The sequence below is a fragment of the Centruroides sculpturatus genome, unplaced genomic scaffold (assembly GCF_000671375.1).
Source record: "Centruroides sculpturatus isolate CEXI.00-Female unplaced genomic scaffold, Cexi_2.0 scaffold401, whole genome shotgun sequence".
NCBI classification, from domain to species: Eukaryota; Metazoa; Arthropoda; class Arachnida; order Scorpiones; family Buthidae; genus Centruroides; species Centruroides sculpturatus.
Genome location: NW_019384560.1, coordinates 555,261 through 627,349, shown reverse-complemented (window position 1 = coordinate 627,349; position 72,089 = coordinate 555,261). Strand labels below are relative to the sequence as shown.

Below are 72,089 nucleotides of genomic sequence, written 5' to 3'. Positions count from 1 at the left end.
AAAAGCTTATCTAGAAAATAGTCACGAGTAGTCTAGTGGAGATGCAGTCTACTGTCAGCACCTTGCTATATTGTTTTGAATTCATGGTTCCTCCCAAAGAATAGATATATTCAATTATGTTGCTAGCGAAACAATTTTAATTTGTCAAATAATTACAAACTTTTTCCAAGGTAACTTTTCCAAAAAAAAAAAACAAATCCAGTTACGCTCACTTGCAAATTTAAAAAAACAAATTATTTTTTTAATGCAATCAAGACTTTCTTCATGACTAATCTGGAATTTTTATGGATTTATTCCTATTTTAATTTATCATCTTAATTTTTGACAACAGACGTTTTATTTTACTTCCATTAAGAATACTTCTGTTAATTAATAGACTATACATAAGTTAGATATTTTTGTCAAGAACTTAATATTTTTTTCACACTTTAGATTGCATATTTCACTAGACAATTCTATATACTTTTATTTTTGCTTTTAATATAAACTTTAAAAAATTTAAACGAAGAATGAGGAACTCACAATACGTTAGTTCCTATAAAATAGCAATTATATAAAGTAATTATAAGATGATTTATTTCTTTAAAAGGCTATAATATTCAAATTCTCTATTAAATTATAATTTAATTATAAATTATGTTAATCGGGTGTTTTCCTGTACCAATAAAACTGTTCGAATAATTATTAATAAACGATAAAAATGATTTTAAGCATAAAAATTTATATATAAATACAAAAAGTTTATATAAGCCTATTAGAAAGGGGTTTATTATTGGATTAAAATTTGCATAAAGTTTTATATTTTATCTTATCAAATTATTGATAGATTAACATTTCTTAAATCACTTTATAACAAAAATATGTATTAAAGCAAACAAAAATTAATTTAAATACTGTAATGAATCCAGACCATTTAAGGATATATATTATATTACATTACATTACTATAGGTCTTATGTTTTCTTGCATGCCAAAAAAATGTCTAGTAATTGTATACAGTCATCAGGACGAATTCGAATTTTTGAAAGATAGGTGTTATTTATAGGATTACACACCAAAAATCAAAAGATCCGTGTTTGATAATATCTAAGCCAGAACTAAGGGCTTCTAGCCAAGTAATCCTACCAAAATAGTTCAAAAATACTTTGTTAGCAAAAAATTCGGTAAATGTGGAATGGAGAAGTGTAAACTGCTTACAAAAGTATCAAATGATCTTTTATAAGAAAAAAAAAACTGTTTAAAACTTATTTTTCATTTACTGTCAAACCCTCAACTGAATGAATTTTATGCACTATTACAAATTATAAAACCATTAATACGCATTATACAAGCTCTGTTTTAATTGAGTAGCTTACTCTATATTGGAAATGATTATTTAAACCAATCAATTATTCCATTAATTATCTAAAAAGTGCATAAAAATTATTGTAAAATGTTAATTTTATTTAAATTATATTTATTTTAATATATTTTTTCATCATTTATGCAATTATATGCGTTTTAAAAAGCACCTAAATCGTGTATTGAGATGACTTTTTAAAATTAGATAACAATAAATTTATCGAATAGAATGTATAATAAATTCCAATTTGAATTTAAAACTCCTATTTTAAGCTTCAATCCTTTTAATAATAAGTTTGTTTATGTATAATTTGAAAGAAATACTGACAGAAACAGGACGTGAAACGATGCAGAACTCTTAGTTCCTTCACCTTTTAATTTAAATTTTTTAGAACAAAAGAAATCATTATAATAGAATATAATTTATAAGAAGGAAGACAGATATTTTAATAGACATATCATTAGAATATTTATCATTAAAACAGACCAATGAAAGTAAAGTTATATTTTTTAAAAATTATCGAAGAAATAATGTTAATCGAAAAAAAAAATGTAATTAGGTGTTTTAGATATAAGTTAATTTAAACGAATATCAAGATTATTTAAAGGAAACTTAAGTTAATCTTTCTAAATGTTTTCCAAACTATATATACATATAAATCATACCTATCGAATTATATTTGCTTTACAGATTTATAGTTAATGTAGCATGATCCTATATAAATCTTTGCAAGATCAGTTAACGCATTGATCACAATGTTCACTTTCAATCAGTTGGACAAGTAGCTATTTTCCCATTGTCCTGTTTGCTGTATACAATACGACATAGCAAGAGAAAATCGCTTTATCACTTACTGGTCAGGTCTTATACTTCTATATCCGGAAGCCTGCTGCCCACCAGATAACAAGAGACTGTTGGGGCCGTCCTTGTAAGCTAGCAAGCGACCTGGGTCATTCGTCATGTCCATGTCGTCGATGGCTCAACGTCCATAGCTAGCTGCCATTTGACTTCGACAAACAGAATCATGGTTACAGCAAGAGAGCTTTTGAATTGTCAGTAAAAGAGTCTAGTGTAACATATCGGGTTTTCTACTTCTTTTTTTAATCTCGAAACTTCCTACCATTTCGTATATCGTACTGTTTGCTGAGAAAACGTAGTAAACGATTTAAAGCCGGACCTTCACATAACACATATAGGTTATAGGCTATATGAGATACTCTAGTCATCCAAAGAAGGAAATATCGATGATATAGTTTTTTTGCTTAAAGCAATAATAGAAAACGAGAAAAACTTAGAAAAACTTTCATTTAACTTACTTTCGAACTAAAATAGGCAATTTAAGTTGCAAAAGTTTTGCTGTCAACTATTGTATCCCACTTATCTTTTAAGTTACAAATATCTTAATTCTGTTTATCAGATGAACAAGAGCAGGATGTAGCTTATATTCTGTTTTCAATTATCGGCCTAACTATTTTACATTTTTCTATTTAATACAAAAATTGGAATGTGACGTTCGTTTTTACGAGCTTTAGAGCTTTTATATCGTTTCTGAATTCTCAATAAACTAAGAATAAACGAAGAAAGTCTGTAGTTAAATCTTTTAAATTATGAAATTCGAATTTTTAAAATCACTAGATCAACAGGTAAAGTCGATCTTAAAAGTTTGATCGCAGTAGTTGCATGTCTCTTTTTGAAAAACTTCATAACAAAAATATCTCATTTCTAAATATAGCTAAAACTTAAGAAAAATGGACTGTATACTATAATTGTCATAAGCTTAATTTTAGGTCATAAATCTTAAACTTACCTGTGATAAATTTGCAATGAGCAGAACCAATCTAAAACGAACAGAGACGATAAATCTTAACCTTTTTTGCAGCTGAATCTTTGCCATAATCTTTTCAAATTAGTTTATTTCTTTTTTTTTCTTCTTCTTTTCCTCTTTCTGGTCGGGATAGATTCGGAAGAAAAGTCGGCAAAAAAGGAAAAGTTCAAAAAGTAACCTATCGATGGAGTAAAAAAAAATGAGGCGGATAAAGTGAGTTGTTATAATTTCACTCGTTTCCGATTTCGTATTCTCTTTCCATGCCGACTTTCTTTCCCTCACCCCCTTTCACCGACATACCCAGATGTTTGTAATTACTTCAGTCTTGCCAGAGCCAAAAACTTCGTCTTTTTAGCTTTCTGTCTTTTTTTATTTTTTATTTTTTTTTTTTATAAGTTCTGATTTCTCGTGCTAATGCTTTCCCCCTTTTCCAAAAGGGGATACCCTTTCCCCAAGTCTCCGGCGTTTTGCTAATGATGGAAGCTATTTCCCCTTCGTTCTCTCCCCTTTCCACTAACGTTTCGAAATTCATTTATTGCCCCACTTCTGTTTCTAAACCAAAGATATACAAAATTAAGATGAAGAGAGAAAATTTTCACACTTTCTTTTTTTCATTTCTTGAAAAAGAAGCTACAATTATCGATTCTTGGAATTAAAATATAAATCAGAAGTCCTAACTCAAACAAATTAACAAGAGTAAACGTGTATAATGTTGTCAGCAGCAAGTCTTTAAGTATTCTATATAAATGCTCTCTACGTTGCTAAGATTATTAAAATTAAAAGAAAAATAATCGAACCAACTTAATAAATACATATCAAAACTTTTGCTGGTGAATGAAACAAAATATTATTAAAATAACTTTGATAAAATTAAGAATCTGAATAAAAAATTAAATTAAACAGTTTATAGTAAAAATAAGAAAATAAGTTATAAAAAAATAATCTATTTTAAGAATTTTATTTATATATTAATTAAGTTCTATAATAGATTTTATGTTGTAACCCTGTAGGATCTTTAGTTTTTACATAATTAAATAAATAAAATTAATTGATAAAATAAATTAAACTGCTACATTATAAAAACTTAATCTTGTTAAAAATATGAATCCATATTTAAATAAACGTCTTTAGAATGATAAATTTTATCTGAAAGATTCTAAAATATCTCAATTTAGAAACTCATAAACGTTTTCTAAAAATAACTAGAAAGTAAATAGAGTTATTTGTTCTACAACTCTAGAATTTATATAAAAAAATATTTCACTTAAATTATAATTTATCACATTTTCAAACTAATTTAGAATTATACAAAAGATAAATTTCTAGTCGATAAAGATTAGAAAATTTGACGACATAAAACTTCATTTAAATTCTAATTTTATGGTTGATTGATAATATTAGGTTACATTATTTTTAATCAATCAAAAAATATATAAATTTTCAATATTCAGACTTATAGTTTATAATTTATCAATATATTAAATTATGTTCTACATGATAATTAATTATATGCCTTGTGTAGTAGATAAGCTATTAATCTATTTTAAAGTATGATTAAAATAAGTTTATTAAATTGATGGACCTATCATTGTTATTTAATTAAAAATTTAAATAAAATTTTGAAGTAATTTATATCCTTATAGGTATATTTTATAATTACATCATTCATATAAAACAAACCCAAAAATAATGTAACAATAAGCTTACTGTATGCATACTACTCATTCTGGATGTGGATAATTTTAATGTTTAATATAAATTAAGATATAAATAATTTCATATTAATATATTATTTTATGTATATTTTAAAGTTTCATTCTTTAAATGCATTAACATCAATATCAATTTTAATCTAATTAACTTATTTTCTCTTGTGTTTTAGATCATTTAAATAAATATGTAATAAGTCAAAGGATAGGTGAGAATGATTATAAATTATTTCACTATAGTTTAAAAAATTATAAATAATATTTGATATAATCACGACAGAATCGTGTCAAAAAGATTTAAGACACTATAAATTATCTCTCTCAAAGATTTAAACAATGCAGTATCAGTTAAAATCAGATGCTTGTTGGTCTATTCATTCTAACTATGTGAAAGTTTTCTTTTACAAAACATCTGTATTATTCCTATTCCTACTGCAAGGAAACAATGCATCGCAGTGTGTAATTTAAGTTTAGATCTAGGCAATACACAAATATTTAACATAGTTCTGATTAACAGATCCTATTTTTCTTGCCAATGATTAAGTTCTTGAAACTTTATTTATGCAGTTTATTATTTAGAAATTTATAAATTATATATTACAGTTAATCTGAATGAAACTGTTTTGTTAATAAAATATCCACCGGCAAATCATGACCCATAAATTAAACCTCCTAAATGTAAAATATGGAGAGAAACCGAACGAATTTATCATATTGACCTTAAGGCTCAAAAGTAATGATAAATAATTCCTTAAGCGATTTTATATCTGCTCAAATTATATTATAAATGCTATAATATTATGAATATGACTAATTTTGTATAAAACTAATAGGTATTTTCTTTTGTACTTTTTTAATTTAAATTCTTTGAATAAATTTTATATAAAATTTCCAAAAAATTACGCATTATTGAATTTATAAATTATAAATAAAATGTAAATATTTCGCAAATAAATATACATATATATAATATATATAGACCACTATTAATTTCATATAATAGTAGAGCTATAGCTAGACTTGTGTCTCTAAGATATAACATATGACAGACCCTTCCTCTCTACCAAATAATGATACATGTAAAAATATGAGGCCTTAAGCTATTGTCTCATAACGTGAGGCCCTAAGTTGAATTTATTTTCCTTATGTGCAAATCTGGTCGTGTACAGAGCCTAGTTTTTATGCTATATTTTAAAAATTCTCATAATTAACATAGCCTATATTTCACGATATATATTTCAACAAAAATTAAAAAAAGAAATTCTTTTATAAAAAACTTATTTAAGAAGTAAAGAGAATCAGCGCATTATTTCTCTAGACAAAAGATCAAAATCAATCTTAAAATATAATTAACTTTTTCATATTTTAAAACACGAAAAAGTTAATAAAACGGAGAGAAAGATAAAATAAAAGAAGAAAAATATAAAATTAAACGCGTGTATTAATTTTAAAGAAGGATGACAATTTTAAAACATTTCCTTCCTTATGTTTGATTTATTTTTTAAGAAAAAAAATACTTTACAATTGTTCATAATTTACTTAGATATAGATACAAAATATTATCGATCATAAATCAGTTGATGATATTGTTAGAAAAAGTGAAATCGAGGCCATTTACTAAAGGGGCGGTAATACTGGAAACTGGAGGTGGGTCCTAAGCAAGAAAATTTTGCATAGGCCGTACCGCCTCCTAGCAGGGAAACCTTTAATTAGTGTCCTTCTACCGGGTAACTCAGCCCCCGACAACGAAATGATGGATCACTACCGCAGGCGTGGACTGGTCGTCGGGTCTTTCTCCCTTCATATTGTCGGCTATGTCGTCCAGTTATCGGAAAAACAGCATTAGACATGTAGTGCTTGTGACCCACTGGAGACAAAAAGAAAAAAAAAAAGTATTACCCCGCTGTTTATCAGTTCCTTGTTGTTGCTGCCCTTCTTTTTTAGTTGCATCGTACTAGGAACAAGAATATGGAGGTTGCTCTTTGGCAAATAAACAAGATAACTGTTCTCCTATTTATATTAGATAAGTTTAAACAGTTTATATATATATATAAAACATTTCCTGCTTTAAAAAAAGAAATGTTTCGAACTTAAAAATAATCTTTATTTTTATTGATTTTTAAGTATAAAAAGTTCTGAGTGCAGTTCGGAGTTTGATAGAGGGTTGAGAACGTCGAATAGTTTCTGTAACTATCGCCAGATGGCAGAAGGTCGAACAGCATGAAAGATGCGCTAATTATCAGTAATTAGCCTTGAGAAATAGCTGCGGAAACAATAATGACTTCCGGTAAAATGAATAATTTCTGGATTATTAGTTGATTCGAGATTAGAAGCGTTTGGGTATATTAATATATAAGCCAATAACTTAACGACGTGCTTAAAATTGGCTAAAAATTATAATTAACTTAATTTTAATTACATTTTACAAGAAAATCAGCTTATTATTATTGACTTTCGAGGCCATTAAGATGCACCATTTATAATAAAATAAATGCGGTTTTGAAACCATCCCTAGTTAAAAATACGAATTAATTGAATCACAAATTGTATAAAGCACGATTACAAAATCACTTAAATTAATAGAGTGTACGGGTGTATAAATTTATCGGGAGTATAACTTCAAAAGGCAAAATTACGAATGTAGCTAATTTGTTGGGATATAAATGGGTATTTTTATGATGTATTATGTCGTTTCAAAGGATATTTGTGAAAAAATAGTCTCTGGTGCAATGTGACTTGAAATGGAATTCAAAGATTGTTCGGATTCGCTTGAATTATGTAATTATTCGGAAATTCTTCGTAAAAGAAGGTAGTGTATAATTTTGGAAACGTTAATAATGCCCCGCGGTAAGAAATGTTTTGAGCAGAAGTAAAAACCTCCTCATTTAGAATTCCTCCATTAGATTCAACACGCTGGGAGCTGAGTCAGCACGAAACCGAAGCAGAACGAAAGAAACACGTGTGTCTTCTACATTCTAATCAGTGATTGGTTGAATTGTCAACCTATCAGATAAATACGCGCGTCACTCGTTAAAAGACCATCTGCCGCCAGCTGAAGAGTTTCCCCAGAGCTCGACCACGATCCACTGTAAATAATTAATGATACTTCAGCCAGAGGTGGATATGTTGTAGAGTGGTTTGAATCTAAATGATGATTAAGGTGGTCGTTGAATTTGACAAATGGTGGTCCATTTGACCCCCTCCTTTCCGAAACTGCTACGGCGATGATCGAAACACTGTTAGTGGCTTTTAAATGTGGCGATATTAGCGGTTACGTAGTGCAAGCTATAATAACTGATAATGGCGGTAGTAGATTCTTCACATTAACGGATATCTAATTGTCTTATTAAACGCTGTCAGCTTCATTTATTAACTGCAAAATAAAGTTAGTAAAGCTTGAATAAAATAGAGAAGATTGACGATGTTTTATCTTCGGGGGTTATAGTCTCGGAATGGACGATAAAGGATAGCGGCGTTAGTGTTAGAGTATAGAAACAAAAGTATGGGTACAATCCTGGTTATGTGGTTGATCTATCATCGTCACGAAGGTTCCAGTACCGCGTGATAGCTACCATCGTCACGGGACAAGAGTGACGGATGAATGGTCACCAAAGACTTGTCTAGATGGGACGTCCATGAATTTTGCATAGAGCATTCCGTAAGCGTGCGTTTTTCTGAACGAATGATGGTCCTACGTCCTGCTGGTCGGTGATGTATGGTGGTGTTTCTGTTGTTAGTTTGACAGTTTTTGCTAGTAAGGGACACTTCCCAGGCCTACTTCGATATGCTGATCCAGTCTTACCTATGACATTTTCGCCGATTAACATTTACATTGTGTGGCGTGCATAAATCGCTAGACATAAATAGATGAATCGGAAGATTGAAACGGTTATCTTATTGGTAACAGCTGTCTTTACATACACGATGAATCTTCTTTTTATATAGTCTCATCTTAACTTTTTATATTGTCTGTTACTTTCGCCTATTAATAGCCACGTACTAATTCAAAAATTATTCTTTCAAAACTGACTGAAATTATGGGTCTTACATCTTTTTGACTTGATATTTTTCTTTCTTGAAAACTTTCTCTCGATCATTATAATACATCTGCTTCATTATAAATGCTTGATATTATCGAGACTTAATAGCTACAGATTATCATAAATAGGCCAAGGTTTTATAATCCCAAATCACAATCAAACTAATTTATACAGTTTTCAATGAAACTTATCTCAAATTAGCGTTTGATTAGATCTACTGTATTATCTTTCGAATAATTATCTTTATATCTAAGACAATTTCGAATTATCTACTACTATAAAAATGATAAAACGACATTGATTAGATGTGGATCTATAAAATATTTATGATCATAAAATTATGAAAATTATCAAAATGAAACTTATCGCATCTAATACAACGTTTAATCTTATATTCTTTGTCATATAAAGAATATATTTAGAAAATCCAATTAAGAATAAACTTTCAGTCTTATATTTCACAGAATTTCTTAAGAATAATAACTAAAACTTAATTGCTTTTTGGCTTAAATCAATAAAAATATTCCCTCTTAGAACAGATTAGATCTAATGAGCTACAAACTTCCACACAAAATCTTTTTATAAAATAAAAAATATTTATTGACTGATAAATAAATGAGCTTTTTTATGAGCTTGGAAACAAGCTAATAGGCCTAATAGATTTAAATTAGATATTTTTTCCCCTTCAGTTCATGTAAATTAGTACAGGTTTATAATCATTCATATAATTGTATGTCTGTTTATGTAACTGCAGGCCTACTGTTTATTCAATAGTAGACGATGCTGCAATGTTCGCTCATTTTTTAAAATGACTTTCCGACTAAAAATAAGAAAAACTTAATTATTTTTTTCTAGTTTTACCATCCATCTGGAGATACTTGTATGTGTTTAGTTGATTGATAGTTTCGGTAACGACATTCTTTCCGCGCTTCTTGTGGAATAGGGTAAGTTATATTAATATTTGCAGAATATTTTTAGAATAATTCCAACCTAATGCAAGTTATGCTTTCTTACTATGTGAATAAATCTGAATTATATAACAATATAAATTAGAATAAGACATATCTCTCGTCGTAAGAATCGGCAATCACCAAATACAATTTCGTTTGGTTTCAATAAATATTTCTCATCAATGACGTTTTGTTCAATTTGAATTTCAGAAATATATAAGCCTAAATAAATGTAAAAGTTTTCTCTACAAGCATAGATTCTTAATGCAAACTATGCTCGCCAATGGTCTATGTATAATTCAGAGACATTGGTTGGTCCTACAGCTATCAGTCATCCGTGTAGCCACCTTCAACGACGTAAATTATGTTTGCATCTCCCATCGTTCTTACTATTTGCCTCCCATAAATAATGGACTTCCTTCCCGTTTGCTTCGTGCATTGGAGCCTATGAATTCCAGATAAGCTCAGGGAACTCTTCCTTATTGTTCTTGTAGTGGATAACGTCATCCAGAATTCTTATGTTATGAAATTTGAAGATTCGAAATTTGTGACTGTAGAAAAATTTCAAATTTTATTTCTTATAAACAGTAAAAAATAACGAAATAAACTTATATATTATTGTTGTCCACCACTGCAGATTAATGTTATATGAGTCTAGTTTCTTGATGTATATATAGGCTACATGAGAATATTAGCCTTTAAATTTTAAATAATACTTTTTATGATAAAAAAAATTTATAAATTGATAATGTTTNTATAATATAATTAATAGTCGAATAAATGCAAAAATTTTCAAAAGAGAAATGAAAAATAATGTCATTTAATCACTGTTAGTATTCTGAAATACATGAATTATACGAGGCATTGCTTCAACAGGATTGCAACAAAAGTAAATAAAACTTGTGGTGCCAAATCCACATTAAAGTTTGCATTGACTCCGCATTTGTTTAAGAGTATATTTCCTTAATATTTTTTCTGCCTGTTTCGTTTCAGATATTTTCAATCGGGTCTGGTGAATTTCCAGGTCATAATAATACTGATACGCTGTGTGCACTACGCATAGTTTGGATCTGTAACAGAAAAGAAAAAAAATTAGGATAATGGATAAAAAATGAGTATAGAAAATAAAATTCCTACTTACCATTTTTGATGTGTGGCACAATGCCAGATCATGTCGAAAAAATTCAAAAGCTTATCTAGAAAATAGTCACGAGTAGTCTAGTGGAGATGCAGTCTACTGTCAGCACCTTGCTATATTGTTTTGAATTCATGGTTCCTCCCAAAGAATAGATATATTCAATTATGTTGCTAGCGAAACAATTTTAATTTGTCAAATAATTACAAACTTTTTCCAAGGTAACTTTTCCAAAAAAAAAAAACAAATCCAGTTACGCTCACTTGCAAATTTAAAAAAACAAATTATTTTTTTAATGCAATCAAGACTTTCTTCATGACTAATCTGGAATTTTTATGGATTTATTCCTATTTTAATTTATCATCTTAATTTTTGACAACAGACGTTTTATTTTACTTCCATTAAGAATACTTCTGTTAATTAATAGACTATACATAAGTTAGATATTTTTGTCAAGAACTTAATATTTTTTTCACACTTTAGATTGCATATTTCACTAGACAATTCTATATACTTTTATTTTTGCTTTTAATATAAACTTTAAAAAATTTAAACGAAGAATGAGGAACTCACAATACGTTAGTTCCTATAAAATAGCAATTATATAAAGTAATTATAAGATGATTTATTTCTTTAAAAGGCTATAATATTCAAATTCTCTATTAAATTATAATTTAATTATAAATTATGTTAATCGGGTGTTTTCCTGTACCAATAAAACTGTTCGAATAATTATTAATAAACGATAAAAATGATTTTAAGCATAAAAATTTATATATAAATACAAAAAGTTTATATAAGCCTATTAGAAAGGGGTTTATTATTGGATTAAAATTTGCATAAAGTTTTATATTTTATCTTATCAAATTATTGATAGATTAACATTTCTTAAATCACTTTATAACAAAAATATGTATTAAAGCAAACAAAAATTAATTTAAATACTGTAATGAATCCAGACCATTTAAGGATATATATTATATTACATTACATTACTATAGGTCTTATGTTTTCTTGCATGCCAAAAAAATGTCTAGTAATTGTATACAGTCATCAGGACGAATTCGAATTTTTGAAAGATAGGTGTTATTTATAGGATTACACACCAAAAATCAAAAGATCCGTGTTTGATAATATCTAAGCCAGAACTAAGGGCTTCTAGCCAAGTAATCCTACCAAAATAGTTCAAAAATACTTTGTTAGCAAAAAATTCGGTAAATGTGGAATGGAGAAGTGTAAACTGCTTACAAAAGTATCAAATGATCTTTTATAAGAAAAAAAAAACTGTTTAAAACTTATTTTTCATTTACTGTCAAACCCTCAACTGAATGAATTTTATGCACTATTACAAATTATAAAACCATTAATACGCATTATACAAGCTCTGTTTTAATTGAGTAGCTTACTCTATATTGGAAATGATTATTTAAACCAATCAATTATTCCATTAATTATCTAAAAAGTGCATAAAAATTATTGTAAAATGTTAATTTTATTTAAATTATATTTATTTTAATATATTTTTTCATCATTTATGCAATTATATGCGTTTTAAAAAGCACCTAAATCGTGTATTGAGATGACTTTTTAAAATTAGATAACAATAAATTTATCGAATAGAATGTATAATAAATTCCAATTTGAATTTAAAACTCCTATTTTAAGCTTCAATCCTTTTAATAATAAGTTTGTTTATGTATAATTTGAAAGAAATACTGACAGAAACAGGACGTGAAACGATGCAGAACTCTTAGTTCCTTCACCTTTTAATTTAAATTTTTTAGAACAAAAGAAATCATTATAATAGAATATAATTTATAAGAAGGAAGACAGATATTTTAATAGACATATCATTAGAATATTTATCATTAAAACAGACCAATGAAAGTAAAGTTATATTTTTTAAAAATTATCGAAGAAATAATGTTAATCGAAAAAAAAAATGTAATTAGGTGTTTTAGATATAAGTTAATTTAAACGAATATCAAGATTATTTAAAGGAAACTTAAGTTAATCTTTCTAAATGTTTTCCAAACTATATATACATATAAATCATACCTATCGAATTATATTTGCTTTACAGATTTATAGTTAATGTAGCATGATCCTATATAAATCTTTGCAAGATCAGTTAACGCATTGATCACAATGTTCACTTTCAATCAGTTGGACAAGTAGCTATTTTCCCATTGTCCTGTTTGCTGTATACAATACGACATAGCAAGAGAAAATCGCTTTATCACTTACTGGTCAGGTCTTATACTTCTATATCCGGAAGCCTGCTGCCCACCAGATAACAAGAGACTGTTGGGGCCGTCCTTGTAAGCTAGCAAGCGACCTGGGTCATTCGTCATGTCCATGTCGTCGATGGCTCAACGTCCATAGCTAGCTGCCATTTGACTTCGACAAACAGAATCATGGTTACAGCAAGAGAGCTTTTGAATTGTCAGTAAAAGAGTCTAGTGTAACATATCGGGTTTTCTACTTCTTTTTTTAATCTCGAAACTTCCTACCATTTCGTATATCGTACTGTTTGCTGAGAAAACGTAGTAAACGATTTAAAGCCGGACCTTCACATAACACATATAGGTTATAGGCTATATGAGATACTCTAGTCATCCAAAGAAGGAAATATCGATGATATAGTTTTTTTGCTTAAAGCAATAATAGAAAACGAGAAAAACTTAGAAAAACTTTCATTTAACTTACTTTCGAACTAAAATAGGCAATTTAAGTTGCAAAAGTTTTGCTGTCAACTATTGTATCCCACTTATCTTTTAAGTTACAAATATCTTAATTCTGTTTATCAGATGAACAAGAGCAGGATGTAGCTTATATTCTGTTTTCAATTATCGGCCTAACTATTTTACATTTTTCTATTTAATACAAAAATTGGAATGTGACGTTCGTTTTTACGAGCTTTAGAGCTTTTATATCGTTTCTGAATTCTCAATAAACTAAGAATAAACGAAGAAAGTCTGTAGTTAAATCTTTTAAATTATGAAATTCGAATTTTTAAAATCACTAGATCAACAGGTAAAGTCGATCTTAAAAGTTTGATCGCAGTAGTTGCATGTCTCTTTTTGAAAAACTTCATAACAAAAATATCTCATTTCTAAATATAGCTAAAACTTAAGAAAAATGGACTGTATACTATAATTGTCATAAGCTTAATTTTAGGTCATAAATCTTAAACTTACCTGTGATAAATTTGCAATGAGCAGAACCAATCTAAAACGAACAGAGACGATAAATCTTAACCTTTTTTGCAGCTGAATCTTTGCCATAATCTTTTCAAATTAGTTTATTTCTTTTTTTTTCTTCTTCTTTTCCTCTTTCTGGTCGGGATAGATTCGGAAGAAAAGTCGGCAAAAAAGGAAAAGTTCAAAAAGTAACCTATCGATGGAGTAAAAAAAAATGAGGCGGATAAAGTGAGTTGTTATAATTTCACTCGTTTCCGATTTCGTATTCTCTTTCCATGCCGACTTTCTTTCCCTCACCCCCTTTCACCGACATACCCAGATGTTTGTAATTACTTCAGTCTTGCCAGAGCCAAAAACTTCGTCTTTTTAGCTTTCTGTCTTTTTTTATTTTTTATTTTTTTTTTTTATAAGTTCTGATTTCTCGTGCTAATGCTTTCCCCCTTTTCCAAAAGGGGATACCCTTTCCCCAAGTCTCCGGCGTTTTGCTAATGATGGAAGCTATTTCCCCTTCGTTCTCTCCCCTTTCCACTAACGTTTCGAAATTCATTTATTGCCCCACTTCTGTTTCTAAACCAAAGATATACAAAATTAAGATGAAGAGAGAAAATTTTCACACTTTCTTTTTTTCATTTCTTGAAAAAGAAGCTACAATTATCGATTCTTGGAATTAAAATATAAATCAGAAGTCCTAACTCAAACAAATTAACAAGAGTAAACGTGTATAATGTTGTCAGCAGCAAGTCTTTAAGTATTCTATATAAATGCTCTCTACGTTGCTAAGATTATTAAAATTAAAAGAAAAATAATCGAACCAACTTAATAAATACATATCAAAACTTTTGCTGGTGAATGAAACAAAATATTATTAAAATAACTTTGATAAAATTAAGAATCTGAATAAAAAATTAAATTAAACAGTTTATAGTAAAAATAAGAAAATAAGTTATAAAAAAATAATCTATTTTAAGAATTTTATTTATATATTAATTAAGTTCTATAATAGATTTTATGTTGTAACCCTGTAGGATCTTTAGTTTTTACATAATTAAATAAATAAAATTAATTGATAAAATAAATTAAACTGCTACATTATAAAAACTTAATCTTGTTAAAAATATGAATCCATATTTAAATAAACGTCTTTAGAATGATAAATTTTATCTGAAAGATTCTAAAATATCTCAATTTAGAAACTCATAAACGTTTTCTAAAAATAACTAGAAAGTAAATAGAGTTATTTGTTCTACAACTCTAGAATTTATATAAAAAAATATTTCACTTAAATTATAATTTATCACATTTTCAAACTAATTTAGAATTATACAAAAGATAAATTTCTAGTCGATAAAGATTAGAAAATTTGACGACATAAAACTTCATTTAAATTCTAATTTTATGGTTGATTGATAATATTAGGTTACATTATTTTTAATCAATCAAAAAATATATAAATTTTCAATATTCAGACTTATAGTTTATAATTTATCAATATATTAAATTATGTTCTACATGATAATTAATTATATGCCTTGTGTAGTAGATAAGCTATTAATCTATTTTAAAGTATGATTAAAATAAGTTTATTAAATTGATGGACCTATCATTGTTATTTAATTAAAAATTTAAATAAAATTTTGAAGTAATTTATATCCTTATAGGTATATTTTATAATTACATCATTCATATAAAACAAACCCAAAAATAATGTAACAATAAGCTTACTGTATGCATACTACTCATTCTGGATGTGGATAATTTTAATGTTTAATATAAATTAAGATATAAATAATTTCATATTAATATATTATTTTATGTATATTTTAAAGTTTCATTCTTTAAATGCATTAACATCAATATCAATTTTAATCTAATTAACTTATTTTCTCTTGTGTTTTAGATCATTTAAATAAATATGTAATAAGTCAAAGGATAGGTGAGAATGATTATAAATTATTTCACTATAGTTTAAAAAATTATAAATAATATTTGATATAATCACGACAGAATCGTGTCAAAAAGATTTAAGACACTATAAATTATCTCTCTCAAAGATTTAAACAATGCAGTATCAGTTAAAATCAGATGCTTGTTGGTCTATTCATTCTAACTATGTGAAAGTTTTCTTTTACAAAACATCTGTATTATTCCTATTCCTACTGCAAGGAAACAATGCATCGCAGTGTGTAATTTAAGTTTAGATCTAGGCAATACACAAATATTTAACATAGTTCTGATTAACAGATCCTATTTTTCTTGCCAATGATTAAGTTCTTGAAACTTTATTTATGCAGTTTATTATTTAGAAATTTATAAATTATATATTACAGTTAATCTGAATGAAACTGTTTTGTTAATAAAATATCCACCGGCAAATCATGACCCATAAATTAAACCTCCTAAATGTAAAATATGGAGAGAAACCGAACGAATTTATCATATTGACCTTAAGGCTCAAAAGTAATGATAAATAATTCCTTAAGCGATTTTATATCTGCTCAAATTATATTATAAATGCTATAATATTATGAATATGACTAATTTTGTATAAAACTAATAGGTATTTTCTTTTGTACTTTTTTAATTTAAATTCTTTGAATAAATTTTATATAAAATTTCCAAAAAATTACGCATTATTGAATTTATAAATTATAAATAAAATGTAAATATTTCGCAAATAAATATACATATATATAATATATATAGACCACTATTAATTTCATATAATAGTAGAGCTATAGCTAGACTTGTGTCTCTAAGATATAACATATGACAGACCCTTCCTCTCTACCAAATAATGATACATGTAAAAATATGAGGCCTTAAGCTATTGTCTCATAACGTGAGGCCCTAAGTTGAATTTATTTTCCTTATGTGCAAATCTGGTCGTGTACAGAGCCTAGTTTTTATGCTATATTTTAAAAATTCTCATAATTAACATAGCCTATATTTCACGATATATATTTCAACAAAAATTAAAAAAAGAAATTCTTTTATAAAAAACTTATTTAAGAAGTAAAGAGAATCAGCGCATTATTTCTCTAGACAAAAGATCAAAATCAATCTTAAAATATAATTAACTTTTTCATATTTTAAAACACGAAAAAGTTAATAAAACGGAGAGAAAGATAAAATAAAAGAAGAAAAATATAAAATTAAACGCGTGTATTAATTTTAAAGAAGGATGACAATTTTAAAACATTTCCTTCCTTATGTTTGATTTATTTTTTAAGAAAAAAAATACTTTACAATTGTTCATAATTTACTTAGATATAGATACAAAATATTATCGATCATAAATCAGTTGATGATATTGTTAGAAAAAGTGAAATCGAGGCCATTTACTAAAGGGGCGGTAATACTGGAAACTGGAGGTGGGTCCTAAGCAAGAAAATTTTGCATAGGCCGTACCGCCTCCTAGCAGGGAAACCTTTAATTAGTGTCCTTCTACCGGGTAACTCAGCCCCCGACAACGAAATGATGGATCACTACCGCAGGCGTGGACTGGTCGTCGGGTCTTTCTCCCTTCATATTGTCGGCTATGTCGTCCAGTTATCGGAAAAACAGCATTAGACATGTAGTGCTTGTGACCCACTGGAGACAAAAAGAAAAAAAAAAGTATTACCCCGCTGTTTATCAGTTCCTTGTTGTTGCTGCCCTTCTTTTTTAGTTGCATCGTACTAGGAACAAGAATATGGAGGTTGCTCTTTGGCAAATAAACAAGATAACTGTTCTCCTATTTATATTAGATAAGTTTAAACAGTTTATATATATATATAAAACATTTCCTGCTTTAAAAAAAGAAATGTTTCGAACTTAAAAATAATCTTTATTTTTATTGATTTTTAAGTATAAAAAGTTCTGAGTGCAGTTCGGAGTTTGATAGAGGGTTGAAAACGTCGAATAGTTTCTGTAACTATCGCCAGATGGCAGAAGGTCGAACAGCATGAAAGATGCGCTAATTATCAGTAATTAGCCTTGAGAAATAGCTGCGGAAACAATAATGACTTCCGGTAAAATGAATAATTTCTGGATTATTAGTTGATTCGAGATTAGAAGCGTTTGGGTATATTAATATATAAGCCAATAACTTAACGACGTGCTTAAAATTGGCTAAAAATTATAATTAACTTAATTTTAATTACATTTTACAAGAAAATCAGCTTATTATTATTGACTTTCGAGGCCATTAAGATGCACCATTTATAATAAAATAAATGCGGTTTTGAAACCATCCCTAGTTAAAAATACGAATTAATTGAATCACAAATTGTATAAAGCACGATTACAAAATCACTTAAATTAATAGAGTGTACGGGTGTATAAATTTATCGGGAGTATAACTTCAAAAGGCAAAATTACGAATGTAGCTAATTTGTTGGGATATAAATGGGTATTTTTATGATGTATTATGTCGTTTCAAAGGATATTTGTGAAAAAATAGTCTCTGGTGCAATGTGACTTGAAATGGAATTCAAAGATTGTTCGGATTCGCTTGAATTATGTAATTATTCGGAAATTCTTCGTAAAAGAAGGTAGTGTATAATTTTGGAAACGTTAATAATGCCCCGCGGTAAGAAATGTTTTGAGCAGAAGTAAAAACCTCCTCATTTAGAATTCCTCCATTAGATTCAACACGCTGGGAGCTGAGTCAGCACGAAACCGAAGCAGAACGAAAGAAACACGTGTGTCTTCTACATTCTAATCAGTGATTGGTTGAATTGTCAACCTATCAGATAAATACGCGCGTCACTCGTTAAAAGACCATCTGCCGCCAGCTGAAGAGTTTCCCCAGAGCTCGACCACGATCCACTGTAAATAATTAATGATACTTCAGCCAGAGGTGGATATGTTGTAGAGTGGTTTGAATCTAAATGATGATTAAGGTGGTCGTTGAATTTGACAAATGGTGGTCCATTTGACCCCCTCCTTTCCGAAACTGCTACGGCGATGATCGAAACACTGTTAGTGGCTTTTAAATGTGGCGATATTAGCGGTTACGTAGTGCAAGCTATAATAACTGATAATGGCGGTAGTAGATTCTTCACATTAACGGATATCTAATTGTCTTATTAAACGCTGTCAGCTTCATTTATTAACTGCAAAATAAAGTTAGTAAAGCTTGAATAAAATAGAGAAGATTGACGATGTTTTATCTTCGGGGGTTATAGTCTCGGAATGGACGATAAAGGATAGCGGCGTTAGTGTTAGAGTATAGAAACAAAAGTATGGGTACAATCCTGGTTATGTGGTTGATCTATCATCGTCACGAAGGTTCCAGTACCGCGTGATAGCTACCATCGTCACGGGACAAGAGTGACGGATGAATGGTCACCAAAGACTTGTCTAGATGGGACGTCCATGAATTTTGCATAGAGCATTCCGTAAGCGTGCGTTTTTCTGAACGAATGATGGTCCTACGTCCTGCTGGTCGGTGATGTATGGTGGTGTTTCTGTTGTTAGTTTGACAGTTTTTGCTAGTAAGGGACACTTCCCAGGCCTACTTCGATATGCTGATCCAGTCTTACCTATGACATTTTCGCCGATTAACATTTACATTGTGTGGCGTGCATAAATCGCTAGACATAAATAGATGAATCGGAAGATTGAAACGGTTATCTTATTGGTAACAGCTGTCTTTACATACACGATGAATCTTCTTTTTATATAGTCTCATCTTAACTTTTTATATTGTCTGTTACTTTCGCCTATTAATAGCCACGTACTAATTCAAAAATTATTCTTTCAAAACTGACTGAAATTATGGGTCTTACATCTTTTTGACTTGATATTTTTCTTTCTTGAAAACTTTCTCTCGATCATTATAATACATCTGCTTCATTATAAATGCTTGATATTATCGAGACTTAATAGCTACAGATTATCATAAATAGGCCAAGGTTTTATAATCCCAAATCACAATCAAACTAATTTATACAGTTTTCAATGAAACTTATCTCAAATTAGCGTTTGATTAGATCTACTGTATTATCTTTCGAATAATTATCTTTATATCTAAGACAATTTCGAATTATCTACTACTATAAAAATGATAAAACGACATTGATTAGATGTGGATCTATAAAATATTTATGATCATAAAATTATGAAAATTATCAAAATGAAACTTATCGCATCTAATACAACGTTTAATCTTATATTCTTTGTCATATAAAGAATATATTTAGAAAATCCAATTAAGAATAAACTTTCAGTCTTATATTTCACAGAATTTCTTAAGAATAATAACTAAAACTTAATTGCTTTTTGGCTTAAATCAATAAAAATATTCCCTCTTAGAACAGATTAGATCTAATGAGCTACAAACTTCCACACAAAATCTTTTTATAAAATAAAAAATATTTATTGACTGATAAATAAATGAGCTTTTTTATGAGCTTGGAAACAAGCTAATAGGCCTAATAGATTTAAATTAGATATTTTTTCCCCTTCAGTTCATGTAAATTAGTACAGGTTTATAATCATTCATATAATTGTATGTCTGTTTATGTAACTGCAGGCCTACTGTTTATTCAATAGTAGACGATGCTGCAATGTTCGCTCATTTTTTAAAATGACTTTCCGACTAAAAATAAGAAAAACTTAATTATTTTTTTCTAGTTTTACCATCCATCTGGAGATACTTGTATGTGTTTAGTTGATTGATAGTTTCGGTAACGACATTCTTTCCGCGCTTCTTGTGGAATAGGGTAAGTTATATTAATATTTGCAGAATATTTTTAGAATAATTCCAACCTAATGCAAGTTATGCTTTCTTACTATGTGAATAAATCTGAATTATATAACAATATAAATTAGAATAAGACATATCTCTCGTCGTAAGAATCGGCAATCACCAAATACAATTTCGTTTGGTTTCAATAAATATTTCTCATCAATGACGTTTTGTTCAATTTGAATTTCAGAAATATATAAGCCTAAATAAATGTAAAAGTTTTCTCTACAAGCATAGATTCTTAATGCAAACTATGCTCGCCAATGGTCTATGTATAATTCAGAGACATTGGTTGGTCCTACAGCTATCAGTCATCCGTGTAGCCACCTTCAACGACGTAAATTATGTTTGCATCTCCCATCGTTCTTACTATTTGCCTCCCATAAATAATGGACTTCCTTCCCGTTTGCTTCGTGCATTGGAGCCTATGAATTCCAGATAAGCTCAGGGAACTCTTCCTTATTGTTCTTGTAGTGGATAACGTCATCCAGAATTCTTATGTTATGAAATTTGAAGATTCGAAATTTGTGACTGTAGAAAAATTTCAAATTTTATTTCTTATAAACAGTAAAAAATAACGAAATAAACTTATATATTATTGTTGTCCACCACTGCAGATTAATGTTATATGAGTCTAGTTTCTTGATGTATATATAGGCTACATGAGAATATTAGCCTTTAAATTTTAAATAATACTTTTTATGATAAAAAAAATTTATAAATTGATAATGTTTAAAGCATTATTTTATATTTTGTAACATATTTTTTTTTTGTATACAAATTGTTTAAGTACGGTACATTACGTTTAATTTTATAAATTCAAATCTAATTAATATTTTTTAAGGCATATTAAAAAAAAATTTAGTTTATGCATACAAAAAGCTTTGTTTTAATTGAAAATCATATCAAACTTTGAAAAATAAAAGTAAATAAACTGGATATTTCAAACACGCAGGCCAATTAATAGCAACAATATAATAATTTAGAGACTACAATACACAATACAATTATCTATATTGTATTATGTTTATCATACGATTATGCGATAAACATAATATAATTTAGCCAATTTATTATATGATATATTAATCGTTTCAAATTATAAACTTATTATATTATAAGAGTAATCTAAGTGTAGAAATAAATACAAAAATTGGCAATGATTCTAATTGAACTCAAAAATAATGACATTAATCATGCTGAAGAAATTAGTAATTTATTGTAAAAATTTAAAATTAAAGCTTTAAAAATTGCAAAATTGAAAATTATTATACCATTTTTTGTGTTGTTTAGTGTTATTTAGTCTAAAAACTTTAAGCAAATAAGCTAAACACGAAGTCATAAATTACTTCACTGAATAGAAGAAAAAGGGATTTTTCTTAAAATACGTAGGCCTATATAAAACGTTTGTTTATGATTTCATTTCTTAAAAAATTAAATTTATTTTTATTAGCCTATACAAATTAACTTTATTCAAAATTAGTATCATAATCTTTTGATTTAATTAAAATATAGAAAAATGTATGTTGTATTATTTCATTATGTTTGCGCTTCCCTGTATCAATTAATATAGTAAGAAAAAGAATTTTTTTTTGTTATATCTTTTTATAAAAATTTAAAATCTCAGCAAAATGTTTAACAAATTAAATTGGGATCACGCAAAAAAATAGTGCTACAGTTTTTCTTTAGATTAAATTTTGAACAATAAAAAAATTTCTGTTACAAGGAAACGAAACGAAATAAAATGAAAGAATTTTCACAAGAACAACACTTAGATTACATAAAAAAATCCCAATTTTAGGTGTTTGTGTGTAAAACTATAGTGTGCCCGGAAGCTAAGCCAAACTCACACCACAAGATAATAACAACTATCGGAAGGCATCTATATTGCCTATTGGCATCCGATACGTTGGAGCGATCCATCAGTGTCGGAGTCTACACGAGACATGCCGCTTCTCTCACGACCACCCTCTGGTACTAGCTAATAACCTCGGGCATAACGACGCTTAGCAAGTTGCCTTTCACGCTTCGAAATGGTTTAAGTAACACCTCTGCATCTTGCAATACATAAATGTTCGACCAATTGACTTGAATGTGCAAAAGCAGCTCATGCATTCGATTATTGCTTATTTGTCCGTTCAATTAGTTGACTGAATAAATCAACCTTTCTCTTCTGCTTTAACAAATATGACATATAATTTATATAATAAAAAACTATTCTTATTAATATACAATTTTTAACAATATTTTAATATAAAATCGATGAATAAGTGCAAACGGGGGATAAACTTATCTGTAAAAACACACATAGAAGTAGCGTAGAGTTCATTTATAAAATATGAACTTTTAAACATTGTATTTTTTATAAATAAAATTCTGTAAATAAGTTAACATTTAGATATATATTTACTTTAGAATTATGAAAATATTTACAGAACTTAATTGAAACAAATTTAAATTGTCATTCAACAAAATTAATAAATATATGTTAAGATAAATCACATTGTCTAACAAGTGCATGCCATTTGAAGAATGATTAATTGAGTGTAAATAACCATTAATTTTGTTGTAATCTATAAGCTTTATTGTAAAGAAGCTAATTTATTATTTTCCATATGTAAATAGTTTATATTTATGAATATTTATCAAAATATAACTCATATAACATTAGTAGTAGGCTATCAAAGTTTATTCGCAGTAAAGTAAACTCATCTTATGTAAATTCAGATGAGTTTACTTAGCTAAATATTTTGACTCAAATTTAATAAATTTATTAAGAAAATTTAAAAATCTAAAGTTAAAAACTCTACACAATAAAAATATCAGCTTATACATTGAGTTACATGCACTTGTTCCTATAATTCAAGTACAAAAACATGCAATTTATAGAAAAATAAAAAAAAGTTCTCGAAGAGCTTATCTTAAGGCTATTAGTATTAATTTTCTGAATGATTATAATCTGTTAGAAAAGAATGAATTTTTGTCTACTTTTCTTTATTGATTAAGTTCTAAGCTGCATTGAACTAAGTCGTATTAACCTTTCCGAGAAGTTGAACCAATATAGATCTATTGTCACATGTCACATTGTTGGCAATTTAATTCAAAACTAATTGTAATCAAAGTAACTTTACTTAGATCTATCATTCTCTAGTTCTATTCTTAAATTTCAAATTGTCTACTACCTGATTAGGCATTATAAAATAATTCCGTTTCATTTACATTCTATGAACTCATTTAAATATTGTTAAAGGTTTTTAATTTCATAAATAATACAAATTGTTTAAGTACGGTACATTACGTTTAATTTTATAAATTCAAATCTAATTAATATTTTTTAAGGCATATTAAAAAAAAATTTAGTTTATGCATACAAAAAGCTTTGTTTTAATTGAAAATCATATCAAACTTTGAAAAATAAAAGTAAATAAACTGGATATTTCAAACACGCAGGCCAATTAATAGCAACAATATAATAATTTAGAGACTACAATACACAATACAATTATCTATATTGTATTATGTTTATCATACGATTATGCGATAAACATAATATAATTTAGCCAATTTATTATATGATATATTAATCGTTTCAAATTATAAACTTATTATATTATAAGAGTAATCTAAGTGTAGAAATAAATACAAAAATTGGCAATGATTCTAATTGAACTCAAAAATAATGACATTAATCATGCTGAAGAAATTAGTAATTTATTGTAAAAATTTAAAATTAAAGCTTTAAAAATTGCAAAATTGAAAATTATTATACCATTTTTTGTGTTGTTTAGTGTTATTTAGTCTAAAAACTTTAAGCAAATAAGCTAAACACGAAGTCATAAATTACTTCACTGAATAGAAGAAAAAGGGATTTTTCTTAAAATACGTAGGCCTATATAAAACGTTTGTTTATGATTTCATTTCTTAAAAAATTAAATTTATTTTTATTAGCCTATACAAATTAACTTTATTCAAAATTAGTATCATAATCTTTTGATTTAATTAAAATATAGAAAAATGTATGTTGTATTATTTCATTATGTTTGCGCTTCCCTGTATCAATTAATATAGTAAGAAAAAGAATTTTTTTTTGTTATATCTTTTTATAAAAATTTAAAATCTCAGCAAAATGTTTAACAAATTAAATTGGGATCACGCAAAAAAATAGTGCTACAGTTTTTCTTTAGATTAAATTTTGAACAATAAAAAAATTTCTGTTACAAGGAAACGAAACGAAATAAAATGAAAGAATTTTCACAAGAACAACACTTAGATTACATAAAAAAATCCCAATTTTAGGTGTTTGTGTGTAAAACTATAGTGTGCCCGGAAGCTAAGCCAAACTCACACCACAAGATAATAACAACTATCGGAAGGCATCTATATTGCCTATTGGCATCCGATACGTTGGAGCGATCCATCAGTGTCGGAGTCTACACGAGACATGCCGCTTCTCTCACGACCACCCTCTGGTACTAGCTAATAACCTCGGGCATAACGACGCTTAGCAAGTTGCCTTTCACGCTTCGAAATGGTTTAAGTAACACCTCTGCATCTTGCAATACATAAATGTTCGACCAATTGACTTGAATGTGCAAAAGCAGCTCATGCATTCGATTATTGCTTATTTGTCCGTTCAATTAGTTGACTGAATAAATCAACCTTTCTCTTCTGCTTTAACAAATATGACATATAATTTATATAATAAAAAACTATTCTTATTAATATACAATTTTTAACAATATTTTAATATAAAATCGATGAATAAGTGCAAACGGGGGATAAACTTATCTGTAAAAACACACATAGAAGTAGCGTAGAGTTCATTTATAAAATATGAACTTTTAAACATTGTATTTTTTATAAATAAAATTCTGTAAATAAGTTAACATTTAGATATATATTTACTTTAGAATTATGAAAATATTTACAGAACTTAATTGAAACAAATTTAAATTGTCATTCAACAAAATTAATAAATATATGTTAAGATAAATCACATTGTCTAACAAGTGCATGCCATTTGAAGAATGATTAATTGAGTGTAAATAACCATTAATTTTGTTGTAATCTATAAGCTTTATTGTAAAGAAGCTAATTTATTATTTTCCATATGTAAATAGTTTATATTTATGAATATTTATCAAAATATAACTCATATAACATTAGTAGTAGGCTATCAAAGTTTATTCGCAGTAAAGTAAACTCATCTTATGTAAATTCAGATGAGTTTACTTAGCTAAATATTTTGACTCAAATTTAATAAATTTATTAAGAAAATTTAAAAATCTAAAGTTAAAAACTCTACACAATAAAAATATCAGCTTATACATTGAGTTACATGCACTTGTTCCTATAATTCAAGTACAAAAACATGCAATTTATAGAAAAATAAAAAAAAGTTCTCGAAGAGCTTATCTTAAGGCTATTAGTATTAATTTTCTGAATGATTATAATCTGTTAGAAAAGAATGAATTTTTGTCTACTTTTCTTTATTGATTAAGTTCTAAGCTGCATTGAACTAAGTCGTATTAACCTTTCCGAGAAGTTGAACCAATATAGATCTATTGTCACATGTCACATTGTTGGCAATTTAATTCAAAACTAATTGTAATCAAAGTAACTTTACTTAGATCTATCATTCTCTAGTTCTATTCTTAAATTTCAAATTGTCTACTACCTGATTAGGCATTATAAAATAATTCCGTTTCATTTACATTCTATGAACTCATTTAAATATTGTTAAAGGTTTTTAATTTCATAAATATATATATATATATATATATANATATATCTACGCATTTTTTTTAAATTTTAAACTTTAATTTGATGACAATTAAAATTTATTTGTTAAAAACAGTTTAGTGATTTAAAAAATGCCTAAATTGGTCAGAAATTTCGATAATTTTTTCTTACGTTCAGAAGTAATCATTTCTTAAATTCAAAACACTCTGCAAACAGATTTCTTTTTTCATATATTCAAAAACAATTACTTCAAATTACATTAATATATTAACAGATGCATTATAGCCACATAAATTCTTTTATATTTATCCAATTTTATATCTTTATTCTTTACTCACAAAGAAATTTTCTACGATCGAAAGAAACCTTCTTGATAAAAAAAAAGGAAAATAAATATCAAAAATACAGAAAGTAATTCATAAAAAATTGAACATGGTAGTAGTTTAAAAGCATTTTGAAGAATTTCGTAGATATAAACTACAAGCAGTAAGCTTTACCAGGATTATATATTGTTTTTAAGTTAGAAGAACATTCGTTTTAGTATTTACGTTTTCTTAAAAAAACAAAAAAAAAACGTTTGTTTCAAAACAAACTACTAAATTAATTATTATAAATATAAATCTATTCCCTAAATTTTGAAGAGATTTAAATTACGTATAAACCTTTTTTTCTTTAAGATTTTGTATTCCTTTCTCTCAACGAACTTTAACTTTAGATGAAAACTAATATTTTAAAAAAATGATTTATAGGCCTATATATTATTAATATTCAATCTATGGGTCGTTAATCCGTTTTTCTTGAATCAGATGAGTCAATCAATTTTTTAAGTCATCTATAAACTTACATTTTTACAAACGTTACTTGGAATCTATCTTAACTCGAGTTCATTAATCGACGAACTTATAGTGATTTTCTTAGATCAATTTTCGAATTTAGATAAAAATAATTTTATGATTTAAAAAATTCTTATTAAAAAGCATAATTTCAAGCGCTTCTTAAGCTAAAATTTATTATCTTTTTCTAGTTATTGTCAATCTAGATTATTATTATTATTTTTTTTTTATTGGTAGAAAGAGTGATTAAAATAAATCGTTCAAATTAATATTGAGTGTCAATCAATTAAGTTAATCTATTATAAATCTGAACTTGAATTAAACTTGTATTTTAACTTATTTAACCTCTTTTCTGCAAAGCGGTTCAAAAAGACGTCGTTGAGTATTTATGTGAAAGAAGCCGAGTTGAAAGGAAGTTTTAGCTTTTCTTCGTTGACTTCAAAGTGGACCGCTGACAACTCATTTTAGCTGAAGCTTTAGGCCCAAACAATTTTGTTATATTCGCCCTCCACTTTAGCCTCTGGCTTCAGTTTATAATTTCATTTCGTTGGTCAATTTCCTATTAAAACTGCCTTTAGATTGCACAAAATGTTAATCTTAAGCTATTACCTCTAATGAATAACTTGTTAATTTTAATATATTTTAGTAAAAATAGATCTAAAATAGAGGATAATCCATAGCAGAAGGGACTATTTAATAATTTTCTAAAAGTACAATACANTCAATCTAGTTTATTATTATTATTTTTTTTTTATTGGTAGAAAGAGTGATTAAAATAAATCGTTCAAATTAATATTGAGTGTCAATCAATTAAGTTAATCTATTATAAATCTGAACTTGAATTAAACTTGTATTTTAACTTATTTAACCTCTTTTCTGCAAAGCGGTTCAAAAAGACGTCGTTGAGTATTTATGTGAAAGAAGCCGAGTTGAAAGGAAGTTTTAGCTTTTCTTCGTTGACTTCAAAGTGGACCGCTGACAACTCATTTTAGCTGAAGCTTTAGGCCCAAACAATTTTGTTATATTCGCCCTCCACTTTAGCCTCTGGCTTCAGTTTATAATTTCATTTCGTTGGTCAATTTCCTATTAAAACTGCCTTTAGATTGCCCAAAATGTTAATCTTAAGCTATTACCTCTAATGAATAACTTGTTAATTTTAATATATTTTAGTAAAAATAGATCTAAAATACAGGATAATCTATAGCAGAAGGGACTATTTAATAATTTTCTAAAAGTACAATACAATAAATTTATTATCATTAATTCACTTTCAAATTTTTGAGTTAAATTATCAAAATAATTACGCAAATTCGAAGAAATTCTATTTAAAAAAACAAGCAAAAAATAATTTTAAAATTATTAAATTATTAACATTTATTTATAGTAATTTTTAAGATATTTACTAGAAGAAATTGTCCAATTTTTCTTTAAAGATATTCACGATATTCTCCACTCGATTAAACAAATGTAGAATGGAGTTAAAGCTGTATATAGTACATTGTATTTTTAGACTATAATGCTATTTATTACCGTAAGAAACGATAATTTAAATTGAGCTTTACGAATCCCATCATTTAAACAAACATGCGAAAATAGCATTGTTTGTGGAAGCGGAACTGTAATAAGAAGTTATTGAACCATTTCACAGTCTATGAGAACAGTCATTGAGTTTGATTTGTTTGTTTTTATGACTTCAGATAGAAAAAGAAAGATAAGCGGGTACATCTTAACGAGGTTAGTAAAGAATAACTGCTTACTTTGTAAGGAAATGACGTTATTATGGTTGGCCAATCAGGGAGGATCTTTTAGTTCCGGACTCTGATTTCTTCGTTACAGGAGACCCTGCCACTTATAGGGTGGGTCAGAGTCTCTATATTCTATCCAATCCTCTCTGTCGACCTTTGAACTCTAGAATCTGTTATGATTCTCGGCTACCAGCATTCTCAACAGACAGTGGCAGAATATTAATGACATCTCAAATTGAAAAAAATTAACAAAATGTAACTGGATAACTTATTTATTATGAAAATGATATCAACTAATTTATATTTATTAAATAATACTATATGTTAATTTATGTTTGTGTGATTTAAATAGATTTTACTAAACACGATTTTTGTGTTTTTAAATATAGTTTATTATTTAAAAAATATTAATTTAAACAAAAATAATCACTGAAAATGTTTTCAATGTTACTAAATGTTAGGCTCTATCTAAAAATAATTTAATAATAAATAATTTGACATTAATTTATCGTCAACTTCATCCTAACAAGAACAGAAGGATAACAGTTAATCAACGTCAATATAATAATAAAAAATTGATATATTAAAAATATCGTTTAGTAATTAATTGCTATATTTCCTTAATACCAGTAGTTTGTATGGTATCGTGTTTATATTGTTGACAATGCCCTTTAAACGTTTGTCTATCAATTATTTGTGATAAAAAAGTTGTTAATTTATTATTTAAAAAATGTATAATTCTTTGTGTAGCTTATAGAATAAGAAATTTCTAAAAATATTGCTACAAATTATAGCATTTTAGGCCTTTTTCAAAGGCATATACAATGAAATCGCTGACTGCCTGATGGGAGCATAAAAATAGCCGTTGTTCAGAGATTATTTTCTATGTTTGTTCAAAAAAATACCTTGAAAAAATGGCCGCTGTTGTAGGTTCGACCGTATTAATGTAATTCTAGAATTCTAAATCATAAAATTACAGGATATTTTATTAATATTAAACACTAAGAAGTTTAAAAAATAAAAATATAAATAAAATTTATAAATATATTAATATTTTTCAATAACCTAAAATTAAATTATACATTAATTTTTAGACAAAATAATAATAATTTTGTTTTATATTTTATAAGCAAACTAAAATAAATTTATAAAATAATGTAACTTCAAAAAAAAAAAAAGAATTTTATATTTCCAATTGATTAAATTTCTTTTCGTTTTATACATAAAAAGACAAAACTTTATGTTTTAAATTTAAAATATAAAAACTAAATAATAATAATAATAATAAATATTTAAATTTAATTTATATTTTTGCTTTATAATAAATTTTAAAATAAGAAGTATGAAACTCGTCACAGCTAGTTAATTTATTATTATAAATGGGTTATTTGAGACTAAGCAATAAGGAAAAATAAACAGTGACACATTTGAAGCTAACTTTACATTCATTTTTCTTTGAAGTTGAATACTTTCTAATTACATTCATCCAGTCTGTTTGCAAGGATTAATTGCCCATTATGGAAAGGAATCAACGTCAATTTGTCCGCGTTAGAGGTTGTAAGGTTAAGTAACACGATGACGAAAGAAATTGTGTTGTGAGGGGCAAGTTGGCTGATAAATTATAGCTATATTCTCCTTAATGGAGGAAATGAATTACTCTACCAAACAGTACACTTGATATCTTACAAGTCTGTTTTTATTACTTCCAGATAGGAAAGTAAAATAAATAATGGAATATAAACATTTCTATAATATTTTCGATAGAAATTAGTGTTATGGGATTAAAATTTATAGCTAAATTTAGCATTAAAGTTAACAATACATACAACCTTTATTAGGTTATTTATAGTCAAACCCCTGCATAGATTTTATTTAACAGCTATCAAATTTCTGTGTAATTCATTGCGTAAATTAATTAAATTGTCTTAAAGATATGTTTTTTGGCTGAAATAGGATTATTACTGTTATAAATCCTCAATAAGGCCCATCATTACAATTATTTTATTAAGTTTAACTTATAGACACTAAAGAGCTTACAGTTTATTTTTCTGTAAAAGATAAAAAATAAGAAAATATATATCTTAAACGTGTTGAAAAACTGTATAAAAACCTTGAAAATAAATAAATAGATTAATTTAACAATAAAAAATTAATGTAAATAAATAAATTTTTATTTAGAAACTTATACAGTATCTATTACAGAATATTTAATTTATAATGTGCTGAAATGTAAACATTAAAAATATCTTTATTACTTTTATTTACATAAGTTTTGAATAATTCAAATCATAGTTTTAAATTTATATCTCTACAGCTTATTAATTAATGATTACCAGTAACTTAATTTACATGTAAACTTTAAATTATAGAGATGTTAAAGTTTGCAGTAGCATTACGAAGAAAATTTTCCGGGAGCTTAACTTAACCGAATAATAAACAGCTTATTTATGAATATTAGCCTATATCAAGAAGTGTATCAGATTGCAATATTTAATAATATCTTATCCTCAAATTGATCTCACAGTTTATCTAATTTTATAACAGAAAAACGGGTAAGTTGAATAAAATTGATGTTATCTTCGATGTAAAATTTAAATTTATTGTTATAGTTAGGTTATACTATATTTTACATATATTTTAGAGAGAAAATCTTTATGATAATAGAGCAAACAAGGTTCATTGAACCGCTATTACATTATAAAAATGGCGGTTTTTAGAACATTTAATGTATCATCTTCCTGTGAATAACCTATTTTATTCATAGGAAATTTGTTGTTTTCAATAATGGTAGTAATTAAATACAAAATCTAGAATAATCTCATGCTTGTATACAAGCCTGTAGAATAATTTATAGTTAGATAATTTATTAAGCAAAAAAATAATAAAATTAACATTCTACTTTAAATTCTGTCATCAACTTTTATTCTAAGCAAAGATTTAAAAATGTCGGTTAGAAAAATTAACTTCTAATAATTTCTTGGTAATTTAGTTTATTGATAAAAGGGTGGAAGAAATTATAGCAAATTGTAGGTTTACATGTAAGTTTGCAAAAAATAGCATTCTAATGTTTTTTAATGTTACATTATTTCTTAGCCTATCTATAAATCGTTTAATTCTAATCGAAACAAGGGGTTGCAGACATCGTTATGCATCTAAATGCTCTCCTCATCGATTGAATGGCATTGCAATAATCTATTCTTTCGATATTCATATAGTAATCTGGTCATGTTAGTCTCCCTCGTGACATAAACAGAAAGGTTTTTTTTTAAATGCACGTTTGACACCGTGGATAAATTTCGCTAATTATAGGGATCCATCACAGCTTGAGTTCGTTGGAGCATGATTGGAAGTCACCTCCTGGGGATGACCCAAGGGGGAGGACAGTCTCCAAGAACCACATCTATGGCGCCATCTTGGGCCTTGTCGTTAATTGTTTTCCGTTTAAACGCCTCGCACTTTCGACTCTTATTACGATCACATACACTCGATGCTCTCAGCGTGTTGCTGGTTAAACGTTGTCGATAGAACCAATTGCATTAGAAAATGGAAAATTAACTAAAAAATTAATTTCTTAAACATAATTTATGATATGTATGCCTTAATTTTAATGCATGAATCGACATTTCTAGAGGGCATTAAATTAATATATTCACACTTATCTATTTCAATTTTTGATTAACTGAATATAGTAGGCTCATATTCTACTTTTTTTATAGCGTTGTTATTCTATATAAGCCTACAGACTCAACTGATACATTTTTATGTAGACAATTCAGCATAAAATTACCAAATAAAACATTAAAAAAGCATGTTGTAGATCTACTATAATAACAATGGAGTCTAAATTTATAATTATTATAAATTTATGCAGTTTTTAAGCTTATACCTGCCATTCACTTTAAAATAGTTTAATTACTTTTATTAACAATAAATAAAAATTAAATTAGCATTAGTTTAATATAAACTTAATTCGTAGTTCCGTGGACATAAATATTTGAGCAAGAAATATTGAAGATTTAATCAAAAGTAGACCCAACATTGGACCATTCTTGATAATAACAATAACTTCGTTTTGAGGTAAAAGAAATGGTTCGAAAGAACTATTCATATCTTTTCAATAATTTTATATTCATCGATTTGAACTTTTGAATCAGAAATAAAAACAGGTGTTTAAGCAACAAATCAAAACTTATTGAAAGTAACAGGATATAAGCATACACTTGAAAAATAAAAACCTAGGCCTATTGGAAAAACATTGATCCAACAATTTTTTGACAATTCGATATTCGTTGCACCAATACTTAGTTGATCAAAGTTTACAGATTGCGGATACTGATAGCCGTAGTATGGAGAATGATGAAGAGCTATCATAAGGCACCACTGACAGGGACAGTTTGATTATTGCACGCCACCCAACAATCCAGAACTATATTCCTCAACTATTCTCTATCCTAGATCGACCATTCTGAACAAGATGATTAGTTACTGTCATATCCTCTATCGAAACAAACTCAAATACTTTATCCCTGTTACGCTGACGTCGGTGAGGTTATCGATGAATGTTGCTCTCGTGCGTGAATACGTGCGTGATGCCGTGAGGACAATCACGTGACAATCCAAAGATTCGGACACAGTAATATGGTGCAGTTTCGCTGATGTGAGGGTCATCCGTTTATCTTGTCTACTGGAAGCTTTTTATGATCTTTATATAGGATAAGCCTATAAAAATCTTCTCAAAGGTTTAATGGATAGGCGTTTCGCGTTTTATAAAAAAAAGTAATTGTTACTGGATGCTGTTTATGTTAAACAAATTGTCAGTGTATCAATTTTTATAAATTCTGATACTGTAGATATAACTAGATATCATCTAGACCAATAGAAAGAGATGTATTATATTGTAGATAATTATATATAGGTCTATTGTAAAGTAATAAAACTACTTAAAACCAATTCACTCACGCATTAAAATTTAACCATATCTATCAAAGCTATTAAATTAAATTTTTGATTTATTTATGATTATAATTTTAAAAATGATATATAATATATTTAAAATTTCATAATAAAAATTACTACGTTAAACCAAAGTATTTTTCTCTATAAATATCTCTTTAAAAGTAGACGATTTTACATTATAAATCATTTGTTTATTTATCTTTTTTTAATTTATAGTTTTACATAGGTAAAGTCGTTAGTTACGACCCCAAGTCACAAAAAGAAACATAACTTAACCACTATAAAAATCACAAGGAAAACAAATTAAAATCGATACTATCTTGACCGAATGCTCACAATTTAATTCATTTAACTAAAAAATATAAGAATTTGATTAATATAACCTTAATTTAGACTTTTCTACACCAATTTTACTTTGTTATATTCTATTATTCTCTCACTAAATCAAAATCGGAGCAATTTTTTAAATATCACGTCCCAACTTCGAGAGGAATAACAGGCATTTACACTATTTGGAATTTTATTAGTGTTTAACCAATTAAACACGAGTTCAACCTTCTTCGATACAGATAATCAAAATGATATAGTGGAAAAAAGTCATTATACCGAGAAATAAATGCTGGAATGTTCATCAAAGACAATGCATGCTCAACGACAATTAAACAATTCCACTCCCTTCACAAGTGACTCGTGGCTATGAAATAGCTAAAAAAACAGTAACGGGAATGCTAATTATCCGTCTCTCTGTCTCTTTTGTGACGTCCTAATTACATGCACGACTCGACCGCTCTTGTCCCACCCGCCGATAATTACAACTGTTGCTCACTGTAGTACGGCATGATTGCTGAGAATCCGGTCTTTCTTTCCTTTATACCACATAAGAGAGTTTTTCCTTTGAAATCAACTCCGAAATGTTTTCAAATTATTTTAAATGCTGTCTGGATATCATATATCATGATCACAGTATCCATGAGTCAGATTCAAAACTTCGTGTAAACTGTTTGTTATACAAGAACAAACAGTTCAAACGAAGATTGCATACTAATTTTCTATATGATATTTGTTTTATTGATCTTCTTCTAATTATATAGAATTGATTTAAATCCGGTTGTAAATTCTTCATTTGCTTTCGGTTTAAGTAAATATTATAATAAGTTTGGGGAATGAATTTACAGAAATATACAGAAATTTATAGGATAAAAGTTTAAAAAATATAATAATTTTCTATAATTTATTTTCTCAGATATACCGACAGCAAAATTTACGTAGCACAACTGATACGCTCCTACAACACTTTATAAAACAGATTTAGCACATTTTTCATGCGTTACAATTTTCATTCAAGCAGCAAAATTTTTCCTGATGCAAACCGTGAACTTGAATATAAAAAGAAAGATAATCTAATCCTAAACGTAATTTTGTTTATCTTCAGTATAATAAACCAGTTATGATGATTATCGTGTCTGGGAAGAGACAATTCCAGATAGTCTCAGATCTTTCAGTGAAGAAACTAAACCTGATCCATTTAAAATTTCTGATTAGATGATAATAATTTGAATTGAACCTTCAGATGAACTGATACAGGCCTACACAGAAGCAATTTTAGAATTTCACTTTTTAATTACAGATAATTGATGATAATTATAGTATAAACTATATTTTATAAATTTTTAAATTCTTTTATAAGTTTTAATTAAATAATTTAGGGTTTACATTAAGTGAATTTTAACCTTTTTTTTTAACCGCTTTTTCTGATCACTATAATAATAAACCTGAAAAAATCAAGCTTGCGTAATTATCTATAATAATTCTATAGTAATTAACTCTATCCATAAATAATTTTTTTTAAATATAGATTAATAAATACTTAACGAAAAATTAATAATTAGAATATTACACTAAACATATAAATTAAATATTAAATACATTATATAATTTTAAACGCCTATGAGAGGAACAAGTTAGTATTTTCACCATTTATTGATACCTTCGGTATTTGTTGCAGAATTTCATTTTTTTTATTTTTCTTTTTAATATAAAAAGAAAAATTTGAAGGACGAAGAACAAAGCAATGCAAAAACAGTTTCATCGACTTTTTTCAATTCTTTCTAACGGTTTCTTTGTCTCCTTTTATCGAATATTTTCTTGATAATCGCGCTGGTTCTTATAGAACTTTTTTTTATATCCTCCTTCTCCTCCTACTCTTCTCTGTTGTTGCGGAAACATCTGACAGAAAGATTGTAGTTGGGCGAGATATTTTGATTTCTACGGTTCAATTGACCATATATTGGCGAATTCCATCTCACCATTTTAAGTTGTGGTACGATTACTTCGCATCAACCCTAACAATTCCGGTGTAACTTAATGGTAAGTTAATAATTTTTACGTAATAAAATCATTCGCACGGTTTATAATTTTATAATTTAAACATTTAAGATGAGAAATCTTATGAATGCTAAAAATTTTTATTACCATGGACGATGTTGACTTTTAATTCTCTCTCAATAAATTCAAAAACAGATTTGTAACAATGCCAACCGTATATCCTGCCGGTCTATTCCTTGACAAATTGCAGCTAAAGTTATGGCAGTTAAGTTTTGACAAAGAATAATACAATAACAACTCATTGTTGCATTCACAATAAAGAGCTTGCTAGTCCTAATATAATAGGCTTAAACATGACGTCATTTCTTAGTGTGAAGATAAAGGCATGTACTCTTTTATCCAGTCAGGAATTATGCTTTTAATATTTCACCGGTTTTTATTATTAAGGAAAACAATACGTTTCAATAATTTTTCTCTCTTTTTTTTTGTTAAATTGCTTTAGAAATGAACATTTTTCGTTTCTGTTTAAGAATAAAACGCTTTGTCGAATGAATCGAATGCAAAGTACTATCTAAAAATAATCAAATTACTAAAAGAAAATTTACTTTTAAAAAAAAGAAAATATAAGTATAAAAGAATAAAATCAATGAGGATATTTTTACATCAAATCTGTCATTTGGTCTTAATGCAAATTAGACAAGTGCCTTTGTCATAAAAAGGAACACGGTGCTGAGTTACGGCTGTCAACAACACGTATTAATTAACTGTGATCGAGAGAATATTTTTCTGATTATCTTCTAAACAGATTACGTTCATATTAATTTCTCACTAACGAAAGAAGTTAATTATTTCTTTTAATATATGCATGATTAAGAAAACAAATCAGAAGTAAATAGAATGACAAAATCTCAGTGACAAATTTCTAGGTTTTTTTTCAAAATTTTAGATAATTAGAAGAAAAAAATATATATTAATTTGTTAATCTAAATCAATTATTAAATCGTGAAAAAGGTAGCATAATTAATGTTTGTTCCAGTAAAGACGTTTATAGTTTTTAAATTGGTACAAAGTTCGTAGCAAAACTCCGAAACGTGCCCGTCACCAATAAACGTAAAATGAATTATTCGTGTTGTATGCTACAGGTAAGTTTAAAAAAGTAAGAAAAAAAGATCATAGAGAGTTATTATATGATTCGTTTTAGTTAAAATAACGACTTCACTCGTTTATCTTCAACAATTTCCGTCAAATGATAATGTACTCAATTGTTCGTTACATGTAGCGATTGTCTCAGTAATTATGCGCATCGTCGCCACGAAGCATCTCAAGTACTTCATAATCTCTTTCCAGGTGGCTTGTTTTAACTCATTAGAAGTCAAGAACAGCCACCAGAGCATAGGCTATGAGACTTAGCGTTTATCGCAACGCAACGCAGCTCACATACGAACTCTTGAATGCTAATTTTTGAAATCACAGGTTAACAGCACTGAAAAAACAAAACATTTTATTTCGTCTGATATTTATTAATGCGAATTAAATACAGTACTTTGCTTTATAATTTGAATGTCTAGCCATACTTTTATTCTTTACATAAAATAAACTTTTTAAGATGTTACAGACTAGTCCATAGGTGATTTTCAAAGTCGTTTAATACGTAAATCAACAGACATTAAAAGATCAGAATTATGATTTATTTATTAAAATGTCTGAAATTTATTTTTCTTGCTTGTTACAAATAGTTTACGAGTTAAGACGTGGTAAACAGAAGCATAATTCGAGCTTAGAAAAATGTCTTCTCATACTTTATTCTATTTCAGAATTACACTTGTCATACGGTGAGTAATTTTGAGTTTTGAGAATTATCTGCGAGACCATCTTAATGCAGTTAATTATAGCTGTAATTTATGTTTGAATGGTAACCTAAAGGAGGCCTCGAGATGTAAGTCCAGGTTAGAGAATTGTGCACAGAAGGTAGAAGGGACGGTCATTTGGTAAGGAAGAGCGAAGGGGCAGACCAGCGGTTCTCGTTCGCTTGTCTCGGTCACTTGTATCCAACCGTCTCCCGGAGCCAGTCTGTGTGTAGAGATGACAGTTGCCATGCAGGCCATCGATCTTCGCTGATCAATAACGGACTGTGACAGGACCGTACATACCGGACCTTGTATCGGGTCTGCCTGGGAGAAAACCAGTCACATAGTCGGTGTTAGGCCTATTTTCGTCACATCTACAATAGACCACCCGACAGCTGGGAAGAAGCTGGGACCGAGGGGCGCTCTCTCCCCTTCTTTTCATAAAATTTCGCATTAGAAACCTCAAAATGTTGGATTCTCTGAATCAGCACTGCTCTACTCCACTAATTAAGATTACTGACGTCATCTAGCAATCGAATGATTTACTCTAAAGGAATTCGGGGATGCAGTTCCTTTAAAATAAATTGATTTGTTAAGCAAAATTCCACGCTAAATGTGGACGATGAGTCTAGGCTAAACATTTGTTAGTGGCATCCCATTTTTTATAGGCCTATTTTCTTGACTTATACTGATTTAAATGAAAAACATTTGTAATTAATTAATGACTGGATCACTCATTAAACTTTAATTATAGAGTTGTAAATAGTTGGGATGGTTATTAAGTAATTATAATTGTTAGAAAAAGCGACTTTCTGCATTCATTTAAACCTCGTATAAATCTATTTTAGTAGGTTTTATAAATTTTATTAAGTATACATCAATTAATTTAATTAAAACAGGAATTTATCTTAAGTCAGAATCAGATTTAAGCGATTTTTTTAAAATTAAAAATGAAGAAAAGTTGGTAGGAAACTAGGCCTATTAACGAGTATTGCCTTGTATTGGCCTCTTCGGTTATCATAAATCTTAAAATATGCTCCTTTCTTAACTTAAATATTTCATTATCTTTATTAAGGAAGTTTGGATCCTCAGTTTATATTCTAATGAAGTAAAAAAATATAAGAAAATATATAAAATGTAGCAAAGTTCTTTCTTCTGTATGATTTTCTCAGAAACTGAAGATGTATTATCAAGTTTACGGATTAAAAAAGAATGGGATAATTTACTAGAAGAATAATTTCTACGAAAATATACAGTAAATATTTAGAAAAGCTTCTGAATTAAGTACGAATCTAACAAATTAAACATTTCTTATGCAAAGAAATTAGTTTCAAATTTAGCTTTTCTAGCCCATATCGACAAACTCAGGCCTTGTAACTTAAACTGAGATTAATATCTCATCAGTTTTGTGTTCCAATTATGTATAACGGCACATCACGTTCTGCCACAATTAGTGTCTAGTAACATTACTTAGCTAACAATCTTTCCATTAATCACTCAATCTTCTATATTAATAACTCGAATAAAGGTTTAAGAGATTACAAATAGCAGGTGTCCCATGAAGAAAGAATGGTCCCTTTCTTTCCTGAAAGCTAGCTAATTTCATACAATGTCTTAATTAGCGACGAGCAAAGTTAATAATTTATCTCATATATTACGATAAGCAAGTTAACAACAGAAAATCGCCTAGCTTTATATTATTTATAGAAAAATTAAATAGCCGACTTTAGCTGAACAATATGGATTCTATGATATAAATTCGAACATGTAGATTTCTTATCAAGGTAAGATTTTCAACCGTTTCTTTGAAAACTCTGTAGAATCTCTGATTCACAAGATTCAATTAAACAATATATCAAACTTAAATACTTTTAATTTATAGATTTCTGCAGACCAGTTAACTGTATAGCATCTGTATATAGAAGTTCTTTATAACATCAAGTAAATCGAGATTTCTTCAATATTATCTGAAAACTTTTGCTCTATTATGAATCTATATGGTATCTACACGTATATTGATAATTAAATCAACAATAAAACATTTTAAAATTAATTCTTATCAATAACTTTGATAAGAATTATGAAGTATAATGCATAAATTCATAGGCAGAAATCTACAAATTACAAATTTTAAATAATATGACTTATATCAACACTATTATCTCATTATTATTATGTAAATTATATTTATGAATTAATTCGATATGTTATATTGTTAATTTTTATTTATTATTTTCGGTTTTTAGAATATAATTTGAACATGCTCTTATGAATTACAATTAGTATATAAGAAACAACACAGGGTAAAAATACTTCGGACCAATTGTAGATAAGTTTAGGCCAACTATTCGATTAAACAGAAATACACAAATGGTTATTTTAACTTGCATAATTAAGTTTAAAAATTTTAAACAGAATTTAAGATTATCCCGAAAATAAATCAAATTTTTCCATTCAAAACTGGTCTCAAATAAACCATTTGGGTTATTTGAATTTAAAATTAGAAATTGACTCATATAATTACAGATTCATAAAAAATTATTTTAAAAATGTTTAGGCCTTTTAATGACGAGATATAAATAAATTTAAATAGCTTTTTTATTCAACAGGCTCTCCTATAACAATATATATACAATGAACACTTATGAATTTATTATAGAAAAAGTTCTACGGATATCAACACTGGTTTAAACGTATTTAACATTATTTTATAAACAGAAATTCTACCGCAATTTAAAATAATAATAANTAATTAACATCAAGTGTAACAAACGGAAATTGCTACGTATATATTCCAAAATTTGAAATTAAGCCTAATTTTTATATTATGAAATTGAAAGATTATCTATCATTTTTAAGTTATTGCATTTAAATCTCATATATCATAACATTAAAATGACTTTTATATCTTCCCATCACGCTATATATTTAAGTATTCAGAATATTGTTGAATTTATAAATTTATTATCATTCATTGCTTAATTTCAACACCTTTTTTGATAAAGTCGTACGATTAGTTAAGTATAATATTTTTTAAAATTTTATAACAGTTTAGTAATATTGTAGATTTATAAAAATTACTTTAAAATTCACTCGGAATAGATCAATACACTGACCGTAGAATGTTTATAGACTGTTGAGAATTTTTAAAATTATTACTTGTATTAAAGAGTAGAGAAAATAATTTCTAAAAGTTTGTACGTATGTTTAGCTTAGGCCTACTTAGTCTTTTAGGCCTAACTTCTAGAGTTTAATATACTATATCATTTCTCGCGAAGAGTGTAAGAATGGAAAATTATAGAACTGGAAAATAGTTTGAATGTAATAAAGAAATTTAATGGTTCTGTAATATCATGTTCCATCCATTCTGGAGAAGAGTAAGTTGGACGAGGACAAACGGGCCCATAGGATGTCTCTTAATGACACAGCTCAAGCGATAAAAGACAGAGAGGGAAAAACGCACCCTCTCCCACCCATCTGCCGTTAAAATTCATCAACGTGAGCAACTTAGTGGTAACGCTGTCACGACACAGACGGGCAGCGTCACGCAAATCGTCACGCAAACGTCATCGATCGTCACGTAGCACATCCACCCTTCACCTTATCGGGCGATAGACTCAGTCTAACGCCGTCTGTGCTAGAGGACACTAGCTGGGTGAGATCCCGAGGCTTTTCCACCAGCTTCGACGTTATTTTAAAGAGATAATTCACGGCGCTAAAGCGAGACGTGGCATCCGAGTGTAGCGGAACATTTCGGCAACTAATCTTCGTAAATATATTTAATGTTAAAGAAAAAATCTACTTACTTCTGAATAATCCACTAGAGTGTCAACAATGAAAGATGATGGTGACAACTGTAAATATGGTCATTCTTCGTAAGCTCTGTTACTGGATGCTGACGGGACTCCTAGCTGAGAAACGGACCCTCGGGTCGCAGGACTAAGGTCTGTGAGATCTTCGACCCCCTTTACAGTCCCCACGACCGAGAAGCGCGCGTTGCTTTTCTATTGGACCAACTACTACACGTGACCAGCACACAGTTCCGTCAAGTCCACGACATGATTTACTGTCTGTTTATTTGCTGATTTATCTGCTGGGGGAGCGAGACGGGCAATTTCCTACCGTCTCGCTAAAAACTTTACTCAATAGATACAGACTGGGGGACATGAATTCTAATGTCGTATATCCTTCCATGTGTAGAAACGGCGATGCTGGAGCGACACCGGGCTACGGGACTCAGGCATACGGAGGCAGTGGCGGAAGCTCTACCGGGTCGACGGGAGAACTCTCCGCTCAGGTGTATTACCAACAAGCGGATCCGCTGACAGCAGCAGCTAACCACTATGGCTTGGTCGGCGGATTCGGGACCCCGGATCCACGGACTCCACCGCTTCATGGTGAAGCCACTAATGGACACGTCCCGCCGCATCATCAAATCATCAGTGACAATAACGGACTAAGCTACACTAATCTCGATCAGCCGGGATATGCCGGACAGCAACGGGTGCCACATCCTCACCATCCCGGTTACGGTACAACCCCTGCAGATGCCCGGCACCACCACGGGTTTGGCTATCGTCAGTTGGAATATCCTCACGACGTGAATGCGTTACACCATCCAGCTGACCATCAGGGACCTGTTTTGAGCGCTGATGGTGGAAGACTCGTTACAAGTGCCCTACCTCCACCCTCTAACACTACTTATCCGTATTTAGATTCATTGACACTGACTAGGAGAAACGGATACGGCTATGCGGACGGCTACGATGCGGCTATGCGAGAAGGATGCCAGGCAAACGGCGGCTACAGGACGTCTGCAGCCATGGCTAGGGCCAGGCTATCTGCGCCTCAGCCGACACCGGTACCTACCTACAAGTGGATGCAGGTGAAAAGGAGTGTGCCCAAAACAGGTGAGAGATTAATAACTCTTCTATTCAAACTATTCTTATCTTACTTTAAAAAATTTCCTGTCGTGGGGATGTCTGGTCAACGGAATATCTTTATTGATTAATTATTTATAGACCACGTTTTGTTAGGCCTAATTTATGGGTGAGAATACCGAACCAAACAAAGTTTTCACAAAGCAAAATAACTACTTTTAGCATGTAGGCTTTCTTAATGTTAAATGCCATTTAATAGTATAAAACTAAAGATTGAAGCCATAATAAATCTTAAAAAATAAATCCACAATTCGGTAGAATGTCATAAAAGTCTCATAATCTTCGGAAAGACTAGTCAAAATAAGCTTTACCCACGTGCGAAGATACCTCTAGTTGACAAATGGTTTCTAAGCTCCGTAATTGTGAGGTAACCAGCGGGTGGGTCTATATCCCGTAATTACCCATTTCCACAAATAAGCCATCAGAACATCATTTATTAGGGTTAGTGGTAGTTCCTCCTTTGTCCAGGTGATAACGGGGGGTGTAGTGAGAAGACAGAGCAGGGTCATTTGTCTCTGTAAGTGGTTAGGACACAGACGGGAAATGGCCGTCTAGTTTCTAACCTGGAAACTAGGAACCCCCTCGCCCCCAATATGAAGCTCTCGACTCACAGCGTGAGGTTGTGAACTTATTGTGAACTTAGTGTCCTATGTTCTCCTGCTGTGATGGATATTCTTCGTTACACTTGTGCCAGCTGCAGTGACAGGTTGAGGAATATGAAGCCTCTGGATCGGGTGAAGAATTCATTCAGTTGGAAACTGTCGTTAATAACCTTTTTACTATAAATTCCACTGTCAATATATTCTATTTGGTTTGTCTAGTGAAGCGTTGATTGTCCTAAAGTTCACAGAAATATAATATTGCCAGTTATAACATGACGTAAAATTAATTATAAAATAAATATCTATCACATAATAATATGCAAATAACTTTTTTAAAAAGTTTATTTAATCAATAATAAATTTTGAAAAACAAAAGTAATTTTATTATCATCAAAAATTCTCGAAAAATCATTCTATGAATGTTTTATTATCTATTTATTTGAATATTAATTTTCTGTTTTTCAAACCAAATACATTAATGTTTGATTAAGCGTCTTTTAACTTAAAAATCAATTATTTTTATTGTAATTTTTTTTATTTTTCAAGTTTTGCAAACAATTTTATTAAAAATTAACTTTAAACATTAAAATTCATGTAATGCTTCAATACTTCAGTCAACAACAGTACCGTACAATAAATCATGAAATATTAATTCTTATTTGAAGATATACTTTGTATTCTCCCATGTAAATTTCTCATAAACAAAGTTAACTAAGCATGTAATTTATTGTTTATAGCATATAATTTTTACAATTTATTTTAATAATTTAATTTAAAAACTTAAATTTTTATAATACAGAATTATTTATAGATTAATTACTTTACTGGTATATATTCAAAGATATTTGCCTCTTTCTAACCTGCATATATATTCAATAAGAAGCTATTATAGTTGATTTTTCTGATAAATATTTTTTTCGGTATAAAATTGTTCCATTTGTTTGTCTTCCCTTGCGAAAAAATAAAATACTAACATTTTAAAGAAGGCCTAGAAACATTTTTGTGTCTTGTCAATTGTTGTACTTTATCGACATCAACCAGAAACCTGTTACAAATTGTTTTGAAATTGAAAATAATTTTAACCGTACTACACTTTTATGTAATGAATAATGTATTTTTTATTATAAATTTTTGATTATTCTATATCAAAATAACGTAAACACATTATGAATAGTTGTTAAGTTACTCTCATATGTGTGTCTCTATCATACGTAGAGCTTAGCAGAGAAACTTTTTAAGATCAGTTAGATTAATAGTTTACTCTAATTTTCCAACTTCTCTTCAAGTGTTTTTTCTTTTTATATTCAAGGCCTAAGCTTGTTCTGATTATTGAAGATGGATTCAGGGTCGATATTGTCAATAGGGATAAAACAACTTATCAATTCAACTAACTTGTAAGATATTTTTAAGCTTTTTATACAAAAATGAAATAAAGTATAGTAGGCGTAATAGGACCATAATAAACTTCTAAAAAAGTTTAATTATTGGATCTCGATAATCATTTTTCTCTTTATAGATACTAAATTACTCGATGGTTTTGTAAAAACTTTTTGCAAGAACCATGATTTTCCTAGAATCATGAAAGTAAAGTATCAATCTTACAAGGGTTTATTTAATTTTTGTAGGCGTGAAAATTTGATTAATTGGTATAGTCTTATCTCTAAAACACTTTTCAGTGATTAATTACGTTTAGATGTCAGATAGTCATTTACAAGGCATGTTATGAATGGCAATTTGATTCGTGGTTCTAAAGAACTGAAGACTTGTTGCTTATAGAATGATGTCAACACTATAATTCTTCAATAAAAATCTCATACTTATAACAAATTGTTTTAATTTAACCTTTGTATTATGAGATTCTTCTGTGATCATTGCAATGAATGATTAGTGTTTTAAAATAGATTTGCTTCTAACGAGTCTAATGAAATATATTTATATTAATGTATCACTTTCTTCCCTCATTAGAAGTAAGTATATTACAGTACTGTATAGGTTTACATGTGATTATTTAATTATAATTTATCATTACATTTCTGTTTAGGGCATAAGAACATTCCACGTATAATAAATTAATATAATATAGGCAAAGTAATTTATAGAAAGTTAATTCTGCTTTTCCATTTACTATTAATTTTTTAATTAAGTCGAAAGTTATCATAAATTTTAATGAAATTTAAATAATTAATAGTGTTATAAACCAGTGGTAGTTCCTCCTTTGTCCAGGTGATAACGGGGGGNGAAATTTAAATAATTAATAGTGTTATAAACCTAACTGAAAATGGATTTATATAAATTCTGAATTTTAATATTTAGAATTAAAGTTTTATTAGGGTATTATTATGCATTATATTAAAATAAGAATCAAGAATAAGAGTTGTTCTAGTCATAACCTTCAACATTACATAAAAATATATTCTTGTATAATTTTAAATTATTACTTAAATCTTTTTTCTTTGTAGAATGATTTGAGTTTGCATTTTCATTACATTTCGTATTAATATTTTAATAAAATCACGAACCAACATCCGAAATGTGTAAAATTTTTTCTATATTAAAGATATTATCTTTAAAATCTTTTTCTTTAAGATATTTATTTATAATAGTAAAATACCTGGTAAAAATCTTACGTAAATTTGCTTTTAATTTAATATTCTTGTTATATTTTCAGTTCGTTCATTCAAAACATAATAATCTGATTACATAAATTACTAAAAGTATAGACTAAAAAGTTTAAACTAAATAAAAACAAAACATGAAACTTATAATAAATTTCTTCAGGCCTCTAACTTTAAATAGGAGGCATTATTATCTATTTTAACTTAGAATTAAAATTATTCTGTATATTTCCTTCCATTTGACATATATTCCACTATTACCCAAGCATAAGAGCATGACATTGCAAAACTTAATTAAAAATAATTAAAAGAAAAACTTATGTTGAAAGTCAAGTTTTGATCTCTATACGAAGACTTTTAATTACTTTTTACTCTGGTCGATTTTAGCATTGAAAAATATTTTTTTAAATTCTATAAAATATAGATTATATTAAAATTTAACACAAGATTTTTAATAAGTATTTTTTAAAAAGAAATAAAATAAAATGAATTCTTACTATTTAAATAATTAAAAAAACATAGTTAATTTTTATATTCTGGAACAACATAAATATGATATATTAATGATTATAAACCATACGAATATTTAAATAATACGAATATAAAACTTAAGAGTAGTTATCATCAATATGCATTTGTTTCTTAATCTGTTGACATTGGCAATAACTCACTATTAACAGTTATATTGAATTAGTGCCAATAATCTTTAAATAGAGACTTCCACGACTTGAATGCAATTTTATACATTCTTCTTTTAGTATAAATATTTTTAAAGTCATAAAAATTTATCTTATATTAAAAGAGATTTTTTTAAAATCAATAATTTAGACATTCAATTCCGATGAATGTATGAATACTAATATGTAATTTGACTCGTGTTTTAATACCGAATTACAATTTAGTACCGAATTATAATTGTTAGAACCAAGTTAGTATTTATGATGAAAATCAACTTGCAAATTTTCAAGATACCGGACTCTTGAGAACAACCTTGAACTAAAGTCAAGGACTGCACGCTTACAGCATTCGATGTTAAGGTATCGAGCAATCAGACAAAACTCACGCCAGTTAACCGAGACAAAGCTACGAGAATAAACTGGAATTTTATGTTTATTAATTTACATAAAACATATCTCATGACGGAATTTTTCTATCAGCATCTTTTTTTACTTTAATTGATTTATTTATATAAAGATTACACGCTAAAGTAGATTATATAATTAAAGATTAGAAACAGATTATCTGTAGATATACTGTATATTAAATAATATAGCTTATTATTTTTTATAACCTTAAATATATAAAAAAGGGAGATAATATCATATATGAAAAGCATTATATATATATATATATATATGAAGTTAACATTGAAAAATAGCCAAGTTTTGTAACATTATAGTCTTTACTGTAAATGATGTCTTGCCAAGTTAGAAGACAAATAATCGGAAAACAATTTGATACCAAGACAAGACGTTGATAAAAGAACATTAATATATTGTTTAAAAAAATCTCATTAATCATAATTAAACAAATAATAGGCTTTAACAATTCTCACATTTATAATTCCAAATTATCTTTAACGTTTATTAAATGTTTATAAATAACATCACTAAATGTTTGTAATTGAGAAAAATTTATATAATTTTACTGTAGATTTATCATTGCTTCTTAATGTTGCAAGTACAATTTAAAAAAAAAATACAAGCCTACATTAACTATATCTTCTGAAGATGTAGTAGTAACAGTGATAGTTGTTTAATTACGGAGAAGAATTATTTGTATTATTTGAAAAAGAAAACTCTTAATACGTAACACATACTATCTTTGAAATTTATCTTTGAATTTCTTTAGTTTAACAAAAGACAATTATGTAAATGTTTGAAGCTTAGATAATTGCCTTTTGTTTTTATTTAAATAAGACGAATAAACTTACAATAATTTTGAATAACTTATCTATTTAATTTCCTAATCAAAAAGTTTGCATCTATACTTGAAAAAGTTTGTTATAAATCCAGAAAATTTGATCAAAAAATCTTAAAATATTTAAAATTTTATATAACCTGACATTAGACTTCATTTAAAATGTTCGCATTTAACTTAGTAAATTTATCTTTCTCATTGCTTTAACCGCAATTACACAAAAGATTACAAGAATCATAAATCATCATCCTTATCAATAATTTTTAAAGGATATTTTTTAAACGCAATTTCATTTTTGATGGTGGTAATTTTCTAATTTATTTAAATTATCTACGGGTATGGATTTTAAAGTGTAGAGTGTAAATTGTAAACGTTTTAATAGCCACTTAGTTTTGATGTAAGGTAGCTTTTCATTTCGATAAACACTATATCTATCATAATCTATAAAATTCGGTCAAAGAGGTTCTCTTCCAAATCAACTGCTTTATTGCACTGACTGAGTCCTAGATTGTTCAGACTTAAGTGAAGTCGACGGATTTCAGTCCAGTTCATCGCCAGAGACAGAGTTAAGAGAGCACGTGGCCTACTGAAACAATGATGAACGAGCGGGGGACAAATTACTCACGTAGACACAAAAACCACCAGCAATTCTCTCCGCCGCACGGCGTGATTGATTGACTTCTGTCGAAAGTTCAGACTGCCGTGTTGACAATAATAGAGGCACGAGTGATACAACATGGCAGACAACAAGTAGCAACAATGGATCGTAACATTCACACGGACTCATTTAGAAGCAATGGGCCCACTATAGAGGCAACAGACTATCAACGTTTCTACCTAATAGTCACAATGAGTGATAGACCTTAAGCTCACAAAGATAGTTACTTCCAGACTTACTACCACTTCTAACGTGCTTAAGTCGGGATTTTCGAGATTTCGGTGACTTCCACCAAGTATTTCTGCTACACATTAAACAGCTTGTACTTGTTAATTTAATGTTTAATCATCATTTACGTAGATTAAAATCAAATTTTTAACTTTAAGATAATTAACATCAAGTGTAACAAACGGAAATTGCTACGTATGTTGAACTAAGCTCTGCATTTTAAAGACTAGAATACAAGGATTTATTATGTTTAAATAATCATAATTTTTAAAAAAAATATGTTTATTTAAAAAAAGCATTAATTAGAATTATCTTTTAAGTTCATTATAACTTAGTGCACAAGTCAGAAATGAAGAAAAACTTTATCCGTTATATTGATATCTCAAATGTTATCAGGTAAAAAATGTAGACTCATTATCTATAGCTTTGTTCTTAAACTTTCCATGTTAGTTTTGAAAAGCTTGGTTTAAGTTTTTTTATTCTTAGAACCTATATAAAAAACTTTATTTTTTAAAATTCCTGCCTTGATTAGATCTACAGTATACATACCAATTATTTATTACAAGAATTTACTGTAGATAACAATTGATTCGACATTTATGTTGACTAATTGTCTAAATTTAATCGTTTGAATACGGCATTCAAACTAAAAAAAAAAATATTAAACTATGTAAAACTCTAAGAAAAGAACTTAATTATAATTTCATTAGCATAATATGATATCATCTGCAATGATATCATATTATTTATGATAATATCTACAATGATATCACGCTCTTAATTTTCCCACATAATTTAAATTCATTTAAATAAAATTTTACATTTTTATTCCCCGTCATAAATCACGTTTAACACCACTTAAACGTTTCGTTGCAAGTGATGAAAGTTGGCCAATGTTACGCAATGACTAAATGTTAAAAGTAAAGCGTCGTGTATAACCTAAAAATATACTAGAAAGGACTTATATTAATTTGCATTCCCGACAGGTTTTCTTTAGCGGTAATTTCGCAACAGTTAAGAAGATCTGACTGATTTAATGGTCTTTACGAGTGTTGTAAACGTAAGGTTGGGATGTTATCAGTCGAATACCTGGATGATGTTCTTGCGATTCAACAAATGAGTAACCAATGAGCGTAGTAAGACGAACGAAACCGAAGACATTGTAAACTGCTAGGCACATGTTCCCGCGGCAAGCCACTACTACTGCACAAGCACAACCATTCATCTTCCGAGGCCGAATAATCTGTTGCTCTGTACCGAGGAGGAGTCGTCATTTATCTTTCAGGCCTCAACGATTTGTTGTCCTCTCTTTATTCTGCATTTTGCGACTTTTTTCTTTTTTCTCTTTTTTTTCTAGACGTCATTCTTTTCGGTCTGGATCCGGAATGTCTCATCTGTCCTCTTCTGCTTAGTTTTGTAAAAATATCTATCTTTGATTCTGTTGTAGATCGTCCCTTGTTGCGTCGTTTACTCTTTGTCTATGTATATATAGACCATGACAGCAAACAGATAAATTAAGTTCATTTATCAGGATTGATCGATATTTATATATAGTGTTAGCGTAAGATATATAATACAATCAGAATGAAAAAAGATTTATTCCTTTATCTCGTGTCGAGATTCTTTACGATTATTTTGTCTACCTCGGGCAATGTAATGGCCCATAAGTTTTAAAATATGATATATTTGACTTTGTAAATATCTATATGTTGTTTTTTTTTAATTTCTTTCAACTATATTTGTGTCCTGATATATAGCATCTTGTAATTGTTTTGAATGTTTATAAAGAGCAACATTAATTCTGAATATATGAAATGGTTATATAATTGGCCAAAATATAAAACTTTGTAGCCTTTAGTTTAAATACTACTTTATAAAGTTTTTTTAAAATTAAACAATTTTCGTAAGGGTGCAAAAATTACATAAAGATAAAAAAAATCATAAAAAATAGCATTATTTAATTACAATTAAATAAATTTTATGCCGAATTTGTTTATTCTATACGACAGATTTAACTACATATAATTTACACGAGTAATTCATTTTAAATATAAGTTTAAATAGAAGAAAAGAAAAAAAACTAGCGATATCTGTTACGAGGTTTATATATATTTGCCAAAACAGAAACAGTATTATACATCATTCACTGTAACAAAAACATTTTTTGGCAAAGAAGATTTTTGAAAATGCACTTTTGCTTCTTCTTTCATAACGCTGTCTAAAACGTTCGACATTCGATAGTCCAGAATGTCAAAAGAGACAGGAATCAGATAGGCTATAAAGAAACGTGCATAAACATTGCTGAAAACTAATCGAATTTGCCAAACACTCTTAACTGTACCTTCAGATTTCTTTCTTTTTTTTATCCTTTCCTTCGGAATACAAAAAGTCACTCCATCTTAACCTAGCAACATGTTTTTTTCCGAGGTTCTTTTTTCGATGCCAATGGTTGGAATCAATATATTCCAACATAGCTTATACTTAATGATAAAAGAATACTTTTTTAAACTTTCTTTAATGACAAAAAACTTTTTAAAATTTATAATATGCTTATCTGTTATTAAACTAATAATAAACTTTAGTAAATCTGATAATTTAGAAACATAATAAAATGATGTTTCGTTTTTTTTCTATCTGAAATGAGTAATAAATTTCTTCATACCAATTAATAACTTTTTAAATTAATTATTTTGTTAAGAACTTACAATAAAATTTAATCATAGCTTAGAAAACCGTATAAAGTGTTTAAATTTTAAGCCTTATTTGCGAATATTTACGTTTAAATTTTATAAGAATACGTTTAAAAACAACTATGTTAAGTTTCTGTTACAATTTGTTGAAAAATTCTGTTCGAATACATAGAGTTAATGTTTAAATCATTATATGCTTAGATGTAAAGGATTTTCTATAAATTAAGATTTGGCCATGTGGTCAATATCTGCAAGCTATTTCTTTCACTTTACTACTCCATATAGCAATAATATTGAATTGCCTTTCATCATACACAGTGCTTCGGAAGAGAAATCGTTATGAATAAGAGTTGAAGGCTAAACTTATCGATACAGACTATATTTACAGACTATGTTAACTGAAGTGCATCCTGATGACAGTAAATCTATGTATTGACTGAATGCATCCACTCGACCAAACTGCTGCCTTTCGCTCCTCAAGGCGAACAAGACATTGACTGATTCTCAAATACGACGAAATAAGCAAGGGCTTACTTAACACGTGGCTTGTTCTCAACCCATCTGTACTTATACTTTTAGACAAAAACTTCTTGTGATCATCGTAAGATCGACTACTTGGCAAACTTCCTATATCCATTAATTCACTTTAATGGTTGTTAATATTCTGCTTATAACTAACATAAAAATTATATGCGTAAGTAGTTATAAACATCATTTTTATAATAATTTTAGTACATTTAATATTCAGATTTAAAAAAAAAATTTAGATCATATTTATATAAAAATTAATCAAAAATAGCTTAACCACGTTTGTTTATATAAGAGTTGACAGTTCTCGACACATAAAAGACCTTGTTAAATTTTTTGTCATCTTTGACGATTGTCTTCCTAGGCTATAATTAAATAAATTTCATTTGTTTCTATGCAAAACATTTGACAGAAAATTGTCCTGCTGCAATAACTTTAGCTTAATTAATTTTATTGACAACTTCAACTAGACACGCACATCTAATTTTATATGAACAAACGATTTGTGAAGTGAAGAAAGTGCTTTGAATAGAACCTATTCAACTACGTAAAATAATTGTATATTACTTAGCTTTTTATAATATCAGAAAATAATATTATCATTCATAATATTGTATTTTATAACTAATACTTTAAGAAATGATGACAGCAATCATTATCCAGCGCCATAGGTCTGGCAAAGACTTGTTGACATCCAATAAGAGGTAAGAATGGGCGCGGCTTGAATAAAGTTTCTCGATTAGTGGGCTGTTATAGTGTTCAATTATAATATCTATATTGCATTTACACTTTTATAAGTATAGTAGCCACATAACAAAATTAAGATAAAGCAAGAATTAGCATTAATAATCGAATTATAACCAAGCTAACGAGTAAAAATATTATATTTAAGGATATACTTTAAACAACAGTATCCGAAATAAAAAAGTATATTAAGATTTACTTTATTATTTAAAAAGTTTATAAAAAGTCAAAACTCTTTGTTGAAAAACTTTTTTTGAAGTTTAAATTGATTCTTGAATGATCATATCTCATTCTTTATCTTAGTTTATTTATTTATTTATCTTATTTACAATAAGAAACGTATATGACAATGGATCTCCTCTCAAAGTTGTTTGTTTTAATTAAATATTGCTTAAAATTAGTATAAAATTTATAATCTTTCAAAATATTTGATATTTTTTTCATAATTTAATTACATTTATTTACTAGAAACTAATTTACTAATTGAAAAATTCGCCTCATGAGTTCTTTGAAAGCTTAGTAAATAGAAAAATTAGAATTATAAAACTAAATGAGATAAATTATAGCATATATATACAGTTTCTTAGTCTATTGATATTAATTAATAGATACTGTTTAATTATATTATATCATTATATACTGAATTTAAAATATTTTGAATTAAACAAATTTTATTTTACTTAATATGAATAACATAACTTAATGTAAGTACTTCATGACACAAAATAAGATTTACAATGTATTATTATACGTTAATTTTCTTTATTTAGGTCTGTAGTAAANTAATTCTAGATAGATCCTATGAATATATCCCGAATTTTAGCTATAAATCGTCGTATTGATGAAACCTTTCAAATATCTTGTTACTAAACACCCAACTGAAGCGATCATATACTGAATTTAAAATATTTTGAATTAAACAAATTTTATTTTACTTAATATGAATAACATAACTTAATGTAAGTACTTCATGACACAAAATAAGATTTACAATGTATTATTATACGTTAATTTTCTTTATTTAGGTCTGTAGTAAATAAATAGGGGTTTAATTTAGTCTATAAACGAGTTAAATTCATTTAGATAAGAAAAAATTGAAGCTTTACAAACATCATTAACTTCACAAAGAGAAATAATGTGCATTATCTCGTATGAAATCATAATTCATCTGTTGAATCCGTAATAAATTACTCTATCGTATTTACCACGCTAAAAATATATTTAACGTCAAAAATTATAACACCTAAAATATCAACTAAAGAAATCAAAATTAAATCTAGTAAGTTGGTCGATAGAGAATTGCTTTAAATAGTTACTAATTATACCTTAAATTCTAGTAAGAGAAAACTATAATTAATTAAATCTCTGTTGCTTGAAAGTTAAATTATAATTTTGATTTTAATCTAAATTAAAATTTCGTTTTTGCCTCTTAATTGCAGTTAACTTTCATCATTACTATTATTATTTAAAGCTCGTTTAGTATTGATTTTCATTTGGTATTCAGCAGATTATTCAATAAAGGCCCATCTCTGAGCCACACTTTAATTATTTAAATTACATTATTTTTAGTTGGTAGTTATAATTAGAAAGTAGTGTATAGTATACGTAATTCTTAGTTTATGTAACTAGTAGCTGAAAACAGTGTGTGTTTTCTCATTGAATAGTTGCAATTCTTTGAATGTAGAAGAATTTAACGTTATCGACAGTGTAGTCAGTACATAAAGAAAACATGTGAATATTAAGGAACAAGCAGCGAGAAAGGCGGTTCAACAGATTCTAATAAATCTCCTGTTATGTCGTTATTAATCAGCCTAATTACGAACCTGGTGTGTAATAATGACACCGCATGGTGAAGTTATCGGTGAACTGTCATCTTGTGTAGATAAGCAGAGAAAGACGTTTTGTTTGTTTGTTTACTATGACAACAATAACAATAATGTTAGACAGGTATAAATATCAATCTTCTTGAAAATTTATATTTTATATTAACTTCATAACTGAAAATTCTTTCTTCTTATTATTGAGATTTTAAGTCTCAACAATATAATAATATGAAAATCATTGGAGCTAGCGTTAACTAGGCTTCAATGATATTGTGAATAGTTAAAGAATCTTTTTTATTTATAAATTTGTTTAATTTATATATAAAATATAATATTCTGTCGTAACGTTTATTATAAGTTCGATATTAACTTCTAATATGTTTTAATCATAAAAATTACATCTTCATTCGATTATATCGTTACTTAAACTATTGTAAATGATAATATTTATGTAATAATTGATAACTGTGAAAATTTTGGACAAATTAATCAGTATATTCTGAATAGCATTTTCAGTTAGATTTCTGAAAAGTGATAGTTATTAATGTATAGACAGAATACATTTTTAGATTGAAAATATTTTGATAGATTAAATGGATAACTTTCCACAGAACAAATGCTTAGCTAACAACTTGTAGCATGTCTTATTTAACATTCAGTACCTGTATCATTACCACATCTGGTTGTAAGGACCCGGATGTACAGCAGAGCGGGACTGACAGCCGGACTGTTTTTGGACACACCCAGGACCTCCGATAATCACAGGTTACCGCAGTATATGTTAGTCACGTGATAACAGTGAATGTTCCTATCTGTATAACTAATGGATGCTACCCAATACGCTATACTCCGAACACGGTTAATTCTAGATAGATCCTATGAATATATCCCGAATTTTAGCTATAAATCGTCGTATTGATGAAACCTTTCAAATATCTTGTTACTAAACACCCAACTGAAGCGATCACAATAAAGAAGCCTTAAAGATATATAGACTTACAGCCCTGAAGCATTTACACCACTGTTAAAACTACATTAATCACTTTTCGTACATTTATAGGTCTATCTTTAGGATCAAATACATGTCATTGACAGAATCCATCTAAATTTACTAGTTATACTACTATAGGTATATACAGTAAAATATAATTAGGGAAATTTCTGAATTAGTGTTATTCAAAAGAAACATTTTCTACACGTATATTTGTCATAATACTCATAATTAACATAAATAAGTTATTTTTTAAGTTTTTAATTTAAAAATAAGCATTTTAAATGGTTTTTAAAGTGTTTTCTATATACATATCTTAATTGGCATAAAATCTAAAATATAATTGCCCAGTTTAATATTTTTTTCCTTGGATTAATCTTATAATTTGTATAATTCTTTGGACTAAATTTTATAATATTGATATTTGTGTATCTTAATGTTTCTATATCATAGATTAAAATGCCAAATAAATTTTATATTCTGAAGATAAACGTATTATGTTTTAGGAATTAATAAAACGTTTATATAAACTCGAAAACTTGCTTCTTTAAATATTAAAACTGTCTCAAATATCACTCAAGGAGTCAAATATAACATTTTCGAGAAGAATTCCTCATGTTCAGTGATACATATATTAAAATTTAACTCAAAAATAGATACTTTTGTAGTTAAATTTTTAATAACTGTATCTGAAGATGAAGCGTTCCTCTCGAAAACGTTGTATTGACTCCTTGAGTGAGGTTTGAGATAGTTTTATATGTTAAAACGTTTATACGTTTTTAATTCATAGTTCGGAAGTTCTTATTAAAATTTCGCTCATACTCTGGATAAATTGAATGAATTATATTAGAATGTAACTAAAGAAAAATAAAATTATATGTAATTAAGATAGTTCATAATAAAATTTATTTATTATTATTATATTTAACGTTGTACGTAGATTAAACACAACTAAATTACGATCATTTCTTAATTAATTAATTCGATATTAACAGACTTATTTAAATAATATATAGAATATTTTTAACAAATATTATTATTTTTACGATAAATATGTCTATTTTATAATTTAAAATAGTTACGAAATATTAAAAAAATTTATTTTAAATCTTATATTTATAACAGTTTCTGAGAAGTATTGAGAAAAATAATTTTTCCCCTATTAAATTATTTCTTGCTTCCGATTTATGTTTTTTATAATATGTGTGTAGGTTACTAATGTAATTAAAACGTAAGCCAATATTTAAGAAATTTAATAATTAAAGATATTTAAAAGATATGATCCGGTCTGGTTTTTCTGAGTTTAAAGATTTAATCTACTTGTATAAGATACACAAACAAAATGGATTCAAATTAAATTTATTAAAGATGAAACCGCAGAATTATGTTTCATTCAAGTACCAGGGTTGTTTATTCTTTAAAAAAAATATATTTCGAAATTTTATGATGCTAAAAACTTAGGCCTGTGACTTATATTTCACGTTTATAAAGATATAATTTCATCGACTTTAGTGTTATCTTTACATTTAAAGAAATGGNAACTTGCAATTAAACCATATAAAGTCTAATCAATTGCAGTTATATTAATGTTTAATAACATTAAGATAATTAGGCTATATTAACTCAAATTTTTTTACAATTACTTAATAATAATAATAGGTTTGTTGAATTAAATGATAATGATTCCCAACAATCATAGAATTAAGAAAATCATACTGCAATCCCTGAAATTACTCATAATATAGCTTATAGAATATAGAATGCGATTGGTAATGATACTCTTAATAAATTTATAAACAAAAAATATTCAGCTGTTTTATAAGAAAGCTGAATTTATCTTCAATGGACGATTATAAATTTAACTTAATTCGTTTTTTGGAAGTTTGAATTCGATTTTACTCATTTGATATAATATATAGGCCTATATAGAAATACCGAGGCATTTTACATGATTTACTTGTAAGATTTGTGTCTCTGGGAAGGATATGTTTCATAATTGTTTTAAAAATATCTAGAAATTGGACTTTAAATAAAAGTTTTCTTTGAAAATTACCATAATTAAACTATTCATGTAAAATAGACTATAAAATTACCTTTTATAAATAGGCCTGTGCATAAAAACATGTTACACTTTACAAGACAAAACTTACAATTAGTTTTGTAATTGGTATAAAAAAGTTTAAACATAAGAATATAGGTTTATAGTCTATATTTTTGAAGTTTTTTTTTCATAGAAAAGTTTAAGTATTTAGGTTTTCATAAGTTATGATGCTAAAAACTTAGGCCTGTGACTTATATTTCACGTTTATAAAGATATAATTTCATCGACTTTAGTGTTATCTTTACATTTAAAGAAATGGGAAAATCTACTAAAAATCAAGATAAATTTATTGTGTAAAGATTTTTATTTTATTTATAAATCAGTTTAACATTCATAAATATCCAATTCATTTCGAAAATATCTAATTAATCAGTTTATATTTGAATATGAATTTAAAATCTTGAAGCCTACGATGCTTAATTATTCTAAGAATCAAAATGTTGACATTAAACTTCTATGTTTTAATAAAGATCAGACGATGTTTTTCTATGTTTTAATCACTTAAAATGATTAATAATAAAAGATTTAGTTAATAAAAATTACTTATTTGCAGGTAAACAATGTATTAAAACCATTCAAAAGAAATATTTCTAGAATTTTTATTTCAGTCAACGTAGGCTAGTCGTGAATTATATTTTGAAATTTTATGTAAAGATCGACGAGTAAATTGGCAATATATTAAAATATAAATAGGTTGAAATAGTCTTGCTTAACTACATTAAAATATGATAAGAATGAGCTTAATAATAGTTCTGTCTTGCGATTAAAGGAAGTAATCTAGACATGAAAGTCATTGAAGTGAATACCTCTGAAGAATAGAATTCATTCAGTTCAAATTCAGTTTCAAAGTTGTGAAATATAAGTATTTTATATAATTTTATTTGGCAAATGAACGTTAGTTTGATACTGAAATAAAAATAAATTGTTATTTTTTTTTAATATAATTACAGTAATTTGATTGGTTTGCTGTTTTATATTACTAACCAATTAAATTACTGCAATTAACAAATTGCACGTTTTGTTATATAAATAAATTGAGAAAAATATTAAAAATACTAATAGACTTATCGTAATTTGGGCAATATAATGCATAAATTTGATTATTTTTCTGATTTAGGTTTGACGATTCGTATAATACACTAATTATTCTGAAATGTTGAATTTATTTTATAAAAATTTGTAAAAAATAATACAATTTTTAAAGCTCATTCTTACATTAAAGCAATAAGTTAGAAGACAATTAAATAAGGAATAAAATTTGAATTTCGAAAAAATAATAGACAATAAACTTGCAATTAAACCATATAAAGTCTAATCAATTGCAGTTATATTAATGTTTAATAACATTAAGATAATTAGGCTATATTAACTCAAATTTTTTTACAATTACTTAATAATAATAATAGGTTTGTTGAATTAAATGATAATGATTCCCAACAATCATAGAATTAAGAAAATCATACTGCAATCCCTGAAATTACTCATAATATAGCTTATAGAATATAGAATGCGATTGGTAATGATACTCTTAATAAATTTATAAACAAAAAATATTCAGCTGTTTTATAAGAAAGCTGAATTTATCTTCAATGGACGATTATAAATTTAACTTAATTCGTTTTTTGGAAGTTTGAATTCGATTTTACTCATTTGATATAATATATAGGCCTATATAGAAATACCGAGGCATTTTACATGATTTACTTGTAAGATTTGTGTCTCTGGGAAGGATATGTTTCATAATTGTTTTAAAAATATCTAGAAATTGGACTTTAAATAAAAGTTTTCTTTGAAAATTACCATAATTAAACTANCTATCTTTTACACCAAAATATACACATAAATAGATAACTCGATGAGCTAAATTTTCGAAATACGGACGAATGGTGCGCTGACTAAGCGCTATAAATAAAACCTTGTTTTAAATGGCTGCTTTTAACTGGAACATTTTATTTATTTCGCTAAAAATGAATAATTACTTTCCGTTTAATAACATTTTAATAATAAATATTTAATATTCTTTCATATTAACAATTAGCCTAATTTAATTATAAAAATCTCAAGCTACACAGTACCTGACTATATCTTTAAACTTATCGCAGTATTGATACTTAAATTAACATTTAGGCCTACTTTTTAAATATCTATAACATAAGATTAGACCTATAAAATATAAAATAGCTAATATTTAAGTTTAATGAAAGTTTATACAAGCGCTTATCTTCTAGAATCCCAATTTTTCAGGGATAATTAACAAATTATCCCTGAAAAATTCTTAAATAGGTTTAAAATTTATTGATTAAAGCGTGACGCAAGCAATACAAATACTTATATTAAATATACAAACGCTTTATACAGGTAAAGATAGGCCTACCTAGAATTATATAAACATAATCGATACAGATATAAAATATTCTAATATATAAGCTATATAATTTATAATATCTTAGGCCTAAATTTATTTATATTTTGTACACATATTTAAGTATTTATATAAAGCATCTTTTTATTAAAAATTAACTTAAACGTATTGAAATTCTCGTGATCGTTTAATTAGAATTCATCGTTAGCAATATGGAATTAAACTTAATGAAGTTTTGTTTAAAAATTGTGGCTAATTTTTGCTAAATATTCTTCCATTTTTATTCACTTTTTTTTTAGGTGAATCAGATAAATTATAGCTTAATTATCCGTCTTATTTTTTGGAAAAATTAAAGGATATCAAGTAAATGGGTTATTTTCATAATGAGCGAATTTTATACTCTATTTAGAAATCCGCATTACCTTTGATTATCAGAAAACACACTAAATATCGAGCCTCATTTAGTCTATCAGGTTACGAACTGTAAAGCATCTATGAATTTGAACGATGGTCAATTAAAAAGCCATGCATCATCAAAGACGTCATTTGGCATGACCTGGCTTTTCTTAATTTTATTTTGTTTATAGATTAGATTGATTTTCCTTTAACTGCCTTGATAAAGAAATCTCATATATATATATGTTTAAAAAAATTAAGATCAATTTATGAGAATTAATGGATATTATATTGTCTTTAAAACATATGATTCTGAATTTGTTTTTTAAGAATAGATTTTTTTAATGAAATAATTATGTAGTTATATTTATTTATTTATTTTTTTGTATAAAAAAACTGGAAAAATTAATTCGATTTATCATAAATAATTACATGTTTAATCTTAATTAAAACTTGTAATTTTTTGTTAAGATAAAACGTGTAATTTGTGTTCACTGTGAATGCATTTTAATGTAAATTTTAAATAAAAAAAGAAATATATATAAATAAACTAAAATATTATATTTATTTATTACATAATTAAAATGATTTTAATTATGAATTTCTACCATCAATTTCAGTTATTCATCATATTTAGAATGAAATTTTGCACAGGTGTTGAGTTTTATGTAGACTACACAAGTGATCAATATTGAAAGAATTAAATTCCTAACAGCGATTTCACAGTGAAAATGGCTTAATTATATTTTAACTTAAAATTCTGTTATGAAACTTAATCCCTTGACATCAATACATTAGGATATTTAAAGCGAAGCTTTAGAGCATCAAAATTAACTAAAATATATAAGAAATGGCTCCATAATCGAGATTGCACGCTCTAGCACCTATTCCCACTCATTATCTAATAGTCGAGCTTAATCAATTATAATAATTAAAACATAAACTACGCAAAGTTATCAATCATCGACGATAAGTTTATTTAAATGATTCGTTCGATTGTCATAATCCTCTATACAAATCACGTAACTTTTTTGTACTCTAGGAACCAAAGGGCGGTTACATGATAGTTTTTTACTGGGATACCAAACCTTTACAGGCCTATCTTCAACGTGACTCGAGTGTGTGTCACGTACAATGTACACTCGGTTTGATATCTGTCAGCTTAACAAGCTGGTCGGGTCCGTAGTGCATGTCCATAACTCGTATCTGATACAGGTGTGGAGAAAACTTGTTTCAAGATTGTGTTTTGTAATTTCCTGAAATTTTCTCTTATTTTTTTTTAAATGGTATAATTTTTTTTTTAAATATATAACTTCAAAAACGTAATCGATATGTAGTGAAATCTATATCTGAAATAACAAATGACAACAAGAAGCAAGTTTGGAAAAGTTAAAAACTCGTATTACCGGATTATTAAAATATATAAAAATCAAATTTAGATTCGATTATCTTAATGAATGCGATTTTAATTGTTTATTGATTATTTTTTCTTATATTACAGTTTATTTCTCTTAATGGATTCGTAAAAACATTTTAAAAAATCTTAAAGTTATACATGTAATTTTTAATTTATTTTTAAGATGAAAAATTAAAGTAAAAGTTCTCACGTTCTTTAAATCTTTGTTTTTTCTAGTTTTTTTTTCGTCTATAGGCTTTAATACGTAGATAAAAATCATTGGAAAGAAAACGAAACACATTCACCTGACCTAATTTTTAAAGAATCGTCCTTGCGACTAAAACATCAAAAGAAAACATAACTGAATAGTTTTCAAGAATAAACTAGTTAATCAATTATAGATTAACTTATCATTATTAATTTATAAATATTAAAATTATTGACAAAAATATGTGTTTGATCATACAATAAACTTCATATAATAATTTTCCACCCTTTCTTTCATAGTTATGTTAACTTTAATTGAATTGGAATATTGAGTATATTCGATGTTTAGCCTAATAGCTTTTTAATATAAGTAAAAGCACAGTTTTGTTCATGTCTATAAATATTTGCTATTAACTTTTTGACAGATGGAGGTCAGTTTGATATCTTTACATCTATTTGTGTCACATTTACATCTTTTGTTGACAAGAATGTTAACAATACAAGTATAGAGAAAAGAAAATTTGAACAGAAACAATTCAGTACATTCTATAGGTCATGTTTCGTTTAATAGGTCCTTTTAATAAGAATTTGAATTTCATTTTTAAGAAAAAACATAACCTAGTTTTATAAAGGACAATAGTTATTATACATCTCATTAATTAATTCCTAAAATAATTTATTATTACATTAATGTTCTTGATAGAAGAAGAATATATTTAGAGCAGCCAGGAAAAGTCAGTTTTTTATGCTAAAATATATTATCTGAAACAATTATACTCGAAGAATACTTAGACTAATCTAAATTCAATTATAATTTATTCTTAAAATAATAGTAAATGTCCCGAGGAATTATTGAAAATTGCATATTTAAATTATTTACATAACCGTTTTGTTTTTTCTAAGTAATTTCCAGATGGAAAAATGTCTTTAATTTGTAACATGTAATTCTTTTTCTATAAGAATATGATAACTTAGATTAAAGGTAAATTTCATAAAGTGATGACAACAGTTTAAAGATGAAGTATCTTATCCAATTTTAGACAGCTGAAGTCAAAGGTTGATGAATGAGAGCAGTCAGGTTTCAGTATAGAAATACTAGACTATATAAGGTTAGATCTATCTAACTTTCTAAGCATTTTGTTTTATTATACTAATAATAATTTATTTAAATGAATATAGTTACGACCTGTAACTATATTCATTGATTTCGAAAGTGTAACATTGGTCTATGTAGCAAGTAGTCGAGGAAATAGGTACAGTACTACATAAACATAAGATTTTCTTAAAATGATCATAATTTTCTCATAAATTAATAAAATATACAACACATTATATTATTATTTCAACTTATTTTCTCCTCAATTTCATAAAATATAGAATAATCTTAAATTTAAAGACTGGAATTTATCTTTATATAACTTGATTCAATCTTTAAAAAGTAGATCAAGTTATTACTTTCTGTTCAATTGTATTTTATGGAATTTCTAATATGAATATTTAAAAATTTTACTACCAATTCAGTTTCTTATCAGTTATGACGGAGTACATTACAACCATCTTTGGTATCCTGCAGCTGTTCAAAAAGTTGTGTTGTACTCCTATCTCCTAGCCCGATCTCGATTCGACTATTCAGCCCTTATTTATAGAATGGAATACTCTTTGGCAGAATTGCCGAAACACGCCAACATGGCGCCTACTGTAGCAAACAAACACTTCTCTCATTAAAGAATCTCTATGCGGTATTCAACAAACTATTTTATCTTTAATGAAAAAACATAATATGTTTTGTTTCCAAATTCTTATCGAGTTTTTTTCCACAAATTTTCCTAAGAAATAAAAAAAGGGGTGTCGAGTTTGTTTATAAACATGGCAACTGTGAAAAGATTAATTTATAAATTATTACACATTTTTTTCTGTAAGTTTACATTATATATAAAATAACATTATTACAAAGGTGAATATACTTAAATTACTTTCTTTAATTTAAAAATTTAGCACCAAATAACAACAATTTGCAAACTAGTCCTACTTGAAAATGTTATGATCCACGTAGATCTTATGTATTATTAAAACCGGTTTGTGTTGTTTTTATTTAAAAAAAACATTAATGAAATTAATAAAAATATAACAAAACGTGTAACTTTCTACCTTTCAGAATTTTATGATATTGAAATTTTTATAATTTCATTAATTCTTGGAGCACGAAACCTATTATTGTTCAGTTAAAGAAGACAAAACAAAGAGAAATTGTCGACATGTGTTGGAATGTTGGATACAACGATCTTTATTTGTTGTTTTATTTCTGTAAATGCAGACGATTGATTAGCAGAAACAGAGAGTGCGTGTCTCCTACTAACAGCCAAACCCGCCCACTGTCAGTAAAACATATACTTGTTTACTCCTACCTATGGCTTCTGTCAGAGCATGATTGGCCAGTCTTCATCAAGTGATTGGCCAAGTAGATGAGATGCAAAACTGTCACTCGCATGAGGCAGAATTGCGTGACTGAAATGGGTAATCTTTATTTCGAATGGACTATTTCGTGATCATACGTTTCACTACAAAATTTGTGACTAATGAGTACAATCGGTCATTGTTGTCCAGCCTTCAGCAATTTTGTTACATAGGTTAATTCCCAGGCGTTTGTCATAATATTAAAGCATTAAAGAGAAATGGGAAATCTGGAAATCTTGTCTTCCAGAATGTAATCAGCATGATTGGAGTTATAAATAGCTTACAAACTTTAACTAACCTTGAAGATAAACATCTCGTACTGATTACTATAGGGTATTTGAATGACTAGTTTTAAAATTACAAGTTAAATTTATTCGATAGTTGTCTTGGGGACGTCGATATTATTGAACATTTCATTTTACTCGAACACGAAACTTAATATAGTTTATTAGTCCTCGGGGACGTTTCTTAGAGGGCCTACTGAATTTTACATTATTACGAAGAAACCGAAGCGGAGAAATTAAAGAGTTTTAAAAATTATTTATCAGGCTTGAAAAATTAATTAATCATCGTGCTTGTATCACTTTAATCAATAGGTCTATGACCCAGGGAAAGAGGTTATGATCTTTTGGTGTAAAATTTCCAGTTTGGGAGGAATTTTGGTTAGACTATACGCATTTCGTGCCTTACTGAGAACCTTCGATAAGGGCAGGTGGATCACGGTACAGGTGGTCCAAACTAAACGTGCGTGAGCTGGAGATAGCGGAGCGAATTTCGGCATTCTTTTGCACCGTAAAGTATGATAGTACTAGGTGGGTGGAGCATAGCCAGTTTGTCATGCCAACCCGATGTTTGTGATGATAGGTAGAATATATAGCAAATCAACTAAAGCCCTTCTCCTTCAATGTTGTTGCCTTTTTTCCTTAGGCTAAATCTAAGTTAAACGGTCAACGACCTTCCCATATAGCCGAAGATCGAGTTTATTTGGGATAGTTTAAAATCAAATTGTAACATTTTATATACATTTGCATCATTTAATTGCTTAATTATTGTTAAAATTAACAGCATTGCATTTTGTAATATAATTTAGACTATCTACTAATTACATCTTTGTAATAATTTTGAAATTTCTAATTTCAAGAAGCATCGAACATAAATATCACTAGACAAAATAATTATATAAATAAGTCAGTAGCAGTTTTTAAATTTTATATAACATTTTAACTTTTTAATGATCCAATTTTATGAATTTAAATGATTAGATTTGTATCATTATATTCGAAATAAATCTAAATACAATTTACAAATCATTCTGTATGCGATAAATACAGATTTTTGAAAGAAATCTTGCTGATCCAGTTACTAAAGACCCCCATCATTAAGGATCCAAGAATGTTAATAACATGTTAATAACAGACTAACCAGCACAGCTCTACTTTAACGTATAGAATTTTAAAGTTAAAAAAGAAAAAAAATTAACAATAAATTTAATAAAATTAACGAAAGAGACATTAAAAATAGCAGTAAATTGACGGTACGTTATAAACAATTTTAATCGATGATCATTCTTAAGCAATAATTTTTGATTAACCTTAAAACTTTTACTTAAATTTTCAACTTTTTTTTAATGTAAATAAATTTAGTAAAATTGACCGTTTCCAATAAATAAATAATAAAAAATTTGCAATTTTATCAAACGATGAGATGAACTAAATTATGCAATGAATTATGCAAAGTTGATTCACTAGTTTATTCCGGTACAACACCAGAATATTTAATTTATTAGGTTATGTCACAAGCTTTAAAATTAATATTATTAGTCTAGGTTAAAACCAGGTCGTCTCGAAAAGTTATTCTCAACTATTAACTTATAATGCAAATAACTAAATTAGAATTCATTACTTTCTAATTAACTTGCAATAATCCAAACGCAATTAAATGGTTAAAAAATTATTTTAAAATTAAAAAAATACAGTAATAATAGTCTAATGTTTTTTTTCTATCCTAAATATATATTATTCTAGTTTTAACTTAAACTATTTGAATAAAAATTCAAATTTTATAAACGCTTTTTTAAATTACAATCCGAAATTTAAATTAATTCAATATTTAATTTTAATTAAAAATTAATTTGGATAATAAACAGGGATATGTTCTTGGGTGTTGACAATTAATTTAATTACTTCACACTAGCTATAATAGGAATGATAAGTTAACTGAAGTTCCCGCCTTTGTGTTGCCGACAGGTAAGCAGAGACAGGTGAAATTACATAAAAGTTGACACACCCATACAATCCAAACCCGTGAAAAGGTATTCACATTGAAAATGGACGACTATTGTAATTGGCTTTTGATAGCCTTTTGAGAAAAGATGCAAAAGAAAAAAAATTTGCTTAATGGCGTGCATTTTTCTCCATAAGCCTACATAATAATTAAACCTCTAAGAAAATGATTCGCTAGTAACGTTTTAAAATACATATTTTAACTATTTTCTTTTATATTTTATGATTATATTACACTTTTTCAGTGAACATTTATGATTAGGATTAGAATTTTTAATTTCTTTAGCCAGTTGTTAAGCATTTTTAAATGTAACATTGTATAAGAATGGAAAGGAGAATCAGATTTTAGTTAAAATTAAAGATAAAATTAGACTTAATTATATATATATTTTTTACTATTTATATTATTTAAAAGATTTAAACAATAAAATAATAAAAACAGTTATACATAAGTCTATTGTTTTAGGTCTATAAATGTGCTGTTTCCTATAGAGAAATGTGTTGAAACATTAGCTCTCAATACATTCTTAATAAATTATGTGATTTAAATATTTAATTTTCTAAAAAATAAAATGGATATAAATTAAAATAATTAATTTAATTTTAAGTTTCATTGCTTCGAATGTTAAATAATGATTTAGCAAACTTTTCGATAAGTTTTAATCTTCAATAATTCTGTATAGTAATTAAAAGTATTGGTTTAATTATTGTAAATAAGTAATCTTTTATAATCATGCTTCTCTGTTATTAATATGCAACTCACGAGCTACAAAAATGCAAAAAATCTTAATCGCTTAGATGAAATGATTAATAGATTTTTGTATATTTTTATATAATATGTTTAAAATGTAGACTTACTAATGTCACAAGCTGTCTTGAAGTCTTCGTTTAGCCCTTTATCTTTCAATCGACCTCACAAGTTGATGTCGATTATGGAAACGGACGAACAGTTTCTTAATTGACAATCTATCTTCTCTAGACTGATAATCGCTCAGGTTGTATTCACGTCAATAATAACAGAGGAATCACTCGATCTTATTGCACTATTTTGAATATTCATGAAAGTTCTACCGAAGTGCGATGGACTGCTGCTCTTTTTTTATTTAATTGGATAACAAGAAAACAGCTTTAACCTTAATTTCTATCGGAATTTACGCTAGTAATTGTAATTAAAAGTAAATCTAAGTGTATTTGTAGCTTGAAAAAGTTACGGTAATTTAAGTTTATTTGAGTATAAAATTAATAATACATTTATAATTAAGTTATTTAATGTATCTGAATATAATTTTTAATATTTCTGTTTAATTATTATTTAAAATATAAATACTTTCACAGATTGATATTTTTAGTGGTAAAATTATAAATAATTTTAATATTCATGGTAAAAAATGGTATTTTAAACATTAATTCTAACTTTTTGCCATGTTTATTTGTAGATTATAGTGTAGTTCAATGCTATTGCCTTAGGCAAAGGCACGAAAATTCTAAACTATGTCTTTTCTTTTTCAGTGAATAAGACCGATTACGGTTTTAGTGGTGGAGGTACGGGCACCAATGGGGCAGCTGCAGGTCCAGGTGGAACAGGTAGGACCAACTTTACAACAAAACAACTAACAGAACTCGAAAAAGAATTTCATTTCAACAAATATTTAACAAGAGCAAGAAGGATCGAAATAGCCACAGCTCTTCAACTAAATGAGACCCAAGTCAAGATATGGTTCCAAAATAGAAGGATGAAGCAAAAGAAAAGAATGAAAGAGGGTTTAGTACCGCCGGAAAATCCGACGGGTGACGTTACAACATCGAATTCGGGTCAACAAAATCCAACAGTTTCACCTAATTCGGGAGGAACAGCGACGACGCAAAAAGATTGCAGCCAATGAAAAGTGATTTTGCTGTACTAAATATAATAACAGCAATTAGTGTGACCGGTGTATTAGTCCTGAAACCGAATTGTGTACAGCTAAAAAACAAAAAAAAAACTGCATCTTGTAAATAGCCCTGTAGAATAAGTGAGAATAGCTTTAGAACTATTTTTGCCCCAACTTTTTAAGTTTGAATATGCTATGTTGCTTTCACGAATCGGCAGATACATAACTCAACATTTTAAGTTTTATATTAAATTACAATATCGTGGATTATAGTTTACCTTTCAAGGACTATAAAAAGTTATTTATTTTATTCAGCTTTAGTTTAGAATTGTAAGTTTTTCCCCAACGATAAACTATATCATCATATATCTTCATGATAAAAAATACTCATTGTTTTTTATTTGTTTTTTTGTATAATTGTTTATAACCATTTACGACGCCCCATAACATGTTTCATCTCATAATTATTTATAAATAACTCTAGGCCTTTAATTTTATGAGAAGTTATCTGCTACTTTGTACAATAGATACTTAATGATAATAGACTAGTTCAATTGTCGTGCTTATGTTCTTATAAGACTATAGGCCCATTTTCTTGTTAAATTATTCATTTTTAAAGCTACGAGGAAAAGCACAGTGACGATCTTTGTGGAAAAAAAATCCCAAAATGTAAATTCTTGTACAATCATGCTTGTCTTTGTACAGGCCTATAATATTGTCGCTCACTTTCATTGTACATGTATTTTTCTATACACTTGACTCCCAACTATCTTCCCACGTTCTCTATCTTTTATTTTAAACTGGTACAAAAAAAGTTGTGCCTGCACCATTTCTTTATGCACCCACCACAGAGCCCATCAATATAAACCGGTGTTGTTTTTAGAAACAAATAAACATCGATGCTATTTCCAACATCGTTTTGTTTTTCGTTTGCTGACAATCACTTACACTTTCACAATATATTTATTTTCAAACAACACGATTAATAATATAAAATTATACGGGTGATCATCACTTACAAGCCTACACGTATTGTAACAACATAGTAAACACTACGGGTAAAGTAAAACACAAACAATTAAACTTCAAATGATCGCTTCATCACATTTTCATACAACTGATGTCAATTTTTAACAAGTATAAACCCGCGAACAATGATTTATCAATCAATTAGAAGAGAATATAAATGCGGCATTACAAATCTATACATCTATAGGCCTATATATATATAAGAATTGAGACATCAAAGGCTTTGCTTTCTCGTCTCGACTACGTATAAATAATGAACCCGTCACGATCGTGAAAGTAGCTGGAGGAGGGAGAGATATTAATGATGTTCAAACGGCTGGTACGTCCACCCGTTTAAAGATGAGATGGATATTGGACTATTGCAACTAGTTGGTGTAGGTGTGGTTATTCCTCCCAGCTGACTATTTATTGTGTCAAGGATGACTGAAAATTTTAATGTCAAGATCACACACCTATAAGCCTGTATAGACTATATTTAAGATATTATAGATATATTCTGCACAGAATGCAAAAACATATAATCGAATTTAACTATAAAAGATCGATATTTACCGACTAATGATTAGTCAAAAGTTAAAAAATGATTAAAACATAATTTATATTTACATCAGAATTTGTGTTTAATGATCCGTAATCGAGAAGTATAAATGTTAAATAAATTATTGATCTGCAAAGTTTAAGTTCATATATTCATAGAAATGAATAGAAATTATTTCACGTTATTTGAAACCGAATTCTGATAATGATTTTTGTGAGAAATGAAAGCCTTTGTTAGTCATTTAATTCTCATATCTCAATCGTTCTTACAATTAAGTTCAGTTAAGTAGTAAAGTTTAGTCTATTTTAACACCAAAAATATTTTATAAATCGTTTCTTATTTTAATTAACAAGTGAACATTACAGCCTACAAAAATATTTAAAAAATTAACATATATGGGTCAGGTTTTAACAATATTTTCGCAATGAAACTTGAATATGCAGTCTAAAAATCAGGTAAGTTTCTGGTGAGTGTAATACCATTTATAGCCTGGTAGGCCTAGCTTTGATTTAATTTTAGATTCCAGTTTTCATTTTGAATTAATTACATGACATATGACAAACAAGTCGAATACAGTATATGAAAGTAATTATTTTTTCTGTGAACGTCAGTATTGAAACTTGAATTTGATTGTTGTTCTGTGTAATGTATCTTGAGGAAACTTTCTTTTATAATTCGTCATAATCTAGGTAATTAACTTAATAACACATTATAGTCAAATGTGAATAAAAAAAACAACCCTACGTAAGAAGTGAAAGCAAAATTGCATTAGATAAGATTGTTTTTAATTTTTTCTCGGCTCAAATCTTACAGAGAAAATGTTTGAAGAGAGCTTAATAAAAATTCTGCCTTCTTCAAAAGAATAAAGATCATAGGTCATTTGAATGCTAGGCCTATATAAATAGACATTAATTGCCACCACGTATTCTTATAGTCGATGCGAGTAACATGTTTCTTTGGAATTGTTGCTTCAATATCCATTGTATGGTCTATCTAATAACAGGCGACAAAGAAAAACTAACTGACTTTTTCCAGTCGAGAAGGAGGTCCTTTTGTTCCTCCCGCGCCAGGAAGAACAGGAGACAACCCTGACGTAAACAGAGGAGGGGAGGTAAAGTGGTATGATTTTGGGACCAGGGAGTCTGGTCTGCAGTGATTAGGAGACTGTCAAAGAATGATTAATTCCTTCGCATTTTTACTCACCCGTTCCCTGACGGGGTGGGAATATACCCCTCCACCTCCCGATCTCGGGTAATTGCGAGTCTGACGAGATTGCTGTTGCTTGTCAGACGCTTGAGTCTTCCATAAGATCTCCACTTCTTTCTCCCA

The 72,089-nt window shown here is 27.8% G+C and overlaps 1 protein-coding gene across 1 annotated transcript; it reads left to right on the top strand.

Annotated features, from left to right (window-relative positions):
- The first annotated feature begins 42,419 nt into the window (after positions 1-42,419).
- Positions 42,420-70,141, top strand: LOC111623958 (homeobox protein Hox-D1-like). The gene is made up of 2 exons (XM_023366700.1): positions 42,420-43,295; positions 68,832-70,141. Exons 1-2 carry the CDS (start codon positions 42,551-42,553, stop codon positions 69,203-69,205), a joined length of 1,119 nt encoding a protein of 372 aa, XP_023222468.1. The 5' UTR covers positions 42,420-42,550; the 3' UTR covers positions 69,206-70,141.
- Positions 70,142-72,089: the final 1,948 nt, after the last annotated feature.

What these genes read in the sequence shown, in the direction of transcription:
- LOC111623958 (XM_023366700.1), top strand. Translation starts at nt 42,551, where the DNA reads ATGAATTCTAATGTCGTATATCCTTCCATGTGTAGAAACGGCGATGCT. An exon ending in AAGGAGTGTGCCCAAAACAG is followed by an intron (nt 43,296 to 68,831) that starts GTGAGAGATTAA and finishes TTTCTTTTTCAG; the next exon opens with TGAATAAGACCGATTACGGT.